Below are 72,089 nucleotides of genomic sequence, written 5' to 3'. Positions count from 1 at the left end.
ATAATCTCGGTATTGGCATTACCCTCATAAAGTGAGGACCTACCTACTTGGATTATTGAGAAATTCCAAGCCTTCTTCAAAGTCGTATAAAAAACCTTCAACAAACAGAACCTAAAATGTTGGGGAAAAGGGAAAAAATGGGTTAGTACACTACGTTTACTAAGTATGAGATCATATGTAGATATAAGATCAAATCATGCTTAAAAGGGACATTTAATTTAAAACATGCTTATTACATTTAGAAAGACTTGTGCATATCTAAGAAAACCATGCCGATCAATAATGCATATTCATTATGTCGAAAGCATGTCCATCACAAGACTAACAATACTAAGTCTAGTCTAATAAACATGCATATCATATCATTAAACACATAGTCATAACAATTATATCATCAAGTAATAATAGTAACAAGCATAGATAAGAGTTCATTACAACATAATCAAAGCAAGATAGTCACACATGGATCCTCATTATGTCAACAAGTGCAATGACCAAGAAAAACTACATAACCTTACTTAATCAAGTAACCCAATAAGAACCATGACTAATATCCAACTTCAAATCACATATCATTTAAGAGTACATATCATCATACTTTAACAATAGAGACCAAACACATGTGCATTAGAGTAACCTACATCACATAGTATCAATTTCATGTAAGATAATCATATTATCACCATTTACATTTATAAGCATGTACATACATAACAACAACTTCCCAAGGCTTCCCTCAAGGCAAACTAGTGCAAGGCATAGGTAGATTCCCATACCCCTACCTAGGCTAAGTCAAACCTCTTAGGTAACCTTAGTTGATTCGTACTTTCATTACTTCTTTTTATTTTAGGGAACACTTGCTTTTATCGACATAGACCATAAGGTATAAGAGTGGAATCCGGTGTTGTAAAAACATACACCGATTGAACGTGGTATACCAGCCAAAATAAAACCAAACATTAGCATAACTTTCTAGGTAGATTTACTAGCTAGTCTTCCTATAGGGTAAACATAGTTCCAAAACAAAGATATAGGTAATCCCTCTACGAGCCACTTTGCAATTGGAGACTCCTCTCATTGGAATCCATTGGGTGAGTATCCCGCATTGGGGGTCAACACTTCATGTGGAACTATAGGATAGTTCTTCCTCTATGGAAAGTCAACACCCCCGATTGTCAAGTTCACTCGGTTCTAAGCTTAGTCCTTTCATGAAATATCTTTAATGTCTTTATTAATCATCATAGCTCATTATAGGTCATAGGGTATAACCCTTGTATAATCATCATCATCATATCTCAATAAGAATTGCATGAGTATTGTACTTTCGTTACAATTCATATAAACAAGGTTAGTACATTTACATATTCATTCATGATAAGGCACATTGATAGTCATCACCATACTTATAACATTTACATCTTAGTCAAACTCACAACCATAGTCAAGACATTGCAATTCAACATCATACCAACCCTATCAATCCTAATACATGATATACTTCTATGCAACATCATCACTTAATCTCAAGTAACCACAATTGAAGTAAAGAATAGGGATCACAAGACTTACCACTCTCCTTCATACTTCATTTTCAAGGTCTTACAATAAACCATCAACTCTACTAAATAGGGGAGTAATATCATTACACAACAATAACTATTATGATACTAAGGCCAATTGAATCACTACATCATAATTTATCACTAGTTCATAACTTAAGATAAAAGACATAGGTCAAATTCACAACATAATCTAGACAGACTTCTCAAGAACTAGCATGATAGGATTATAATTCATCCTAATCGATTAATCATTGATATAATAACATAACCTATTAGCAATTCAACAAATAACAAAGTCAATTGAACCAACATTACACAATTCATATTAAGATCATAAGCTAGGGTTAAGGGGAATGGATCATCTTTTACAATTTATACTAACCCATCAAGAAGTAGTGTGATATAGTAACAATTCATCATATTTTAATCAATCATATCTAAATAATCCATAAACCAATAAGTTTGGATGACGAATTTCGAGATTGAAAGAAACCCACATGAAAACTCAACTTTTGAAACCAATTTGAGTGGACCCGTTGGGGAAAGAAGTCCCAAAGGTGAATAGATCCCATACCTTAATGTTTGATGAAGATTGATCGAGAAATTCTCCCTTTACAACCCTTGAAACTTCCCCTAGCTTAGTCTTCAATGGAGTTTTTTAACTAGAGACAGGAAGAAGAGAGAAGGAAGAGAATTTGGGTTTGTGAGTTTTGAGAACTTAACTTAGTCTAATTAGCTTAGAGACCTCATATATGTAGTGAAATAACATAGTTAGATTTCCCTATGAACCCTAATTAACTTCCTAACTAAAACATATCATTAATAACTTAAGTGAAACGTGCAGTGATAATTAATCATCAAAGACGACTCCATGATCGACGGATCGTGGGTAAATCGACGACCACTCCCCCTTCCGTACTGCACATCCGTTGGTATGTTAAGAGATTGGAACAAATTGAGAATTATACAAAATGTCTAACTGTTGGTCGAGGGATGGGATAGACTCTTTGTCGATCAACAAACGCCTCATCGACTTCACTTGTGGGTGCACACTGCGCAGGCAATGCTTTTGACCCAAAAAAACAAAAGGGTTTTCTAAAGGCCCCTAGTTGGTCCTTGGGGAGTCGTACTAAGATGTTTCTATTATGACTCAAACTTAACACAAGTTAGACACCCTTTCACAAAAAATTATGAATTTCCTAAAAGCTAGTTAAATAGACTAAGGTGCGCTACTATCTCATTGACTTATTTTCTAGGCATCATAGACGTTATTTAACATTTTGGTTTCTAAACATCCTAAATGAATTATATACATTAAAATATACCTTAAAACAGTGTCTAAACCTTTTTACACCTATGTTAGGATCTAGAACACATCTAAAATTTTTGGAGTGTTACATTATCCCCCCCCCCCTCCCGTTAGGAATATTTATCCCCGAATGACACTAAAATCATTTGAAAGGGAGGAATAGACTCAAGACTAGAGGACCAACCAACAAAATTACACTACAACATGAGTTACAACATCAATCATATAATTTACAAAAGGCAATTAAAAAACTTCAATTACCACATCTAAGGATCAATATTACATTATGAGGGTTATCCTCCCACAATAACAAGAGCTCAACATACTTTACATGAGTCTATTATGTCAAAGTTCAACTTACCAACATGCTACCTATAATTTAATAAAGACTCAGTATATCAAAATGCACAACATAACTCAAAACAAGCCAAAAATAAAAATTGACAATTGTTAAGTTCAATCGACATATTTCACTAAAACCACGTCAGAAATGTACTTTTTTGCAAAACTTTTCCAAAAATCAAGAAACTTCAATTTTAGTCATTAATTTCATTATTAATAAGAACGACTAACCTTAGTTTTCAAAAAGATGAGGGTAATGGGACTTCATGTCGGCCTCGGCCTCCCATGTTGCACCCTAAACTAGGTGATTCTTCCATAACACCTTTACGGAAGCCCCCTCTTTATTACTCATCCTCTTTAATTGCCTATAATGAATTTGAATCGTAACCTCCTTATAGGACAATTATCCTTCGCACCAAACCCTTAATAGGAAGAATAAACTCGGGATCACCGATACACTTCTTAAGCATAGAAACATGGAAAACCGTATGAACGAAGCCAATTCACAATGAAATTTCAAATCATAGGCAAACTTACCAACTCTTTTAAAGATTTCATTCTGACACACATAACGAGGATTCAACTTCCCTTTCTTTCAAAATCTAACCACCCCCTTAATAGGAAAAATTTTCAATTACACTTTATCACCTTTTCAAACTCTAAATCCATTATCCTATGATCGACATAAGAGTTTTGTCGACTATAGGACGTTTCAAACCGATTCTTTGTGATATGAAATTTCTCCAAAGTCTTATAAATCATTACGGGACCAAGAATCAAATACTCACCAACTTCAAACCACCCAATAGGAGATCTACACCTCCTACCATACAAGGATTCTCAAGGAGCCATGGATATGGATGTATGAAATCTATTATGGTAACTAAACTCCACCAAAGTAAAGTGATTATCCCAACTCCCTTTGAAGTTGATGACACAAGCTCTAAGAATATCCGCAAGGGTTTGAATAGTATGCTCCGCTTGACCATCCATTTGGGGATGAAAAACAGTACTTACTTCACCTTGGTACCTGACCCTTCTTGGCATTACCACCCACACCTTTATGTGAATTATGCAACCCTATCCGATATTATGTATAACGGAATACCACGGCGACACACAACCTCATCTATGAAGATCTTTGCATATCTTCCACAGAATAAGTAGACTTGATGGGAATAAAACGAGCATACTTGGTCAACCTATCCACCACCACCCATATGGAGTCATATGGTTTTTAAGTCTTAGTCAAACCTAACGAAAAATCCATATTGATGTCTTCCCGCTTACAAGTAGGAATTTGGATTTGTTAAGTAAACCACCTGACTTTTGATGTTTGACTTTCACTTGCTGGCAATTTGGACACTTTGCTACAAATTCTGCTATGTCCTTCTTCAAGCCTTCCTACAAATAAACGTCCCTATGTTCATGATACATCTTTGTCGAACCTAGATGAGTGGAGTAAGGTGACCCATGAGTTTCCTCAAGAATCAAGTTTGTCAAACCATCTACATTGTAACACAACAGTCGTTGATACCTTAAGACATCACCCCCCCAAGGAGAATGATTCATTCAGCTTACCAAGAACTGATTCATTCAACTCCATCAACGTTGATCAAGGTATTGTTTGGACCTCACGTCAACCACCAATGATGACTCGGAGTTATGATGGACTATAAAACCACCATTTGGAGCTTCTAATCTAACACCTAATCTAGCCAACCTATGAACATATTTAAATAGGTATTTCTTGTATTCATCATAATGAGACACACTAACCATGGTCATATGACTTAGATCATCTGCAACCACATTCTCCTTGTCGGGTAACAGACAACACTCAAATCGTAATATTTCAAAAATTCCAACTGTAATACCCCTAAATGAGTTAGGTTGCATAGAGGCTAACATGTTTTTCCTAAGGGTGTAAGGTACTAAAATGGTTTGTAATATGATATTTCGGCAGTGTGTAAAGATAGAAATTATCTGGAAGTCAAATATTAAGGGATGACCAAGACGTTTGACGACTAGTCGCCAAAGGGGCCTTAGATGCTTTTATATGTTTTTGAGTGTTTTATGAGCTTATGAGTACTTTTATGTCTAATAATTTATTATTATAAGCATTTCATGGATTTTCATAAATTTTAGAGCTCAAACTTTTAAGAACGTACGAGACATTCAAAAGATAGTCCTTGAGACATGCATGTGTTTCTTGATGGGGCCTAGCATGTTAGATGTGTTACATTTTATTGTTTTGGTTTAAAATGATGTGGATGGTCCTCGAATTTTTAATGTACATAATTATATTGGAAACTCCCAGGTAAAACTTCCCAAGGGCCTCGCAAAAGGGCCTACAAGAAGGACCTAAGGGCTATCGAGACACTGCCTTGGCAGTGTCAATCGATCAGCCAAACGACGCCTCTGTGCGGACTGACGCTCCATAAATGGGGAGGATCAATGTGAAATTATCTTGGATAATTCTTGGAAATTTACATCCTCATACCCAAACGAAGGAGTCACAGGATTGTTTATCGATGGACAAATGCCCCGTCTATGGTGTCCGTCGATGCAGGCCTGCAAACAATGCCATGCACGCTGTCTATTATTGGGGTGAATTGGAAATTCACATGATAAAGTTTCCCTAGGCATTTTATTTACCTATTTTTAAGTATATATATATGATCTAAAACGTGAATTGCTTTTACCTATCCTCAAATAAAAATCAAAAACTCCCTCTCCCAAAATATCCTCTCTAGTAACCTCCATTGAAGGTGAAGCTCAAGAACATCTTGGAGATTGTATTTCTATGGGTTCTTCTTCATGTTTTAGAGATTTTCATCTGGATAAAGGTAAGGTAATCCTTCATCTCTAGGTAACCTTTCACTTGGTGAGTTAATCTCCAAGTTTTCAAAGAAGTTTCATGATCAAATCTTTTCTTCTTCAATCTATACATGGGTTATTTCTAAAAACATTTTTAATCAATTAATCATGATTAATTTTGTGATAATGTATTGGTTTAACATGACTTTCAATCCAATTACATGATGAACCCATGTCCCTTCCCAAACTCGATTTAACCCTTGCATGGGCATTATGATAGTGTCTTGTTATTGGTTAAATATTTATTCTCTTACATTGAATTTCTTATGTCTACTGTTATTTACGTGTGTTGATGATGAATTGATAATGAAGGATTCATGTGGATCAATATATGAAGATTTGAACATGACTAGCATCTGTCTTCTGTGTGTTTAAAGTGATCTCAATTGTAGAACAATTGTGTAGGATTTCAATTAAGCAAAGATCATTGTAGTTAATGTCTTAAAGTTAATATTATGGATGAATTGTGTTTTTAAATCCTTGATTATCAAATCAAAGGAATCTTGATAAGGATTAACCTACATGTTTTTGCCTGAAGGTTGATAATGCTATGAACATAGTATGATCTACATTTAGGTGTCTATGAAACATCATTTAGACTTGATTATTACGTCTTTAAATACTCACCTAGCTTGTTTTGTTTGTATGTTATGAATGTTAATCATGGTGATGAAAATATAGAATATTAGTAAGTGATCTTTGACTCTCTACTCTGTAATATATATGTGATGCATTGTATTATGTTATAGTACAATCTTGTAGCGACTTTTGCATGGTTTCTTTCATGATTAAACATGTATTAGATACTTCTGTATAATGTATTGATGATGAAAAGGGTGTATTGATCAATGATGATCAAAGGATAATGAAGTGGTAAGAATGACTCATCCTCTCTACTTTTCTTTTTTATTGTAGTTCATGAAGCCTTGTATGGCATTGTGTGGTATGTACCACTTATGGTGGAGGTGTTTACTTATTGTCAATATATATGTATTGATTAAGGCATTGAATGCAAATTGATGAATATATGAGTGTGTGGTTATGATGATCACACAATGTGAAGCTTATGCCTACATTCCTATTCTAGTTGTGATCTAGGTCGTATGGATATTGTATAAGCATGTGTATATTTATGTTAAGGTAATGTGTAGGTGCTTACATTGATGATTTAAAATTGTTAATAATTCCTTAACTATGTATCGCTATGTGAATGCATGAATAGCAAAAGTTATGAGTCTTAAATGTAATATGAAGTTGACTTATGTCCTATGCTATTGTGTGCCATTTGATCTATGCTTGAAAGGGTATAACTGCCTAAGACGGTGACTTCCTCAATGTGTTGTTGATATCCATTATGTGATCATATTGACTAATGAACACAGACTCTTACTCTAAATGTATGCTTAAAAGTAGGATAGGTCATGGTATCGGTACTTCTCATATTCACTACTGTCTACTACTATGCATGTTAAGCTTATGTTTGTGAAAGTATGATATGTGTTTCCATACCTAGAATGACTTGATAGGTTTACAAGTATGGTCAAGGGTATAGGATTTTGCCTACGCATGACACATGTGTACCTTGATAGGATAGTTCCTAGGTGTGGTTTCTATGTACATGAAAATGAATGTATGGGTATATAATGAATATGACTTTATGATATGATGGATGTATGAATGTGCATAGTTTCTTACTGTGTTTATATGAAGAGATTGCTCATATAGTTATACTTATAGACTTATGCATTGATATATGAACATATCTGACATTTATGTGTTATGTGAAAGGTTTGCTCACATATAAGTACATACATATATGGATGATGATATAGTAAGAGGGGCCTTGAAAGGTGTTCCCAAGAGTACCAATAGACTATATAGGTTCTTGAATATGCTATAAGCATATAAAGAACTAATATCCTTAGCATATGTTTTATTACATAATGTTAATAAAGACTTTAAATAAAGGGAACTTATCTTAACACCGTGTGAACTTTACAATGAGAGGTATTGACTTCCATTGGAATAAGATTCACCATTTTTTTTTATAGAGTGTTGACTTCCCTTAGAGGAATACTCACATATGGATCAAAATGAGGAGGTGGCTTACCTTTGAGGAACGTTCACCCATGTTTTCTCATTAGAGGAGTCTCCAATTTCCAAATAGCATGTAGAGGTATAATACCTATATCTTAGTTCCATAAAATATGCTTGCCTTATAGTATCTAACAAGTGAATTCACTTAGGATGCTAGGATATATGTTAAGGTTCTACTTTGGATAACTAGAACACCTTCCATTGGTGTAAGGCTCTACAATACCAAATTCAGTGTTTAGCATCCATGGTCTTAGTGTCAGTTAAAGCTATATTATTTCTAAAGATAATGGACAATGGAAGTAAATGAGTAAGACCCTAACTAGGATGCCTAAAGGAAGGTTACTTAGGTTAGGTGGAAGTAATAACCCACCTATACATTGCAGAACTGACTCCTTATGGAGTTTTAGTAAGGTGATTCAATGTGTATGATTATGGGTATGTCTTTATGCATTGTATGGTAGTATTTTTCTACTTGTTATGAAGATGTGTATTGTATGAGTCTATAGTGTGGTATTATACTTATATGAACTATGTTGGTTTTAATGACTACACAATGAAGGTCTTGTATTGACAAGAATGAAGTTTTCTTCACTTACTTGTTAATGTATGAAGTAGAATGTTAAGGCTTATGGTATCATCATAAATTTACTAAGTATGTGTGAGATTATGGGGATTAACATGTACATTGCACTAGTATACTTATATTGGTATCTTGATGAAGGTCTTTGAATTTTATATGTGAAGTAAAGTTGGTATATGTGAATAATCAGTAAGGTTTACTGTAACATGCTTACGGTATTGGCTTAAATGTGTCTGTGTACTATACTTCTATGATTGTAAGTGATGGGTTATGTATGATTTATGATTTATTACTTGTGTGCTTCAGGTGAAGCATTGCACCCAACATTACTAAAGGGATTACATGGAAGGTTAATAAGTTGAAAGAAGGAATTCTGTGTAAAGTAGAATTAGCTTAATGTAGAGTGACCCCAATGTGGCTTAACTTCTATATGTGATAATTCATGATAATTTGACTTGGAATATATATATATGAAGTATGTGAATGATATAACTGCTCTCATATAAAGGATTTACAAAATTAACTCAAAAATACATGAAATATGATTACAAGAAAATGTCCCTTTTGAATACATGTTTTTGCATGGTTTCCAAACTCACTGCATTCTTATTCTAACGTCATTCTTCTCTAGTATTTACACAAAGTGTAGGTTATGGATGCTTATAAGATGTCTATATGATTGAGTACCTTGATATGTGACTCCTAAGGTCAAGTAAAGGAATATTTAAGTCTTATGTTTTAAGGGTCGTGCTCCCGATTGTATTCTTATGATGTTGTGTCTAGGATGTCAAAGAGACTTACGGTCTAAATATGTATTCTGACTTATATTTTATACATATACGAAGTGATGTTTCTAGCATACGATGAAAAGTTTTAAATTTTTCTCTAAATTTACTATGATAATGCGATAATGATAACTATGGTCTTGTATAACACCACCGAGAGGTCATGTACACCATGTTACTTCTAGGGGGTGCTCCCCGGAAGTGACACCAGCAACATTCTTTATTCAAGAATAAACTCCTTTTGGTTAAACACATGTACGAGACTTTTTTTGTTGGTACACACATCAACATAAACACCATACAAGTAATGCCTCTATATTTTCAATGCAAATACCACGCCCGCTAACTCAAGATTCATGAGTTGGATAGTTTTTCTCATGTACCTTAAGTTGTCTAGAAGCGTAGGCGACTAATTTCCCATGTTACATAAGAACACACCCCAAACCCACTCGGGATGCATCACAATACACAACAAATCCCTTTGTACCATCCGGTAAGGTCAACACCCAAACGAATGTAAGCCTATCTTTCAAGATTTGGAAGCGTATCTCACATGCCTCCTACCACTCAAACTTCTTACTCATTTGGGTCAAAGTAATCAAGGGGGATGAAATCAACGCAAATCCATATACAAACCTCCCGTAATATCCCTCTAGACTCAAGAAACTCCTAATGTAAGTTGGCGTCAAGGGTCTAGGACAATTTTTCACTGCCTCCATTTTCCTTGGATGAATCTCAAATCCCTCACTAAAGATGATATCACCAAGGAATGCCACCAACCTCAATCGAAACTCGCATTTGCTATACATGGCAAACAATTGATATTCTTTAAGTACTTAAACACCACTCTCAAATTATCTATGTGTTCACCCTCATTTTTCGAATATACCAAGATGTCATCAATGAAGATAATGACAAATTAATCTAGGTAACTTTGACAGACCCTATTCATTAAGTCCATAAATGTTGTCGGAGAATTAGTGAGACCAAAGGACATTACTAGGAACTCATACTAACCATATCTAGCCCGAAATTCCATCTTTGGTATATACTCACCTCTCACCCTAAGTTGATAATACCCCGACCTCAAGGGAATCTTAGAAAAGTAGCTTTCCTATTGGAGTTTATCAAATAAGTCATCAATTCAAGGGAGAGGATACTTGTTCTTAGTAGTGACTTTATTGAGTTGGCGATAATCAATGCACATTGTAAGGGACCATCCTTCTTCTTAAAAAACAACATCGGAGCACCCATGGAAAAATACTAGGTCGAATGAAACCTTTGTCTGGAAATCATTAAATTGAGACTTCAACTATTTCAATTCGGTCAGATCCACTCGATAAGGAGGAATTTATATGGGGTTGGTATCTAGTAGCAAACCGATACCACAATCAATTTCACATTCATGAGGAATATCGGGAAGATCATTAGGAAAGTCCTCTGGAATATCCCTCACTACGGGGACCGAATCAATAGAAGTAATATCAGAGACTAAATCTTGGACTCTTACTATATAATATCGATACCCTTTATAGATCATTTTACAAGCTTTCAAACAAGAAGTTATACGACCTCTTGGAATATAATTTCCCACATTCTACTCTAAAACAGGTTCATTTGGAAAGTTAAACTTCACCACCCTCGTTCTACAATTAATTTAGGCAAAGCAAGCATGCAACCAATTCATACCTAAAATTATAATCAAAATCAAACGTATCAAGTTCTACTAATTCAACATAAGAAACTCTATTGAGAAACATTGTAAGACAATTTCTATACACCCTTTTTGCAACAATTGATAACCCACCAGGGTAGACACTACAAAAGTGTAATGCAAAATATCGGGTAAAATATCAAACTTTTTGTCTACAATGAAGTACCAAAACAAAATATACAATCGGGATCAAGTAAAGCATGTACATCAATAGAGAAGAATTTCAACATATCGGTCACCACATCGGGAGAGGTCTCTTGCTCACCTCTACAACTGAGAGCATAGAAGATGTTCTTCTTAGAAGAATCACTAACCACTTGGTCTTCATATTAGGGAAATCCCTAAACTTGTGACCACTCTTGCCACAGCCATAATGGAAGGTGTTGACTTTCCATAGAGGAAGATTCATCCTATAGTTTCACATAAGGTGTTGACTCCCCAACGAGGAATACTCACGCAACGGATTCTAATGAGAGGAGGCTCGAAATTCAAAGTGGCATGTAGAGGGATTATACCTATCTGTTAGTTCTTGAACTCTATTGCCCCTATAGGAATACTAGCTAGTGGATAAACCTAAAAAACTATGTTTCTGTTTGATTTTACTTTTGCCGGTCGACCACCTTCAATCGGTGTAACGTTTACAACACCGGATTCAAAACATAGCTCTTTTGGACCATGTCGGTTAAGGCAAGTGTTCCCTAAACTAAAATGAAAAAATGAAGTACGAATCAACTAGGGTGACCTAAGAGGTTTGACTTAGCTTGGTAGGGGTAAGTCAATCTACTTATGCCTTGCACTAGTTTGCCTTGAATTAAGCCTTGGGTGGTTGTTCTTATGAAGGTACACGCATACAAATGTAAATGGTGATAGTACATGCATACAAATGTAAATGGTGATAATATGATGATCTTACAAGTAATTGGTATTATGTGATGTTGGTTACTCATATGCACATGTGTTTGGTCTCTATTGTTTAAGTATGAATATATGTACTCTTAAATGATATGCTATGTGAAGTTTGATATTAGTCATCGTTCTTGTTGGGTTAGTTGATTGAATAAGGTTATATAGTTTTGCTTGGTCATTGCACTTGTTGACTTAATGAGGGTCCATAGGTGATTGTCTTGATTTGATTATGTTAAAATGCTTTGATTATGTTGAAACTCTTTGATTATGTTGAAATGAACTTCTATCTATGATAGTTACTATAAGAACTTGATGATACAGTTGGTATGACTATGTGTCTAATTATGAGATATGTATGTTGATTTGACTAGACTTAGAACTGTTAGTCTTGTGATGGACATTCTTTAGACTTAATGAATATGCCATATTGATTGGTATGTTTTTCTTGGATATGAATAAGGCTATCTAAATGTAAGTAAGCATGTTTTAGATGAAATGTACCTTTTTAGCATTATTTGATATTATATGTGCATATGGTCTCATACTTAGTACAAGGATGTACTAACCCCATTTTCTCCCTTTTCCCAAACATTTTAGGTTCCGATCGTTTAAGGCTTTTGATACGACTTTGAAGAAGACTTGGAATTTCTTAATCACCTAAGTGGGTAGGTCTTTACTTTTTGAGGGCGATGCCAATATCGAGCTTATGAAGTTGTTTCAGTTTTATGACTCTTAAGTTTCCTTCTATTTTAATTTCAGTACAAATTATATAGCCTATATGCGGCTCTTTTACATTGATGTAACTTGATAATTGGTTATGAGATCAGATGTACATTTGAGACTATTGATATCTTATATATACTTATGTGCAATAAAAGTAGAAGACTAAGTAATCTTCTTATATGAAGGGTCTATGTATACTCGATATGAATATATTATGTGTATGTAGAGATCTATTTAAACCTCAATGAAGGAAATATGACTTTTTATAAATTTTCCCACATTTTTAACTTATGTATGTAATGATGTATTCTAAGAGGCTAGTTTAGTCCTCAAAGAGGACGACGAGGCAGTTACGTCTATGGGGTGCTCTCCGTATATGAAAAACTTTGTATCAGAGCATCTGGTTGAATATTTTTGAGTCGTTGTCTCTTTCAACCACGTTTATGTTATTCGTACTCATAATTGTGAAGCGCTCCACACTTATGGATACGAATCTATGTGATGCTTAGGAAACCCTCACTTTTCATGGAAAGCCAATCTCGTGCCTATAGAGTATATTTATTGTATAATTTAACCTAAACCTTATATTTTATAGGATTTTAATACTTGATGGAATGCAGCATGAAGACTTAAGGAAGAGATTGCTAATGCAGGAATTCCTCCCCGTGGTGATCAAGTGTCTCTTCTTGAAGAAGAAGTCAATATTGAGCAAGCTTCGGTCAATCCTCCTCCTTTGACGGATGTTGACACAAGGGATTCCCCTTTAAAAATGTCCATGGAAATTTCTTCACAAGGCCAAGCCGTCACTACACAAGGACAGGCCATGACGGCCCTAGCTAACTAGAGGTTGTACCTCGAGCAAACCAACAAGTGTCTACCATGGACTTCTATCCAAGGGATTTCACTAAGATGAATCCTCCTACTTTCTATGGGTCCACGGTTAAAGAACACCCCCAAGAGTTCATCGATGAAATCTATAAGATTATTTATGCTATGGGTTTGACTAAACTTACCAACTCCAAGATGTGTTCCAAACTTGGTAAATCCAATGGAGGGATAATAGGCCTTGAAGAGGTGGACCCGTGACTTGGTAGATCTTCAAGAAGACTTTTCTTGATCGGTTCTTCCTAAGGGAGAAGAGGGAAGACAAAGTGGTGGAATTTATCAACCGTTAGCAAGGAGGTATGACTGTGCTTGAATAATCCTTGAAATTCACTAAATTGTTATAATATGCTTCTACTTTGGTTTCCGATCGTAGGGATAAAATGAGTCATTTTGTGATGCGGGTGTTTGATGATTTTCAAGAGGAGTGTAATTCGTCAATGCTATATGACAATATGAACATTTCTCGTCTCATGCTTCATGCTCGACATGTGGAAGGGGAAGGTCTAAGAGAAAGAGTAGTGGTGCTTAGAGGGCAAGATATTTTGATAGTGGTTCTTCAAAGGGTAGGCTTGATATCCAAAAACAAGACTAGGTTAAAGAAAAGGTTCTCTAATTCCCTAAATCTCGTGATGATAATGTGTTTGTCTCTAGTCGAAATGCAGAACAACACAATTTATGGGAGGTTCGAACAATTCGAACACCAACAATGGGAGAAGGAAGCAAGACACAACCTGGGGGAAATTTGATTGAGAAACAGGATACTACCAGCAACAACATGAAGTTGCATACATCGGCCTCATCGAATGCTGAACAATCCTCAAACTTTTCTTTTGGAATAATAGGTAACTCATCCTATCTAACTCCTATTGTTGATGCTTCACAGGTCAAGCCAAATGAAGATGACAAGGGAGAAGAGAAAGGAGAAACACAACCTCAAAGGCAGGAACAAGCAAGTCACAAAACACAACCTGCAGGCATGGAAATGCAGCAAAGAGCGAATGATCAAAGGAATGCTGCAAATGGTAAGGAAAGCCAACAATTCACAAACAAAGCTCAACTCAGGCTCAAAGACAGGAAAACAGTCAACAAGGAAAAACAAATTCAGCAAACCAAAGCAACAGGACAACCATGGATTTCCAAAGCAATTTCCCAACAATCTACAACAACTTCACTAGGTATGACCCTAAATCTCGAATAGATAGAAATAAACAGATGAACAATGCTGCACAAGGAAATGCTAGACCTCCTAACATCCAACAACAAGGGCAAAACATTAGTAACAATGTTAAACAAGGTAAAATTTCAGAACCTGCTCCATACACTATTGTTCAATCCTTAGCAGACGGCTTGAGGTGTAATCAGTCTAAGAATGAGATCCTAATTGTGCTGAATGACCCCATACATACTACTAGACAAGGGTATCCTGCTGTGCTCTTAGATGAAAATGACTATTATGTGAAATTGGCTGAATGTTGTAAGTATACACTTGTGGGAAAATTCACCAATACAATGCCTAAAATAGAGTTGATTAGAAAGAGCTTTACCCTTCAAACTCAACTTACTGGAGGGGTGAAGATTAATCACTTTAACTCTAGGCATGTGTACATTGATCTAGATAATGAATTCGATTATCAAACTGTGTGGACAAAATTGAGGATGACTATTGAAGGGCAATTGATGAGAATTCAAGCATGGACCCCTAATTTTACCCCCGAGGAAGAGACTCCTATTGTTCCTATTTGGGTTGCTTTGCAAGGCTTACCATGGCATTGTTATAATAAAGTTCTATTGACTACTATCTTGGAATCTGTCGGGAAGGTCTTATATCTATATTCTTCGACTTCTCAAAAGAATAGAGGTAGCAATACTAGGGTGAAAGTTCAAGTTGATCTCACTACGAAAAGGCCTAAACATGTATGGTTGGGATTCAAAAAATCAGACACCAACAAGGGGAGATGGTTGATGGTTCAATACGAAGGTATCCCCGACTATTGTATGTATTGTAATCATCAAGGGCATATGGATTATGATTGCACTATAAAAAGAAGAGATGAAGAGGTGAACAAGAGGAAAGGAATGGAGTCTGAAAAAATAGATAAATCAAGAGGAGATCAGCATCAAGGTGGAGATGTAATAGAGGAAAATGTTAAGCAAAATCAAAAAGGAAACCACCAAGAAGGAAAAAAACAAGAGACCAGAAATCAGGGTGAAAGAAATTATGTTCAAGAAGTATCAGAAAAAGAGGAGCAGTGGCAGACACAAAGAAGAAAACAATCAAAAAACATGGAGCAAGTTAAACCAAAAACAGCATGGAGAGTACGCTTACCACAACACAAGAAAGTCATTATTGACAGCCAGCAGGCAGAAGGTATACATCCTTCAATTACTACTCGTAAGGTTTATAGTGACTTAGAAGTGCAGGAGCAGGCTGTTCAGGAGCTGCAGGTCGACACATCAGGAAAGAAAGGTGCTGCAGACAACAATATCCAACAAATCTAAGAGACAGTTATTGCATCATCACCAACAACACAAACAAAAAATGTCGAAAACCTGCACATGGACAATTCAGAAAGGAAAGGGGATGCAGACAGTGATACACAGCAAAATGAAGAAACAAATATTGTTTCACCATCAACAAATCAAAGAACAAACCTGGAACAACATCAAACACAACTCACACAAGCCAATAATAACAAGAGAATAGGTTTTGACTTATCTCTCCCCACACCCCAACAATCCGCTGTAAATGCTGCTGATAATATTATGAATGTTGGGTTGCCTATTGAAGTTGATGGAGGTATGGATGGAGGGTGTCAGGAGAAGACCACTAATCTGCAGGAAGGGGTATCCAAAGGGGGGAAAGGAACTCTGGTTTTTGATCACTCGGACCATAGGAGAGACCTTAGAGCCGCAGAAAATAAGTCTCCAAATTCCAGCAATCAGGGGCAGCAGAAAAATTCCAGTCAATGGTAAAATTATGAGGCTGATCAGAGTTTGAAAAGAGCTGAAAATCAAGAAGTTGGGGGTATAAGTGCTGCTGGAAATCAACAATATACTGTTAATTCTGAGCATCAGCAGCAGAGAGATAAAACTCCTATCGAAAAACAAAACAATATATCACAAGGCAGACCTAGCAAAAAGAAAAGAGAAGCAATTAAAAGAAGAATTCAAAGAGAGGCAGGTCTGCAGTGTGATATTGAGCAGATTCAAAGAGAAAATAAATTTCCAAAACAGTTCCATGAAAACTCTTATTATAAAGTTATAAATTCAGAAGATGGATTTGATGAAGATACTCAATCTCTCAATGAAAAGGAGGGAGAAGAGGAAGAGGATGAAACTAGTGCACAGTTGATCAACGCTTTTGGTTCTACTTTCCAAAGTGAGTTTGAGTCTGAAATCCATGAAGTCACTACTCAACAAGGTTTATCTCCAAGGGGTAGAAAGGAAGTCAGACAATATAACAACACCGTCACAACAAACACATCTGCTTATACTAGTAGACCCAACACTAGGTCACGAAGTAAAGGTTTTTAATGATCAATACAATATGTTGGAATGCTAGGAGCATCAACACCCAAGGCTCTTTGGAAAGACTCCAAAATCTCAAGAAAATGCATAATTTTTCTATGATTGCTATTCTTGAAACTTTTGCAGATAACTCTCAAATCAACAAATACAAGCTTCTTTTGTCTAAGAATAATGCTCTTTGTAATAATAATGGCAAAATTAGGCTTTTTTGGACCAATGATATGGAATGTGATATTTTGGAAATTCATGATCAACATATCACTTGTTGGGCCAAACATGTTGAACACAATGAGAAATTTATTTTTTATTTTATTTGTGCTAAGTGTAAGGAACACTTAAGAAGACCTTTTTGGGAAAGACTTTATCATATCTCCAATATGGATAGCCCATGGTGTACGATTGGAGACTTTAATGTCATTACGTAAACTGATGAAAAACATGGTGGCATACCCTATAATATGAACAAAAGTCTGGAATTTATTGATTTCATTGAGGCTTGTGGTATTATGGACATAGGCTACAGTGGTCAACATAACACTTGGTGTAATCAAAGATCCGGTGAAGCAAGAGTGTGGAAAAGATTGGATCGAGCCATGGTCAACGATAAATGGTTGGAGTGTATGCCACAAACTACTACCTCTCATATTCCTGCTAATGGCTCGGACCATTGCCCTTTATTAACGGAAATGGAGGTGAGAATAGCCCAAAAAGTAAAATATTTTATGTTTTTGCACTGTTGGACTGAAAATGAAAATTTCAAGGATATTGTGCAAAGCTCTTGGCAAGAGGAAGTAAGTGGTGATCCTATGTGGAAAATTCATCAGAAAATGAAGAAATTGGCTTCTACCTTGAGTACATGGTCTAAGAGTGAATGGCAACATCTTTTCAATGGTTATAGATTTTGAAGAACAGGTTAAAAAGGCGGAGGAGAATGTCATACAAAATAATTCAGAGGAGAACAGAGCCAGACTTCATCTTATTAATGCTCAATACATCAAATACATGAAGTTGGAAACTTCCATACTCAAGCCAAAAACTCAGCTCCAATGGTTCAAAGAAGGGGATACCAATTCCAAATACTTTCATTCTTTGATAAGGGAAAGGAGAAGGAAGTTGTTTATCCACAGAATTTGCACAGATGAGGATACTTGGATACAGGGAGATGAGAACATTGCCAAAGAAGCTTGTATGTACTTTCAAAATATTTTCACTGAGAAATCAGACAAAATCAGTGAGGAGGTTCTTAACTGTATTCCCCGGATGGTTACAGATGAGCAGAACCAACTTCTTCAACAAATGCCTAATATGGTGGAATTAAAAAATGTTGTTTTCTCCATGAATCCTAACTAGGCTCCAGGTCCGAATGGGTTTGGAGGAAAATTTTATCAATCATGTTGGGATATTATTAAGAAGATGTTCTAAAGGCTGTGCAACATTTCTTTTGTGGAAATATTTTGCCTAAATATATTTCATATGCTTGCCTTGTTCTTCTTCCTAAAATTGATCATCCCAATAAACTTTCAGAGTTCAGACCCATCAGCTTGAGTAATTTCTCCAACAAAATTATTTCCAAGATATTTTGTTTCAGATTAGCAGGTATTTACCTCAGTTTATTTCTGAGAATCAGTCAGGATTTGTTAAGGGAAGAAGTATCTCGGAAAACATTATGTTGGCTCAAGAGATCACTCATCGTATCAAACAACCCAATGAATGTGACAATGTTGTAATCAAGTCGATATGTCCAAGCCATACGATAGAGTGTCATGGTCGTATACTTATTTGGTTTTGCGAAAAATGGGTTTTGGTGAGAATTTTATTGACCTTGTGTGGAGAATAATGAGCAACAACTTGTATCCTATTATTATTAATGGGTACAGGCATGGTTTTTCAAGTCAACAAGGTGATCCGTTATCGCAGTCCTTATTTATTTTAGGGGCAGAGGTGATGTCTCATATGCTTAATATGCTTCATCAACAACAGCATTACAAGAACATTCAAATGGAAAGTAGAGGCCCACAAATTAATCATCTCAGCTTTGCGGATGATATCATTATCTTCTGTTCCACCACTAGAGATACTCTCCATATGATTATGAAAACTCTTGCCACATATGAGTGTGTCTCAGATCAACTCATAAACAAAGACAAGAGTCATTTCACGGTCCCATCCAACGCTCTCAGAGAGGTCATCAATGTAATTGGAGAAATCATAGGCTTCACTCAGAAAAACAGTCCCATTACCTACCTGGGGTGTCCCCTTTACATTGGTGGTCAAAGAATCATTTACTATTCAAATTTAGTCGGAAAGATCACCAAAAGGATCATGGGATGGCAATCAAAGATTCTTAGTTTTGGTGGGAAGGCTACTATGATCAAACATGTTCTACAATCCATTCCTATCCACACAATGTCAACTACCTCTCCTCCTAAAACAACTATCCGGTATATCAAGAAAGCCATGGCAGATTTCTTTTGGGGTTGGGACAAGGAAAAAATAAAGTAGCATTGGGCCTCTTGGGATACGATGTGACTTCCTTTGGATGAGGGAGGTATTGGTATAAGACGTCTTGAAGATGTGTGTGTTTCATTACAACATAATCAGTGGTGGATTTTCAGAAGAAAGCAGACATTATGGGGTCGATTCTTGAGAGCAAAATACTGTCAAAGGGCTCATCCAGTAGCAATAAAACTACACACGGGGCAATCTTTTGATTGGAATTTTATGATGAAAAATAAAGCCATTGTCGAATCCCAAATCCAATGGAGAATTAACTCTGGCAGCAGCTCATTTTGGTGGGATGATTGGTTAGGAGATGGACCTCTTGCTCCTCAATGCAATCATATCACGAGCCTAAACAAAACCACTATTTCTAATTTTCTAATTAATGGAAGATGGAACGAAACATTGCTTCGACAATGGGTTCCTCCATTATTGATTTCAAATGTTTTTAATAATGACATTAAGTTTCAGGAACACATGTTGTAGGAGGCAGTCTGGAAAACTTCTGAGAAAGGGCAGTTCTCCTATGCTACTGCCTGGAAACACATTCGTCACAAGAAAAAGAAAAATAATTGTAGTAAGAACATCGGGCATAAGTTAATTCCGTTTAAAATTTCTTTTTTAGTGTGGAGGGCATTCCGTGGTAAGCTCCCCACTAACGAAAGAATTATTAAATTTAGGAGGGAGGCAGCCCAATGTTCCTGCTGTTACAGCCCTAGGGAAGACACCATAGATCATATATTTGTAACTGGTCATTTTGCTAACAATATTTGGAGGTTCTTTTCTATAGCTGCAGGGCTGCAACATGAGAACTCCACAATTCACACACTGCTGCAGAAATGGAGGAAGCTGGCGCAGGCAACTGAAGTGCAGAAGCTGGCAACCAGGCTGCTGTCGGTCATCATTCTCTGGAATCTATGGGAAAATCGCTGCGCAGAAAAATACGGAGCAAAGCAATCCAACACAGCTCGAGTAAAATTCCTCATAGTCAAAGACTTCAATCATCTCCTCAACACAGCCTATCCATACATCGAATGGCTTAACAATTGGAACTCTCTTATCGAAATGGTGGCAAGTTACAAACATGCTATTATGGTTAAAAAATTAACGTGGGAGAAACCTCAACAACCATTCCTCAAGCTCAACACTGATGGGAGTGCCCTTAACAACCCCGGGAAAATTGGAGGAGGAGGAATAGTAAGATATTATAAAGGTAATATGATATATGCATTTACTATTCCTTTGAGTATTGGTACAAACAACCAAGCGGAAATTCAAGCAGTTAGCCATGGTTTAGGTTGGTGCATTCAACATGGATATAGAAAAATACAGCTGGAAGTGGATTCAAAAGTGGTCATTCATTGGCTTTCGAATCAAACCAACTACCCATGGAACCTATAGCCATACATCCTCGAAATCCAAAGAATAGTGCATCAGTTGGAAAGATTCAAGATTTCTCATGTCTAATTAGCATAGAGACCTCATATAGGTAATTAAATAACTTAGTTAGACCTCCCTTGACCCCTAATTAACTTCCTAACTAAGACAACTCATTAATTAACTTAATGGAACATGTAATGAAAATTAGTCATCACAGATGACTCCACGATCGACGAATTTTGGGTCATTTGTCGACCACTCCCCCTTTCGTGCTTCACATTCATTGGTAAGTTTACAAACTGGTCCAAATGGACCATTTTCCAAAATGGCTAAAGGTTTGTCGAAGGATGGAACCAACTCCCCGTCGATCAACACATGCCCCGTCGACTCCCATTGTTAGTGCACACTTTCTAGGAAATACTTTTGACCCCAAAATGAAAAGGTCCTCCTCGTATCCCTCTGTTGGTCCTTGTGGAGTATTACTCTGACGTTTCGACTATGAATAAACACTAACACAAGTTACGCACCCTTACATCGAATTTCATGATTTACGACTTCGAAAAGCTAGTCAAATAGACTAAGGCACGCTAGTACCTCATTGAACTATTTTGGAGACGTCATGGACGTCTATAATATTATGGTTTCTAAACCTCCTAAACGACTTATATTGTAATGCCCTAAAATGAACTAAGGTGAAATAGACATTTATGAATATTTATTGAGTAAATTTTGTGTTAAAATGAGTTACAATAGTGTTGTTGGGCAGTGTGTGAATATTGGAGGTCAAACGTCCATGACGTTCAGAAGGTGTGCCTTAGATAATGCTTGTGTGTCTTGATGTGTTTGAATGAGTTTTATATGTTCATTTTGTTTTGAAATTGGCGCGGGATGTTCCTAAGACCTAGATAGCATAGTTTAGGGGCTTAAATTTTGGGTACGACCCCACCTAGGACCCACAAGGGAGGCCTAGAGAAGGTCCGAAGACTTTGACCAAAATTGCCTAGACAATGTCCACTAGCTAGACCAAACAATGGCCAGTAGATCAACCTACAGCCCGTTGACTTGGTCCATTGATTGTAACTGCAAGGAAAGTTGGCCATGATAAAAATGGAGCTAATTAACATACAATGAGACCCCACCAACGGACCATTGATGAACAGTAGGTACGTTGGTTCCCATTCGTCTATTGAAGTTGTCCAAAAGCTCTGAAAAATCTGCCAAGTCTTGTGGTGTTTGGTGAATTTACCCCAAGTCATTTATGACCCTAAGAAGTTATTTTCACGGTTATTTAGATATATTAAAGTATTTCAACCTCTAATGCCTAACTTTAGACCCCATTTCCTAAAACCAAAACCCCCTCTCCCTTAAAATTCTCTCTCAAGTCTCTCATTGGAAGCTAGAAATCAAGAAGAGTTATAAGGGATGGTTTGGACGTATTCTTTCATAAAAAATCAGTGGGTGGTCTTGAATTTGAGGTATTTTATCCCTCCTTTAACCCTTTTCCGTTCGAGGAGCCATTTTCAAAAGATTTCAAAAAGGGGTTTTAAAATCTACTTTCTTCTATCTTTAATTCTAAGCATGAGTCTTCTTATAAAAGTGTTTGAATGATTTATATGTGTTTATTCTATAATTAATTGACGGTTTTAATGTCAAAAACCTAATGAACTCATGTTATGCATATTTCCAACTTTTAGATTAAGAAATGGGTTAAGTGAACATCTTCCTGTAGAGAATAAGCTTTGGTTTTCTTGTGTTGTGAGTATGGTTTAGTATTTCCCTAAGGTCCTTATTATGGTGAAACATTGAGAATTACATGTAACATTCTGGAGAATCATATGTCTAATGAAGAGCTAGTATGCCTTGAGGATAACCCATTAAGGGTACATACGCACCCCAATGCCCAATATTGAAAAACATTGGGCATAGTATAGAAAAATTGGCTAAGAGATATTATCCAATTTTCCGTATACGAATAAATATACTTTTTTGGGTTGTCACACCCCAATCCAAGATTGATGTTCAATAAATGTACCTGCAATGAAGACCCTATGCAAAATAAAATCCGTTTAGAATAGTTTCACAAAAAGTACTAGGAATCCAAGTGTCAAGCCTAGTACTATAGCACATGATCATTTAAAATGATCATGTAAATTAAGAAGTACCCAAGGACATAGTGAGGGTCCTTGGGACAATAAGTAAACATTACCAAATGAACCTTAAATAATATTTAATTAGGGAAGTACAACCAACCCATGTGCAAGCAAATGTGCAAGACATGTGAAAAAGTGGGCAAGGAGGAGACCACCCTAACAAAATTCAGTTAGGGTATTTTTTTTGGGGGGGGGGGGACGTGCATAAGGGACCCATCCATGTGGGACCTAACTTCCTAACTAATTATTGAATCTAACCTACTGACCTAAATAACTAACTAACCTAGGAACAAACGAAATAAACTAACACCCGACAACATAGGACCAAAATCGAGCGACATTAAGCTAGTACTAGTTAAATAGACAACCTAGTACTTAACCTAGGATGGTCCAAAAGGTTAGTTATGGTGCTAAAAACATAGGGATAATTTATTGTTTATCCTATTTTACTTAATTAATTAAGTTAGAAAATTAATTAATTAATTTAAAAGGTCTAAAACCGACAATAAAAAGGAAATTTCCAGATTTTTGTTAAGACAAGAAAGTGACAACCTAGTACCTAACCTAGAATTGTCCAAAGAGTTAGTTAAGGTCCTAAAAACCTAGGGATACTTTTAGTAATACCCTAGGATACTTAATTAATTAATTTAGCAACTTCATTAATTAATTAAAGGGGAAAAACCGAAATCACAAAGCAATTTCTAGATTTCTGTTAACACTAGAAAAAGGCAACCTAGTACCTAACCTAGGATGGTTCAAAGGATTGGTTATGGTCCTAATGACTTAAGGGTACTTTATTAATTACCTTAGGTTATCTAATTATGTAATTTAGCAATTTAATTAATTAGTTTAAATGAAAAAAATGAAATTCTTACACTAACCTAGTACAACTCAAGAAACATCCTAGTACTTAACCTAGGATGGTCCAAAAGGGTTAATTTTGGTTCCAATTACTTGAGGATACTTTAGTAGTTACCCTATGTATCTAAATTAATTAAATTAAGGATTTAATTGATTAATATAAAGTCAACACGTTGACCAAAACCATAGTCACTACCAATTTCTAGATTTGACTAAGTGTTATGTTCTCCTATGTTTAGTCAACTTAGGAGGGGCGTTCTTGGAATTGGTTAATTATTTTATTAAATTAAATTATTAAGCCTAAATTGTATAATTCAATATCAGTTCTTAATCCTAAAAATCACATTCAAACTCATAGAAAAAAAAGACGCAAAACAGTAAGCAAGCGAGGGAAAGAAAAACAAAATATTCCATTGATTCTCCTAGAAGATTACATGGTTTGTTCAAGTTTTCATTCAAGATGATCTTCACAGATTAAGTTCTACTTAAGGTATGGGTTTCTCTACTGGAATTCATTCTCCAAGAGTTTTTTCCTTCAAATGATTCACAAGATCTTTAAAATTAGGGATGTTCCCATCGTTCTCATTGAACTTCCCTTCCCTAGTATCCTTTTCGATTTTAATGTTGAATAAGTTAGAGATCATGTTGTATATATGGGGTTCTGGATATTCTTAACATGTATTGTTCTTGAATGATGAGTATCTAATGAACTTATAAACTTCTAATTGCGTAAAGTTAATCTTATCATGACAATTAAGGATCGATAATATGCTAAGTTAAGTTTGTGTTGTGTTAAGTGAATATGTGTCTTTGGCTGAATGTTTACTTTCTCTTGTAGTGATGTTATGAAGATTTTAAAGCCATTAAATTTTAATATAATGCTATCCAATATGTCATTACAACGTTACATTAAAATCCATAAACTAAGAATTGGCTCAAAGATACCTATGAAATCATATCTTGAATAAATTGGATATCTGGTTCCAATAAAGTTGGCTAACTCTATTTGGTCAAAATGAATATATGATAATTGCTAAGAACATATTTAAATGATTAAAAGATTGAGTAATGGTTCATACATATGGAAATTTAAATATGAACTTACGTAAAAATTAGCTTATGCCGAAAATAATGAATTTGCTAATCTAACATCCCAAGTCTTGAGCCAATACTAATAATATGTAAATTTTTGTGTAGTAAAAGTATCAAATATATGTCAAGCACTTCTAAAGTAATATCAATGAGCCCATAACCAAGGGCATGACATTCATTGGGACAACTCCCAACATGCTCCACAATAATGAACTATAAACACATGAAACTCATTGAATGAAATGCTCATCGTCCATAAACGGTGATATGAAGCTACTACACTAAAGTAATTAAGTAAAGTGAGTTATAACATAATTAAAGTGGTATAAATTAAGTAAGTGACAAGAATGGGGTGTTAAAGGAAGTGACATAAGTCTTACTTACACCAAATCTAATTTGTTAAAAGAATACTCACGAAATAAGGTGTTAGAATGTGTGAAATTAGTATCATTAATACCTAAGTATGATTTTTAAGGACAATTCACATTCATTAATGTAAACTAAGGTTTCTACGAAAGAACAATTCGCAGTCCATCAATGTAAAGTAAGGATGACCAATCATCAATAGAGTAAGTAGATCTCAACCTAGAAGCAAGACTCCATAATGATTGAGTCAATACTAAAAGATGATATAATGAACAATCACATAAAAAAGGATGAGTAACTAAGATGCATGTAATGAAATTATGAAACCCCAGAAGGGTTAAGTAAGAGTGTGAAACACATCAAATGGCCAAATGCATTGGCATATGATGAAATGAACATTCACGTAAAAGGGATGAGTACTTATGAAAAGCAAATGTGCTAATGCTAATGAATATGGTGCCAATATGATAAGAGGCTAATGTGAAAGATGAGAGCACTCTCAAATGAGCCTAATTAAATGTTACCAAAACGTACTCACTTATGAGAGTGTGAAGCTAATATAGATACCAATCTCTATGTACACTCTAATGAAAGTATTAAGACTGATGTATAATTAATACTATTGATGAGATAAGAAATCATATATTTAGCTATGATGTCTTCATACTAGAATCCATATCCCATGATGTATGAGTTGAATGATATGGAACATTAGACTGAGCACCGATAGGCTAGCTATGAGTGGTGATGCCTTCTTTCGGGAAGGCGGAGGTTCACGTAACTCTCATAAGATGAGACTGTCCAAAATGCCTGGTTTGGGTCTCCTTATATCTCCTAGTCTTCGAACCTGTACTGAAAATATAGGGATTTAGAAGAATTCAATTCCCATGTGCGCTAGCATGTTTTGGGTCACTTTGGCCGGTGATTCCACCTTTTTCGGTGTGGGGTAGATACTGGATTTCATCATGCCCACATGATCTATGTATGTTAAGGTTGAAGTTCCTAAAAGTATGAAATATAATAAAATGAACGATACCGAAGGTGTTTGTGCAAGACAATCAGAAGGTGAAATCAGATTCAAGTAATGACATTAGGTCATTCTTGGTCATTGAACTTCATGATCCTGATGAGAGTCTTAAACTTCATCCTAGGTTTATCTAGTGTTCACATCAGCCTACGAATGAATTAAATGAATAATGTGAAGTACGAATTAACGAATGAAGCAGAATCTGTGTTTGCTGAAGAAGGCCTCGAGTTGAGGTCCCATATGTTGGCACACACTTGAGATGTCTTAATGCTATATCAACGATTTCAAGGTCTCGTGTATATGAAATGTATAATATATAAAACATGAAATAAATGAAATAAATGGCATAATAAATAGAGAATTCCTTATGAAATTCAATGAATACTTGATGTAATTAATAACTTATTGTAAGGAAAGTCAAATTGTGTCCAATAAAGTATACAATAAGTAAAAGGCATACCTAATAATTAATCCTCATGTTATGAAAATGATAAATCCAAATAAATTGGCTTATAATGAGTTTATATAATTGGCAAAATATATTAGCCAAATAAGATTTGTTTATAATGACTTCTTACATTAGGCCAATAATACAATAATAGGAATAGTCACTAATTATTGGCTTATAAATAATTCATGCCCAAAGTAAGCAACATCATAAGATTTAATGATATACCCCAAGACCTATGCACATTATGAAATCAACTAAACAATAAGTATAGTTAATAAGTATTGGCTTATAAATATATTCATGCCCCAAATTGTAGTTAAGTCATTTCATTAATCTCTTGAATTACTTACATTGATTCATTGTGGGTATGGGACTACAATAAATCATTGAAATTGTAAGTAAAACATAGTACCAAAAGAATTATTTAACTACACAACAACAAGAAGAAAAAGACTGAAAAATAATCTAAGTGTACAAAGCGTAACTCTTGGCCTAAGAGGATCAAAAATCTCAAATCTTCGCCCGAGTTGTTCTAAAATTATGATGATGATATGGTACTAATGTTTTGTAATCATATAGAAAATTAGTTTTGTGCTTTGAATGAATTAAAATACATCATATTCATATCACAATTCACAACTAATGAATTAGGAAAGTCTAATGACTAGACTTTCCCGAAATGGCATTTTGCTTAGGAAGATCTTTCATTGATCATGCAAAGCATTATGTGTATGTGTTCATACGCCCATACATAGTACAATTTGTGTACTAACCTCCTAATATTTACTATTTTTATAGGTGCAGGTCAGAGGACAGTTTGACGACACTTGAAATAGTTTGGACTTCAGCGTTTCTCCAAACTATTTGGTAGGTCCTCATGATTTCGAGGATGCTACAGATTTAGTCTATCCTTAGTTTTGGACATAGCTAGTGGATTTTTTCCCTAGAGTTTCTTTTGCACCTTCATTTTGAAGCTTTGTAATAAAGCCGTGTTTGGTGAACTATTTACGATATATTCATCTTCTATTTCGAATTGATTCTTTATGTTACATGGTTGTTCTCTTCTCTTGATCTTAGTATATGATGTATCTAGTTAATAATTATATGAAGTATATGTATACTTCATACATATAAAAAGTTCTATATTTTCTGCAAAATTTACTAGATGAATGTGATCAATGAAAGATGAGTCTTGTTTGCGACATTATAGGTGGTGATGGATTGGTCAAATGGTGAGTTGTTTATATTGTATAGTTCTTATTATAAATTTCTCTTAAGTGGTATGGACAACCTTTATGGTTGCGTTGTTTATTTGAAAGGAATTTGATATTACTAAGTATGTATTGTTAATATGGTTTTGAAGGTATTATATGTAAGAAGAAGACATATTGAAAATGGATCTTGTATTGTGTTTTATGAACCTTGCGTTGTATGATTGACCTAGTTTATAGATAAATGAAGTATATGATTATCTGAAGTATGTAAAGAGTGTGATTTGATGAATGAAGGTCTAACGCATGAATAGAAGTAAATGATGCTTATATGCAATGTGTGCTCACATGTACACACACACACACTGTAACAACCCTAAAAATGATTATACTAAGTAATGTCTAACGTATCTAGAATGCCTAGATTAGATCGGTTTCACACAGATTGATGTGCGTAGAAACAGACCTCTGCAACAGCCAAGCCAATTAACTTGGTGAGTTATTTGATCTAGGAAAGGTTGGATCCAGCCATGTAGGGCACGTGAATATAAAGATTTGCTTGAATGAGTCCTAACCGAACTTAAAAAGGAATATTCTTAAATTTGGAGGGTCTAAGGTTAAAAAGGTCTTTTCAAGGATAATGGTTGTATTGTAATTATCCTAAATATTTAACTAATGAAATAATTAATATGGTGGACGGGAAATTGGGGTAGAGAGGTCCGAAATTGACCCTTTTAGTGAAATCTTACTCCACCCTGGTTTGAGCCTTGGTGGGAGCAATGATTTAAATAATTTAGTATATTTAGTGAATTAATGAAATTAACTAATATTTAAATTGCTGATTTAATTAAAGTAAAATAAGATTTTTGATAAAAAAAAAGATAATAATAATAATAATAATAATAATAATAATAATAATAACAATAATAATACTAATAATAATAATAATAATAAATAATCAGGAGTTCTTGTTTGACTAAGTCTCCACCTTACTCTCCTAATCCTAATCCACTGAAACTCATGTTTCTCGCTACCTTCATCTTACTTGAACGTTTGACTATCTCTAAAAGTTAAGAACAACAAAATATAAAGTTCATGAAGAACTTGAACGCTAAAGACTCAAAATAAACGTTAGTCTAAAAACGTAAAGTAACACAATGTTCTTGATGGAGTTGTGCTTGAAGTTTCAGTGGGGAGGCTTTGTTTCGTGTGAAATTGGCAGCATTGAAACAAGTGTAGAATGAAATCAATTAATGGGTTTTCCTCTCCCCTGGTCTCTTTCCCAAGAGACTCTTAAGGTTCAGTTTAATTGCAATTGAAAAACTAAGGTTGTCCCTGTTGCATGCCCCTGTCACTAGATCCTTTGAAATATTCAAAGCATGTGTTGGTATGTCTTGTGGTAGATAATTTTTGGCCTGGCCCTGATTATGTGTTGAATGTGTTTTTGTAAATTATTAAGGAATGAAAGTCGTATTCTAAAAAAGTCTTTTAAGTTAACAGTTTGAGCATGTGTGTGCTGTAAATTAACTATATTGCTACCTGAAATTTGTGTGTTGAAATGTTGTGTTTTCGTGTATGAAGATGTTACAAGTGTGATATTCATATAAGGGTAATGTTGCTGGAAAAATGTCACCCTAATTACTCCAAGAATAAGCATAAAAACTTGAGAGAAAGATGAATTGAAAGAGACCAAATTTCTAGCTTGCTGGAAATGTTGGTCTCGGCTAAGAATTTCAAAACTGAGTTATGTTTTTAAAAAAATTTAAAATTGTAAGGTCATTGGGAATTGAACATAAGACCTCACCACATGTAAAGTACATAAAAATTTCATGAGAAAAATTAAAGAAAAAATAGATGTGGTGAGTGAAGATTGAACCCACAACATCTTGAATAGATGAGAGAGTTAGGAGAAAAAAATAAAGGAGAATAAATAAATGTGGTTAGTTGAAATTGAATCAACAATCTCTTTAATAGATGAGAGAGTTAGGAGAAAAATAAAGGAGAAAAATAAAATAAGGTGAGTGGGGATTGAACCCACAACCTCTTGGATGAGTGAGAACGTAAAGAGATAAAATAAATAACTTTTAGCTTGCAAACTATTTTCAAATAAGAGTTTGATGTTTCTATATTGTTTTAGCTAATGTATCTGTCTTACTTAATTAGTTGTATAACTATTTAAATTTTTATTCATATTCAAAATCGAGAATATATAAATATATATATATATATATATATATATATACAAATATTTGGTTAACTATTCAACTTTACGATGTTTTTCATTTTAGTATATTATTTCGTAACCGAATTAATTATTTTCATTTTGTTAACGTTAATAAGCTTCTTAATTAATTATATTAATTTTTCTTATTCTAAATTTTAATCAAATTAAAAAATTACAATTTAATTTGATTGAATTGGTAATCTGAATACTAGTTTAGTCCATTAAGTAACCGATTTCCATCGAACCTTTATCAATATCCTCAACTCCCGAGCCCTACATTTTATTTTTATCCTCCTCCCATCAGCCTTTTTCAGCCAACCTATTTAACTTTCAGATTTATTGCCAGTCCGTTTTATCCGATATTTCCACCCAATACATATTTCCTTCAAAGCACGCAACCCATTTTTTAATTTTGCAAAACAAATTTAACCCAACCTATTTTTCTCTATTTATTTTTTACAGCCCAGTCCATCGGATGAAAGCCCGATTCCGCAGTCCAATCCCTTTAATTTCCCTTAGCTATCCATTTCCTTACCCTACCCGCTTTTCTTACCTTACTCCCAATGAAAGAAACACTGTTAGCATAACAAAGCAACCCATGTAATGCATTTTTTACGGGAAAAAAGCAGAGAAACGTCGAAAGCTCCTACTTGATGCAGCATCTCGAGACGACGCACGTCGCAATAGCCACGAATGTGTCACAACTTCACGCCTTGGACGCGTGAACCGATTCGTCTTTGGATTTTTGTCACCTTCCCCCTCCCCAACATCTCCTTCTTTGTCTGGTACGAGTTGCAATAGCAAGGACAGCATGGACTTCGTCCTCTTTATTCAAGATGGTGCCACGTCAAAGCTCAAGGAAGATCGGATTCATCTAGCCGTCTATTCTCCATTCCCTTTTGGGAATCTGTAGAGATTTTTCAGAAAAGGGGTTGATTCCAATTTAAGTCTAGTTTTTTATTTGAAATTTGAATGAATTGGAGGGTTGTTTAAAAATTTAACAAGAATTTCAAAACCCTAATTCCACCCCTATATAGGTTCATTTTCTTTTCCGTAAGTCAGGAATTATTTTTTGGGAGGGAAGTTTTCCTTTCGGTGTTTGGAATTTTTTTTTTTTGAAATTGGTTTCACAGCAAAAAAAAGCTTCTATTTCTGGAGAGTAAATTTTTGGTTTGGAACTTTTCTTACAAAAACAAAAAGGGAAACAAGAAGATTTTGGGAGAGGGAACTGTGATTCGGAAATCTTGAAAGAAATCCTGACCAAAAATTCTCGAGTTAATTTCATTTTAAATTTTCCTTTGTTTGCTCTTTTCCGTTCGCTTGAGGTCCTTAGAGTCGCATTTAGTGGTGGTGGAGAAGTCTCCCCTGCTCGTTGTCTAGTTTGTTTCACCTCGAAAGGTAATATTCTTTCGTCACGTTCTTTTCGCTTTTTGACGTGTCCTCTCTGCTTTATTGTCTGCTTTAGAATAACATTCTTATGATGGATATTTTGATGTTTGTTTAATTGTTGTTGTCTATATTGTTTTTTCTTACTTGGTTTTGACTAAGTATGGAATTTGAGCATTTGTTTGTTTGTGTTCTTCTTAAATTCATAGTCAATACTGTCGCTTTATGTTTTGTGTTGTTTTTTTTCGTTATTCTTTCTGCTCTGTTTGTGCCCATTCTCTCATTTGGTTATGTGTTAAACTTCTTTTGTTCTGCCGTCATTGTTTCTGAAGCTTGCCTCGATTAGTTTTCGCCATATCAGTGGACATACATATAGATTAGTGCTGGTGTTTAACTTTCTTGTCTTAGCAGTTCTCTCTTCTCAAAATAAGACACATGTTTGATTTTCTTACGCCTCTATCATTTTTATCTATTTTTGCTAATAGACACCTTCCTTATTTAGCTAATGTTGTTATTCACACTAACCATTTCACTGTGTTATAACCAGATGTTGTTAGCTACTGATTTACTTATTGCTTCCCTCATTTTTCGACATGTTTTCCATAGTTTATTTAGTATATTTTGCTCTTCCTTTGCTTACTGCTAATGCATCTTTGGTGCTAAATCTATCTTCAAAATGACGATAAGTCGTTGTATTTAAGATTATTCATTTTGGGTTTCTCGTTAATATAGGCTTAGCGTAATATAGTATTTCACTTCCATTTATCGATTTACATTGTCATGGAGAATATTGCTTTCGACTTGGCTGAGATTGTTACTTGCTTTTTAATTTTTGCTTCCTTTAAATATCCTACCTTCCATTAATTTGTTGTTATTTGTTCAGCTTAATTTCCAAATAATTCATCTATAACCAATTCCCTGGAAATGGTGCCTTTGATCAATCAATTTCAATTTGGAAACGTAATTGTTTAGCATGGTTGATAGGCTATTGTAGGTTATTCTGCTACCACAATTTTCTTTATTGATCAAATTTTATTTCTAAGTTTTTTCATTATAAATACGCATTAATCCTTGTTTCCTCTACGTGTTGGACTCATTTACTTTATCCTTGCATGAGTCTATAATTCTCTAAAATGAGTAAGTTTTATATAATGCGCCTAATGTATTTTTCCTCCCAAGATAATTCAAATGCTTTAAACTTTAATGATAGTGACTAAATTTTAAGGTCAATTATACTTTTTTAGATTTTGCATGAGTTAGATATTAACCCTGTATGAGCGAGGGTTTAGGTGAAGTCAATTTTTCTCATGCCTACAATTTTGACCATGGAAAATTACACAAAATTATTCAATCAGTGCATCGGGATCATTGTTGCCTTTTATGGTATATGATACTTTTCTTAAGATTAATAACATATATTCTCACTATTTATATATATATATATATATATATATATATATCTAACTATTTATATAGATATAAATATATATATATATATATAAATATAAATATATATATATATATATATATATATATCTAACTATTTATATAGATATAAATATATATATATATATATATATATATATTTCCGTATATTGTGTTGTATTAGATGAGATTTGCTATAATTAAAAAGAGGGAAATATTAGTCTATCCATCTTCTTTTGTCATCTTGTGAAATGAATGCTTGTTTGTTCTTAGTCTCCTTTACATAAAACTTGGTAGTACGAACTCTAAGAAATTTTTTTTTTATTCATTTGCTGATCACAATTAGTTTTAAATAGTGAATTTTTCTATCATCGATCATGATTGGCTTATTCAGTTTGGAATCTGATTTGTCTATTGCTTGCCTTGCATATGCATAGTGCAGAAAATTGAAGTATGGTAGCATATGTATTTCTTTATCTCTTTTTCTAATTTCAAGTCATGATTTGCTACTTACTTTATTTTTTTGTTATCATGTAAAATCTGTTTGAGTCCAATATGGACTCCGCATGCCATTGCACCTCGAGAGAGTCATTAAGACTCAATGTCCCTTTCATCGAGTCAAACCCAAATCGACGGATAGGTCCCAAAGTTTTTTTAAAGAATCGAAGAAAGTCGAAGAAGCGGAATTAGAACATCTTTTCTTCTTATTTTTGTATTTTGGTATTTTGTTATTTTTGGGCCTAATCCCTTGTCGTGTTTTTTTTTATTTTTTATTGAATTCTTAGTCTAGGACAGGTGGAAAGAAAAATGGGTCGAGAACCCAAAAGATAATGGGTCAAAAAGCGAAAATAGGTGGGTCCAGAATTATGGTCAAGGCGAACAGAACTCGGATTTAGATCCAAATCTATCTCCCTATCTCTCTCTCTTCAGTCGTTTTTAATCGTTTATTTTTTTATTTTGCGTTAGTCTTAAAGTTAAAGAATCCAAATCCCCGTAGAACGTCATTATTTTTAACGACTTAAAATGGAAATAAGTTTAAATAAGTTTTAAAATAATTTTCAATTAGATGTTTAACTTAGATAAAAGCTAGGTATTCATTTCAGGAATAAATTCTAAACAATTTTTTCTCTCAAAATAAAATCTTGTTAATTAGCCAAACAAAGTAAGTTGCTGGAAAACTTTTTTAAATGGATATTTTAGGTGTCTAACACCTTCCTAAAATATTATTGTGAATCTCCGAACCCCCTAAAATGTTTTCATTAGATTTCTTTTCTGTTTGAAGTGTTTTGAAAAGAATAGTTTTCTTGAATTTTCTTTAAAAAATAAGTGGCGACCCTCGAAAAACTATGAAAATTTATAAAAGTATTTTTTTGATAAAACATAAATGGCGACTCCACTGCGGAATTTGGAGGATTCTAACCTTAAAACTGACCTTATTTTGCTATTTGTAATAATAGTTTCTTGACTTGTTATTGAATTGTTGCATTTTCATGGCATATTTCCGCCTGACGGTAACTACTTTGCATTAGGAAAATGAAAGTAACGTGGCTTTCCATGGCTTCCTTCAGAAAATACACAAGAATTTCATTTGAAAGTATCAAATGAATAGTTGGAATGCAGTCATCCGACTTCTTTTTGTAGCTTTACCCTATTGTTTATATGATTCGAGTAGATGTCAACTTGAAAACTATTCTAGTTAGCCTATGCTAGAGAAAAACCAAAACCAAAAATTAAGCATTAGCCTATGTCGGCATAATACTAAGGGTGTATTAAGTCCATTTAGAAGAAAACCGCCAAAACCGTGTCTAAGGTCTTCGACCTCACGACACATCATATTACTTGATATTTGAATAATCTGCGTGTGAAAACCAATTTAGGGTTGGTACACCTAACTAGTTTCTGTTTTGTACATATGGATCCTTTTCCAAAGATCGATATGATCCTAATAGCGCCATTCTAACTCAAAATGTGGCATGAAAATCTGGACATTGATCATAGAAGAACCCTCAACAAATACGTGGGTGCTCTTACACAATTGATCAACATGAATGATTGGCCAGAATTTGTTGATGTCCTATGGGATATTGGGATAGCCAACAAATGGAGTTCCAATTCGGAGTAGTCGAAATTACCCTGACATTGGAGGAAATCAAAGACTGCATAGACACGGTGGGCACTGATATAGTATGGAAAGAAAGAAAACAATAAGACATCTTTATCCCTAATAAGCCTTCTGTTATGATATTGTGGACTGGTTCGGGTTGGGGAAAATTGGTACCAAGAATCCCATGTAGCATTCAGAGATCTTTATATCCGATATGGACATGCAAGCTTCTACGCCACTTAAAACCGAGAGTTCAAGATCTCCTACAGAGAATGAAATGAAATTCGTCCTCTAGAATTTGCTGTAGCGTTGTTGGGAACGATGGTCTTCCCGGATGAACCAAGTCTGAGCATCAATACTGTAGTTATAACACTCGTGCATACTCTATTGAAAGGGTACAAGAACCATGAAATTGCATAATACTACCCTATAGCTCTGGTCATCCTGTCTGACATGTATCGAGCCTTGGGAAATTGTAAAGAGGGGCATCGATACTTCTATGAATTTAACCTAGTCCTTCAATGGTGGATCCTCAGCCACTTGGCAAAGAATGCTGGGACTCAGAAGCTACAAACTCTCAACAACAAGAACACCTTGAAATATTTGAATGACATCTTGTACTGGGCGAATATGGACAATCGGAGAACAAAAAGGAGATGGGCTGTGATTTTGTAGGAATTGACAGAAGAATATCTCCAATGGATGCTTGACTGCTTCATCTCCAAACAAGTCATTGTGGAGAGCCGCAGACAGATTGTGCTTCCTCTACCAGGTATGCGGGGAATTCACCCTTATGCACCCTTTCGAGTCTAGCAACTGTTTGGGAGAAGAAAAATTGTACCTAAAAAGGCATACTATGCCGCTTATGTACACGATATTGACAACATTAGAGTGCACGACACGTCGAAAATGTTAAGAGAATTGAAAAATGTCAGGAGGGTGGACAAAACCACCATCTCTCTAGACCGATTTAATGATAGGTATGATGAGGGTTACAAAAAATGGTTGAAAAAAGGCATACAAAGTATCTCCTCCCTAACCTTGCGCAGTTTCCTCAGCGTAACAAACAAAGAAACCAAGGCAGTGGCTGAGCTACAAGAGGTGAAGAAAGAGGCCAAATAATTATACGCTATGTTTATCGAAAACCAAGAAACTCTTGAGAGGACTCTCAAGAGTTGAAAGTACTAAGGCATAGTTATGATGATTTCGATACGTGAGTCGAGGAGAAGATTGAGAGGATGTGATACCAAAGTTTGGAACACAAAAGATGCTTGGGTGAAGTGCTGAGATATATGTTTCAGCAATACAAGACTCAAGGAGATGGATACGGAGCAGGACCATGAGGCACAACATAGTGGATTTTTCCCCTGTGTGGGTTTTTATTTTTATTTATGTTATTTTTAGCCCCTGCTAGGGCCTGCCTTTATTGCACTTTCAAATGGCCCCTAATGGGTCTGTCTTTAATGTTTTATCCTCTATCTTCCCCTTTGTGAACATTATTATTCATGTGTAAAATTTATTTTGTGGGGAATTGTTTATTTAGCTCAAGTTCACGCATACATCATTCAAATGCGCTAGTCTTACCCTCGGCTCAAAAGAGTCCCCTTGTACGTTTTAGGACGCGATATATGTATTATTAATTGCTTATGTGTTATGTTTCTATGAATGAGAATATTGTACATCCACTCCTATGAAGAAATTTCCAAGTCACTATTGTAAAGTGTTCGACCAAATTTTACGAGTCTTAAGTTTCTCATCCAAAAGACAAATCCATCTCCAATTCTTAAATACTACTCTACTGTTTCACGAAAGGAAAAATTACCGCTATGGACAAAGGAAAGAGTATCAAGGCTAAGCCAAGTGAAGAAGAGAGGACGACATACAAAAATAGCATGGAAAGCGTCTGTATGACTTATTGTTTCCTTCTAGGAGCCCCGAAGAGGAAATCAACAAAAAGAATTATGAGGAAACACTTGCCCGTAAACCCTCTTTTGAAGTTCGTCTGGCAAAAGGAGATAAGAAAGTTATTCTCGAAGCATATCTACACGAATGCCGAAAAAATATAGTGGTCATTTTGTGCACACTAACATTCAAGCATTATCGGTCCAGGTGTATGTTGGGACACGTCGAATGAGTGTCATCCCAAAAGGGATCAAGGATTTCCGCAAGTCATGTGAGTGTCATTCTAGCCAAAAAGTGAATATGATAGAAGAATGCATAGAATTCAAGAATGTTATCTGTCGCTTGTTCAACATGGAAAGTATTCCAAACAGTTGAGGTAACAACGTCCTCCTTGTAAGTGATGAACCATTGTATGACATACCGGTCATTGAAAGGACCAGATTCTTTCAATGCTCGTTCATGACCTTTAGGAAAACGATGATGGAAATCTACTCAAAGCTAGTTTAGAATGGCGTCTTCGACCATTTCTACAGTTGGATGCACATGCAGTACTTCCTTCAGTACGAAGTTTGAAAACATTGTCCCTATCACAATGCCACAGACGACAACATTGAAAAGTGTCTTGACTTTTGCCATGACCTCGTATCCTTCATCAACATAGGAAAAATTCAAGTCGAGATTCTCCCCCGCGGTTGATATGACGTAGAGAAGAAAGAACGATTAAGATAATAGTCATCATTTTATCTTTAAAGATCTGTTGTTGACTTTCAATTTCCTTTTAATTGTACTAAATGAATGAAAATATTTCCCTTTGTATACGAACTACGTTGGGCCTGAATTATCCTTGGGAGATACGTAGGCAACATTTCAAGGCCTGGACCCTATTTTTAAAATTTACATTCTCCCCTTTATAGTACAAGGAAATGTGAAAACCAGATCAAAGGACATCGAAGAACAGCTACAAAAGACCATAGCTCAACGTGATTTAGACTTTCTTAGACAATGTCAAACTAAAAAAACAAGCAAACTCTTGCTTGTTAAAAAATCTCTTTCTGTCCTCACTCGTGGGTTGAAGATATTCCTCAAACATAGCAACTTGTGTGTTTATCTGCTCTATGTGTGATATTATGCTTTTTGTATTCTGAACCCAAACTGACAAATCTACCTTTGAGTTTTTTTTCTTCCATAGGTCCTTTGAAAACTTATCTGTGTTGATTAAGCTACAGATCATCCTTACTTTACCCGATCGAAAGGGCTTGTGGATTCTTTCCCTTAACAAAACTCAGACAAAGGAAAGACAGTTATGGGGGATAGTAAGGAAAAATTAAGTCTTACCGACTTTGTGGTGGCTAAACCTACCGTAGAGTACTAGAATGAGTTTATTCTACAATTCATGCAGCAGATCGCAGAGATGAGGGTAGAGATGCAGAGAAGGCAAGATTTGCCTCCGCCAGGATACAATGTTAATGCTGCAGATTGAAGGCGAGCCACTCGCTCATTCCTCAAAAATGGATCTAGGTCAAGGCGTGCCGTGCTGCTCGCTCAAAATCCCCCTCTATGGACCCAACTACCAAAAAATCCACAGTATGCTTCCGCCTCTTACAAAACTCCATCACCTCCTGAAAATAACCACTCCCAAAATGCCGCCTAATCCTCAAAACACCTAACCTCAATCCGCTCCACCACCACAAAAGCAAAATGAAAATCCAAATATGAACACTTTTAATCCCCAAACATCCCATCACCACTTAAATCGGAATACCAATCCTCAAAGTTATCCCCAAAATTACCAAGATGCCCAAAATACCCAGATTCCTTCGTAGATCCACCCTTTCCGAAAAGGACCACTTTGAAGTTTCCCATCTCTGCTGAGCACAATGTGCATGTTTATGTGTTGGACCATTATGAGGAACAGGAAAGAGAATGGAGGGCGAAAGAAGAAGCAGAGGTAGATACAAAAGAGGAGATCAAGATAGCCATGAAAGATCTCCAATGCATCCCTGACATCGTCGGTCTTAGTTATGAAGATCTATTTATTCATCAAAATTTGGACCTTCCCAAGGGGTTCAAGATTCTTCGGAGGAGTGGGGAACCCAATGTCCCATTTGATAGCCTACTGCGACTATCTCATTGGAGTTGGTAGGGATGAAGCTATATTGATGCGGATTTTCAGTCAAAGCCTGTGCAGAGAAGCTCTTGTATGGTTCACCTCGCATGAAACAAGGCAATGACCCAGATGGAATGCTCTGGCAAAGGATTTCGTCGAGCAATTTACTTACAATGTAGATATCATTCCTGATCATTACTCTTTGGAGAAGATGAAGCAGAAATCTATCGAGAGCTACAGAGAGTTTGCCTATAGGTGGTGAAAAGAAGTTCCAAGGGTAAAACTACCTATGTACGATAAAAAAATTGTCAAAGTGTTTGTGCGAGTGAAAGAACCCGAGTATTATGACAGAATTATGTTGCTCGTTGGAGAGAATTTTGCTGAGATTGTATAGATTGGTGAGACTATCCAGGACGGTTTAAAATCAGGAAAGATGGGTCGTGTATCCGCATCGCCTGGATATTCAGGGTTGTTGAAAAAGAAGTGAGAAGAAGTTCCAGTTTTTTCATATGAGGGCAAGAAAAACCCAAGAAGATCTTCGTACTCCCACCTCAAAGGTCATTCGACCATCTCAAAACTTATGCAAGGCTAGTTAGAGAAATAATCGACCTCCAATTTACCAAAATCCATCTCTCACTTATCAAAATCCACCTCCAATTTATCAAAATCAATCTCCCACATACCTAAATCATCCTCCATTTTACCAAATTTTGTCTCCTCATTATCATGGTGTTGCTCCCAACGGTGCTAACGTGTAGTCGAGCTACAGAGCAATCCCTTATGTTTATCAAGTCCAAACTCCACTATACAAAAAATTTCCCTCCAAATTATCAAGCTCCATTGTCAGACTACCAAACAAATCCATATCCAGAAATCAAGCTCCCCGTCCCTACAATAGAAATTATCAATAGATGAATCCTCCACAAAGCAGTATGATCCACCTCGACATAGATTCGCGAAAAAGCTTTCGCGGAACTTTACTACGCTCAGCGAAAGCCAAACAAAGTTGTTTGAGTGACTAGATGCAGCCGGGTATATCCACCTAGTGGAGCCCAAACCAGTGGATACAAGTTCTAAGTTCTATAATCCTGATCAAAGATGTGCTTATTATTTAAACAGTGTTGGAAATGATATTGAGGATTGTATCAACCTCAAGCATATAATATAGTACATAATCAACCAAGAGGTGGTATCTCTACAACCAACTGAACCTAATGTCAAAACCAACCCTTTGCCGAATTAGGGCGGTGGCAATGTTAATATAATAGGGACATATAATAATTGGTGTGTGACAAAAGTGATAAATCCAATCCTGAATGATGATTTGGAATGATCTGTGGCTTCTTTGAGTATCAAAGAGAAAAAAAGAGTTCATTATCCTGACACCTGCGAAGGTTGTTACCCTGGTGCCATCAAAAACTCTTGTCAGGTCAAAATTTGTGATTGAAGACGCTGCCACTCAGGGTATGTCCCATACTAGGAAAATCTATACTCCTGAGGAGTTTTATCTTAGAGGAAAGAACAAGGATCAAGGGAAAATGCCTATCAGTGAAGGCGAGGCGGAGGAGTTTTTGAGAAGAATGCGGCCGAAATATTATTCTATTGTCAAACATTTGGAGAAGAATCCAGCCCAAATTTCCATTTGAGCCTTGCTGATGAGTTCTCAATTGCACAGACAGGCTTTGATGAAGGAACTCGATTACACATATGTGCCAGCGAGCACAAGCAGTGATAACGTAGCCGCTATGATTCACTCGGTTATTCGAGGGAATCCAATCAGCTTTTGTGACGATGAGCTGCCTTTTGAAGGCAAGTCCCGCAATAGGAACTGCAAATCAGTGTCGTCTGTCACGAAAAGACAATCAATCGCATCTTAGTAGATAATGGATCTGCTTTGAACATCTGCCCGTTGTCGACGCTAAGGCAGTTGAAGTTTGACTTGGGAAAACAAGAAAAAGATCAAAACAATGTGAGAGACTTGGATGGGGTTAAAAGAGATACCTTGGGAGTAGTAAATATCATTATCCAATTGGTCCCGACCGAGTTTAGAACACACTTTCAAGTTTTAGATATTGAACTAGCTACAACCTTCTTCTAGGAAGGCCTTTTATTCACATGGATGGAGTTATGCCTTCTACCCTGCATCAAATGATCAAACTTGTTTTGAAGAACGAGGAGCTGGTTATTAATGGTGAAGGGAGTCATTCTGGCACACAAGCGCCAATTATCTATGAAGTGTCTCAAGGTATATTATTTTATACAATGGATCTGGTTAATGCCACTGTTGAGGATTTGGCCCATACCCTTCTATGCCTGTCGTGTACAAGATGATAGCCACTGTGATGATGCAAAATGGTTTTGAACCACGTTTTGGATTGGGATGAAATTTCCAACGAATTGTTGAGCCTATTCTGTTCCCCTTAAAAAGAGATAGATTTGGCTAAGCCGATCCCTCATCTATATCAATCATTTCTATTCAGAGAGTATGCTGAACAAGACAATATTGGGGAAGGAATCTACGGCCTCTTTGAAAATATTGATGATGTTATTAAGGACGAGGTCGAGCTGAAAGGATTCTGTAATGTTGAGCCCGGAGAGATGCTGCAAAACTGGACCTCCACGCCAATTATGATTCCCCGAACTCCTTGCAAGAAGGGCATCATTTATGCATATTTAAATCGGTGGCGGTCTGGAAAAGGACCAAGACCCACCATTTTTCATTTTGATTAATTCCTTAAGTTTTAAAATTCCCTCGTGATGTTTGAAAAAGGCAACATGGAACTTTGCCATAGACAAAGTTTGCATTATTTTCCACGATTAGTGAAAGCCTCTTTTATTTAAATTTGGTTATTTAATTAATTTCTATACTGTACTTGTCTAAATTTTTCTATTTATGGTTTCAGTAATATAAGTTTTAAATCTGCCAATGTCGTGTCATGTCACGAGCTGAAAAAACAAAATGAGGCAGGTGATGACGAGGTTGATGGTTACGAGGAAGAAAGTTAGGTACCAAAATATATTACTGAAGAATTTCTATAGTTTGAAACCAGCATAAGCCGAATCTAGAGGAAACTGAAACTGTAAATCTTTGAGACCAAGAGTGCGTTAAAGAGTGTAAAATCAGCATTCACATGAATGAAACTTAGAGCAGGATCTAGTACATTTGCTGACTGAGTACATTAATGTGTTCGTCTAGGAAGTAAGAGACATGCTAGGGCTGAGTAGCAATGTTATTTCTCACAAATTGCCATTTAATCCAGGGTTTAGTATAGTGAAGCAAAAAATTTGAAAATTCAAGCCTAAGTTGAGTTTAAAAATAAAAGAAGAGATCACCAAGCATATAGAGTCTCTATTGGTTGAAGTGACACAAAATCCTACTTGGTTGGCCAATGTTGTTCTGGTCACTAAAAAACATGGGAAGATCAGAATTTTTGTCGACTACAGGGATCTCAACAAGGACAGCCCGAAGGATAATTTTCTGTTGCCGAATATCCATATTCTGATCGATAAGTGTGCTAAGCATAAAATGCAATCATTTGTGGATTGTTACTTAGGGGGATCATCAGATTTTGATGGACGAGAGAGATGCAGAAAAGACAGTTTTTAGTAAACCTTTGGGTGTATATCATTATAGGGTGATGCCATTTGGCCTCAAGAAAGCTGGTGCTACTTATAAAAGGGCTATGATGACCATATTTCATTACATGATTCATAAGAAGATAGAGGTGTATGTTGATGACGTCATTATCAAGTCCCGCAACAGTTCGGACCACTTGACACATTTAAAGAAGTTCTTTGCTCGTGTGCATCGTTATAACTTAAAGTTAAATCCCGCTAAATGTGCTATTGGAGTTCCAGCCGGCAAATTGTTGTGATTTATACTGAGCATAAGGTGTATTGAGATCGATCCTTCAAGGATTAAAGCAATTCAACAGTTACCTCCGCCGAAGATGAGAAAAGAGGTGATGAGCATATTAGGGAGGTTGAATTACATCAGTCGATTCATAACTTAATAAACCTTGGTGTGTGAGCCTATCTTCAAGCCTCTGAAGAAAGAAACTCCGACAAAGTGGACCGATGTGTGTCAGACTGCTTTCGACGCTATCAAGAACTATTTTTCAAATCCACCGGTATTGGATTGTCCATGAGAGGAGATTCTTTTGTTGTTGTATTTGTCCGTGTCAAATAGTGCATTCAGATGCATACTCGGTCAACATGACAAGATAGGGAAGAAGGAAATATATATCTTTACATAAGCAAGAAGTTTACTTCATACGAGTATCGTTACTTTCTGTTGGAGAGAACATGTTGTGATTTGACTTGGCTTTCTCAGAAGTTGAGGCATTATTTGTCTTCCTGCACTAAATATCTCATTTCCAGAATGGATCCATTGATGTATATTTTCCAAAAAGCGATGTCGATAGGAAAGTTAGCTAAATCGCAAATGTTCTTGAGTGAATTTGATATTGTGTATGTGACTCATAAGGCAATAAAGGCAAAAGCCTTAGCTGATAATCTTTAAGAAAATCCTATTAATGAAGAGTATGAACCACTTAAGCCTTATTTTCATAATGAAGAAGTGTCATTCGTGGGTACAAATATTTCTGAAGCATATCTCGACTGGAGACTATTCGTTGATGGAGCGGCGAATCATCAAGGGAAAGGCATCGGAGCGGTTTTAGTGTCAAATTCTGGTCAACACTATCCCATGGAAGAAAAACTCCAATTTAATTACACGAACAACATGGCTGAGTATGAAGCTTGTATCCACGGTTTTTAAATGGCCATCGACATGAATGTCCACGAGTTGTTGGTTATTTCAGATTCAGATCTTTTGATTTATGAAGTTCAAGGAGAATGGGCTGTGAAGAACCCGAAGATTATAGCTTACATGCAGCATGTACAGAACTATGCAAGAGATTTCGTAGGATCGAGTTTAGACATACTCCTAGAATACAAAATGTGTTAGCTGATGCCCTTGCCACTATCGCTTCAATGATCAAACATCTAGACATTGATTATATTGATCTTGTTGATATAGAGCTAAAAGAACACCCAGTCCATTGTTCACATGTTGAGGCAGAACAAGAAGGATTGTGTTGGTACTCTGATATAAAAAATATTTGGGGTCTGGTATTTATCTAGAAGTTGCTACATCTAAGTGGAGAAGTTCTTTATAGTATAACTCCATATTTGGGTCTCCCTTGATGCGTCGATACTGTTAAAGTTGTGAAGCTTGTCGAATAAGTACATGCGGGAGTTTATGAAACGCATATGAATATGTTCACTTAGGCAATAAAGATCCTTCGAGCCGGTTATTTCTAGATGACTATGGAGAATGATTGTTTCAAGTTTGTGCAAAAATGTCATAAATGTCAAGCGCACGGTGATCAGATTTGACTGACACCTCACGAACTTAAGTCTATGAGTTCACCATGGCCGTTTGTAGCTTGGGGCATGAATGTCATCGTCTTAATAGATCCAGCAGCTTCTAATGGACACAGATTTATTTTGGTTGCCATTGATTACTTCACCAGGTGGGTGGAAATAGCTTCGTGCAAATCAGTGACCAAGAAAGTTGTAGCTGATTTTGTTCAAAACAATTTTATATGCAGGTTTGGTGTACAAGAATCCATCATTACTTATAATGGAGAAAATCTCCACAGTCACTTGATGAGAATTATTTTTGAACAACTTAAGGTCACTCATCGGAATTCAACCGCTTATCGTCAACAAATAAATAGTGTTGTAGACGCTGCCAATGAGAATAACAAGAACATTCTGAGGAAAATTATTGCTAAGCACCGAGGTTGGCATGATATGCAGCCATATGCTTTGTTGGGTTATCAAACGACTGTCAGAACATCGACTCGACTTACTTCATATTTGCTAGTATAAGGAATAGAAGCAGTCATACCCGCTGATGTTGAAATACTGTCTTTGAGAATTATCCAAGAAGCTGCATTGAGTAATGTTGAATGGGTTAGCAAGAGAATTGATCAGTTAAGTTTTATCAACGAGAAGAGAATGGTTGTCTTTTGTCCTGGCCAATTATATCGACAAAGAGTGATCCGCGCTTTCTATAAGAGAGTCATAGCCCGAAATTTTGAAATCGGTCAGTAAGTCCTTAAGCGCATTTTTCCTCATCAAGAAGAGTATAAAGGAAAATTCGCCCAAATTGGCAAGGTCCCTACATGGTTCACAATGTATTATCTAGAGGTACTTTGGTCCTATCGGAGATAAATGGCATCGTGAACAAAATCAATCAACTCAAATACTGTCAAGAGATACTACGTCTAAAGTTTAAGTTTGTATTTATGTCGTTTACATGTTATTGTTCTATTTTTCTTGTATTTTCTTTGTTTGAATTTTATCCCTCTTGTAATGAACTAAGCCTGACCTGAATTCTCAAGGATGAGATACGCAGGCGGCCTATGTCGGCCCTGGTAACCCCATTAATCCCCTTTAATTTTTTCTTTGTATTTGAACTACGTAAGACCTGAATTCTCAAGAATGATATACGTAGGAGGCCTATGTCGGCCTCGATTGATTTTGAGTGTAAATTTCATATGTCGTTATCTTTAAGGGGAACGACGTTTGACCTGATTCCTGCCTCAACGGGATACATAGGTGCCACAAGGGTTCGGTCATATTTCAAGTAAGATTTTGATTATCTTTACAATAGTAACTGGGATAGAATTTTTGAGAGGGACTAAAAAATTTTCAATAAAAAGAGTTTTCCTTAACAAGTCAAAACTGACAATATTTCAAGATTTACAACCGAGACAAATTTTTTGAGAGGATCTCAAAAATTCTGCGATTTATTCAACGACAGTTCAAAGATAAGATGATACATTTAACTGGGACAGAATTTTTGAGGATTACATCAAAGTTGCAACATGATTTTATCGACAGTCTAGAATAATTTTGAATACTCCCTAGGGAATAATCATATATACCCCCAAGCACAAACTCAAAGAGGTTCACTAAGCCTGACGTGACATGAAACTTGGCAGTGCCCTTTTTCAAAATTTACTTCTCGAAAATTTATTTTCTTAAAGATTTTCCTTTTATATTTCATTTTTTTGGCATAAAATATTTGTGTTATCTATAAAGAATTAAGAGATCAGGAAAATCAACCGGAGATAGCAGGACAAGGAGCAGACAACTGAAGAAATCAATACAGATCAGTTTATTTTTAAAACTAACAGTTTTTCAGTAGATGCAAGTTTATAACTTTGCTATGAAATTAGCAAATTCTTCAGATGGATGAATATGGGGAAGTCAAGAGGAGGAGTAAGCTCACCCAAAATTTAACAAACTCTATAGAAGCGGGGAATACTTTATACAGCTTATATTGCAGACATGGGAGTATAAATAGTTTATTTCAGCCAATTTCCAACAACATGAAGTCTATATATAATGTCTAGCTAGACTTGACGTTGAATCAAGCAAAAATCTCAAGAAAGAGTTTATGGTTTCCGTAAAGGACGTCATTTGCATAATATGTTAGATATGATATTATACATTACCTGAAAGGGTCATATATTCTATTATCGTTCAAGACAATACACTACCCGGACCGTTCATTTATTGTATTGTCAATCAAGTAAATACACTATTTGGACAATCATTTTACTGTTATTTTCAATTGAGATGAAATGATTATCCACAAAACACCCTGAAGATCACTATGTTGCTGGAATTAAGCACTATCTTCATTTGGTACTAAAGATGTCATCATGAGTTAATATCCATGTATCACGATTCAATAATCATGCATCACAAAAGATCATGCATCATGAGTCAATTTTCATGCATTGCGGAAGATCATGCCTCGCGAGTCAATATTCATGCATCGCGAGTTAATATTTATGTATCGTGAAAGATCATGCATCGCGAGTCAATATTCATGCATCGCGGAAGATCATGCAATGCGAGTCAATATTCCTGAATCGAGGTAGAGGGTGCATCGCTTATTCATGTATCGCGAGTTAATATTCATGCACCGCGAGAAGATATTCATGCCTCCAGGAAAGTTATGCATCGCAAAAAGACATTCATGCCTCGCAGAAATTTATGCATTGCAGGAAGATATTCATACCCTGCAAGAAGTCACGCATCGCGGGAAGATATTCTTGCCCCGTAAGAAATCATGCATTACCAGAAACGGAATCGTGCATCTCAAGGGAAATATTTACCCCTCAACATCAACTGTTTTTTTATTTGGCAAGAATGAATGCCAAGGAAATCATCAAAAATTATAAGGAGAATTATCAACATTGCATCAACTTTTATTCATTTTGACATCAAATGAAGAATACATTGAAGATTACATTGCAAACATAAGACATAAGTTTTACTTGCTTTAATCAAACCCAATCGATGTTGATGACAAATATCGAAATAGAGAAATAAGTGTCAACATGGTAAAAGACACTACCTTTCATTTACACTACCTTTCACTTCAATTGCATTTTTATGCTAATGAGTTTTAGCTCAACCTTTGTTGAGAGCATCGGAAAGGATGAATTCTCAAAAATCTAAACCACAGGTGTGGACGACATTAAAAAAGGATGCAGCACAACGTGAAACTTTATCTTAGAAGTGAACTTGGACACAGTCCAAAGAGGAATTTCAAACTCTTAAGACGTGAGTAGAGGAGTAACATCCACCACAATCAAACCACACCCCTATTAGAAGGCATGTGGGTTTTTCTATAGGTTTTGTCAATTTCTATCTCGCATCCGAAATTTTTGTGTCTGCCAAAGGCAAGTTTCCAATCTAAGTTATAGTGCGCCAAGAGTTTTGGAAATTATGTTCGTGTAAGTTCTTACCTATGGATGTTAAGCGTGCCACATTAACACTCGACTTAATTTGTCTCTTGTCCAAAACCAAAGGTTATCTAGCATAATAGACTTCCTTTTCAACTGATCGAGTCGAACTACAAGCAGCCTGACTCCCAAGATTTAAGGATATGTAGGTGACCTCGATGTTGAAAACTCAGTTGTATTCCAACATTCGCTCTTAAATCTTATTCTCGAGCATCTTGGTACCTTCGTAATCCGATACCGAGATAGCTTTTGATTTCTTTCAAAATCATCTGTTAAATCTAGCGTACCGAACTATAGGTGGCCTGACTTTTGGTATAGCTTGGGATATGTAGGAAACCCATTTTCGAGGTTCGACCATAATTCATAAAGTCCGTACCCAGATCCCTTTCTCAAAGATGAATATGTGCTCGGTCAAAATTGGTTTGGTCAATTTTATTTTCCTCGAATTTCTTGCATCAATCCAAGTAAAATAGGGGACAGTTGTTGACACCAACTTTTGACCTCCCCGGTATAATTAACTACCGAGCTTCTCGAGTTTAAACAATTTTAAAAAATTGTATGTATATATATATATATATATATATATAATAACAATAATAACATAATATTAAATAAGTTTTAGCTTGCAAATTAATTTTAAATAAGAGTTGGATGTTTCTATATTGTTTTAGCTAATGTATATGTCTTACATAATTAGTCGCATAACTATTTAAATTTTTATTCATATTCAAAATCAAAAATATATATGTACTTTGTTTTATATAAATATTTGGTCAACTATTTACCAATACATTGTTTTTAATTTTAGTTAATTATTTCATAATAAATTTAATTATTTTTATTTTGTTAACATTAATAATGTTGTTAATTAATAATAATAATTTGCCTTATTTTAAAATTTAAGCAAATTGACTAATTACAATTTAATTTGATTGAATTGGTAATCTAAAGACACTTTTGGGCCATTTAGTAACAAATTTCCAGCAAACCTTTATCAATTTCCTCAACTCCCAGGACCAACTTTTTATTTTTATCGTCCTACCATCTGCCTTTTTCAGCCAATCCATTTAATTTTTCAGATTTATTGCCAACCCAGTTTAACCGACATTCCGACCCAATACATATTTTCTTCAAATCACCCAGCCCATTATTTAATTCTGCAAACCAATTTTAATACAACCCATTTTCCTCTATTTATTTTTACAGCCCCAGCCCATCGGAAGAATGCCTAGTTCCGCAGCCCAATCCCTTTAATTTCCCTCAGTTATCCATTTCCTGACCCGACCCGTTTCTCTTACCTTTCTACCAAAGAAAGAAATGCAGACAGCATTAAAAAAATGACACCTGTTACTCATTTTTTTATGGAAAAAAAGTAGAGAAACGTCGAAATCCCCTACTCACAACAACTTCTCAAGATGACGCGCTTCGCAATAGAAGCGAGTGCGTCACAAGTTCACACCTTGGACACGTGAACTGATTTGTCTGTGGTTTCTTGTAGCCTTCCCCCTCTCCAACGTCTCTTTCTTCATCTAGTAAGAGTTGCCGCAGCAAGGACAACACGTGCTTCGTCCTCTTTACTCGAGATAATGCCACGTCAAATCTCAAGGAAGATGGGATTTATCTAGCCAGCTATTCCTCCTTCCATTTTGGGAATCTGTTGAAATTTTTCAGAAAAAAGGTTGATTCTGATTTGAGGCTAGGTTTTGGTTTTGAAATTTTAATGAATTGGAGAGTTGTTTAGAAATTTCACAAGAATTTTGAAACCCTAATTTCCCCTCTATATAAATTCGTTTTATCTTCCATAGGACAGTGATTTTGTTATGGGAAAGAAGTTTTTCTTTAGGGGTTTGGAAATTTTGCTTTGAAATTCATTTCACAGAAAAACAAAGCCTCTGTTTGAGGAGAATAAATATTTGGTTTGGAACTTTTCTTACAAAAACAAAAAGGGAACCAGGAAGATTTTTAGAGAGGGAACTATGAGTCAGAAATCTTGCAAGATATCCCGACTAAATATTCTCGAGTTAATTTCGTTTTGAATTTTTCTTTGTTTTCTCTGTTCTATTCGCTTGAGGTCCTTGGAGTCACATTTGGCGGAGGTGGTAAAGTCTTCCTTTCTCGTGTCTAGTTTGTTGCTACTCGAAAGGTAATATTCTTTCATCATGTTCTCTTCGCTTTTCGACCTGTCCTCTCTGTTTTTTGCTTAGTTTAGAATTAGCATTCTCATGATGGAAGTTTTCTAGTTTGTTAGATGGTTGTTGACTGTCTTGTTGTTTCTTACTTTTTTTCATCTATGTATGGAATCTGAGCATGTATTTGCTTGTGTTATTCTCAAATTTGTAGTCAATACGCTTATTTTAAGTTTTGTCTTTTTTACGTTATTGTTTCTTCTCTGTTTGTGCCCGTGGTCTCATTTGGTTAAGTGTTAAACTCCTTTAATTTTGCCCTCATTGTTTCTGAATCTTGTCTCAGTTAGTTTTCGTCCATATGAGTAGACATGCATATAGATTAGTTCTAAAGTATTTGACTTTCTTTTCTTAGCAGTTCTCTCTTCTCGAAATAAGACCCGTGTTTTTATTCTCATACGTCTCTATCATTTTCATCTATTTTTTCTAATAGATGCCTTCCATGTTTAGATAAAGGTGTTATTCACACTACCATTTCACTGCGTAATAACCAGATGTTGTTAGCTGCTGATATGCTTATTGCTTCCTTCATTTTTCGACCTGTTTTCCATAGTTTATTTAGTATATTGTGCTCTTCCTTTGCTTACTGCAAATACACCTTTCGTGCTAAATCTATCTTCAAAATAATGATAAGTCCTTTTATTTAGGATGATTCATTGTTGGTATCTCATTTATATAGGATTAGCATGATATTGTATTTCAATTCAAATTAATGACTTACATTGTCATGGAGGATATTGCTTTCAACTTGGCTGAGATTGTTACTTGCTATTTCATTTTTGCTTCTTTTAAATAGACTCCCTTCCATTAATTTGTTGTAATTTGTTCAGTTTAATTGCCTAATAATTCATCTATGCCCAATTTCCTGGAAATGGTGCCTTTGATCAATCAATTTCAATTTGGAAGCGTGATTATTGTTTAGCATGGTTGATAGGCTATTGTAGGTTATTCTGGTACCATAGTTTTCTTTATTGATCAAATTTTATTTCTAAGTTTTTCCATTATAAATACGCATTAATCCTTGTTTCCTCTATCTGTTGGACTCATTTGCTATATCCTCACATGTTGTCTATAATTCTTTAAAATGAGTTGGTTCTATAGAATGTGTCTAATGTTTTTTTCCTCCCAAGATAATTCACATGCTTTGAACTTTAATGATTACTGACTAAATTTTAAGGTCAATTATTCTTTTTTAGATTTTGCATGAATTAGATATTAACCCTTTATGAGCGAGGGTTTAGGTGATGTTAATTTTTCTCATGCCTACTATTTTGACCATGGTAAATTACTCAATATTATTCAATCAGTGCATCGGGATCATTGTTGCCTTTGTTGGTCTATATGGTACTTTTCTTAAGTTTAATAACATATATCCTCACTTTTATATATATATATATATATATATATATATATATATATATATATATATATATATATATATATATATATATATATTAGTAGTCATCTTGCCATTTGTCTTCGTTTATATAATTAGATACAAATCCATGATTTATTTCATTCAGTGCTAATTAATTGTCTATCTATAATTTTCTTTTCGTATATTATGTTGTATTACATGGGAGATGTTATAATTAAAATGAGGGAGATATTAGTCCATCCATCTTCTTTTGTCATTTTGTCAAATTAATGCTTGTTTGCTCTTAGTCTCCTTTACCTAAACCTAAAACTTGGTAGTACCAACTCTAAGAAAAAAAATTGCAGCTCACAATTAGCTTTAAATAGTGAATTTTTCTATCATCGATCATGATTGGCTTATTCAGTTTGGACTCTTAGCGATGAATTATTAATTTTTCTATTGCTTGCCTTGCATCTGCATAGTGTAGAAAATTGAAGTATGGTGGCATATGTATTTCTTCATCTCTTTTTCTAATTTCAAGTCATGACTTGTTACTTACTTTATTACTCTTTGTTTGCATGTGAAATTTGTTTGAGTCCAATTTGGACTCCACTTCCCATTGCACCTCGAAAGAGTCATTAAAACTCAATTTCCCATTCATCGAGTCAAACCATAATTGACCGATAGGTCCCGAAGTTTTTTTAAAGGATTGCAGAAATTCGAAGAAGCGGGATTAGAAGATCTTTTCTTATTGTTTTCGTATTTTTATATTTTGTTATTTTTGGGTCTAAGCCCTTGTCTTATTTTATTTTTACTTATTATTGAATGCTTAGTCTTCTACAGGTGGCAAAGAAAAATGGGTCGATAACACAAAAGATAATGGGTCAAAAACCCAAAACATGTGGTCCCAAATTCCGATAAAGGCAAACAGAAACCGGATTTGAACCCAAAACTCTCTTCCTATCTCTCTCTCTTTAATCATTTTAATCTTTATCTATTTTATTTATTGTTAATCTTAAAGTTAAAGAATCTGAATCTCCGTAGAATGCCATAATGTTTTAATGACTTAAAATGGAATTAAGTTTAAATAAGTTTTGAAAAAAATTTCAATTTAATGTTTAACTTAGATAAAACCTAGGTATTAATTTCAGGATTAAGTTCTAAAGATATTTTTGCCTCAAAATAAAATATTGTTAATTATCTAAACAAAGTTAGTTGCTGGAAAACCGATTTCAACGGATATTTTATATGCCTAACACCTTCTTAAAATATTAATGTAGATCCTCGAACCCTCAAAAATGTTTTCATTAGATTTCTTTTCTGCTTAAAGTGTTTTGAAAAAAATAGTTTTCTTGATTTTCCTTTATAAAATAAGTGGAGACTTTCTAAAAAGTTGAAAACATATAAAATATATAAATACCTTTTTCGAACAAACCAGTACGTAAAAAATATTTAATGAATGCTTCCCCTAAGGATCGAAATCAATATCTTGGCATACCTACAAGATGCGTAAGTCTTGTAACACATAATCTTGGGTAAATATGAATCACTTAGGCGAACTATAAGTGAAGCATCATGGCTTATATGTGTGAATTCATAAGTGTAGAAAACAATTAAAAGTTAGTGAATCTAAGACGTTATGTGAAAAGATGATTAAATTCATAGGGGTTAGGTAAGAGTGTGACACACATTAAAGGTTCAGGTGTATTGGCATACAATGAAATAAACATTCACGTAAAGAGGTGAGTAATTATGAAGTTGTAGATATGCTAAAGTTAATAAATGTGGTGAAAATGTGATAAAAGGCTAATGTGAAAGGTGGCAGAAATCACAAATGAGCCTAAGTAAATGTTACCAAGACGTACTGACCTATGAGAGTGTAAAATTAAATAAAAGACCAGTCTCTATGAACACTCTAATGAAATTATTGATATTAAAGCATATTTAATATTAATGATGAGATGAGAAATCATCTAATGAGTTGTGATGCCTCATGCTAGAATCCAGCTGTTATGTTGCATGAGATGAATGTAATGGAACTTTATATTGAGCAACGATAGGCTAAGTATGAGTCACGATTCCTTCTTTCAAGAAGGCAGAAGCTCCTGTAATTCTTATGAGATAAGAATGTCCGTCTAGACAGGTATGGGTCTTCTTATATCTCATAGTCTTTGAACCTATTATGCCAATATATGGTTCCAGCAGCGTTCAAGTCTCTATATACACTAGCATATTTTAGTTCACTTTATCCGGTGATTCCACCTCTTTTTGGTGTTGGGTTAAACACTAGATTTCATGATTCTCACGTGATCTATGTTGGTTAAGGTTAAAGTTCCCAAAGAAAGAATGAGGTCATCCTCAAGTAATGCACATAATGAAATGAACGATACCAAATGTGTTAGGATAGGATAATCAAAAGGTGAGATATACTTAAGTAATGACACTAGGTCATTCTTGGTCATTGGACAGCGAACTCGAAGAAAGTCTTAAACTACATCCTAGGTATGACTGGTGTTTACACTAGCTTACGAAAAAATAAAAATGAAGTACGTATGAGTGAATAAAGCAGACTCTAACTTTGCTAAAGAAGGCTCCCTAGCTGAGGTCTCATATGTTGAGCCCTCATATTGGGAAGTCCTAATGTCAAGTCCATGATTCCAAGGTCTCATGGCATATGAACGAATAATATGAAATATGTTATGTGCTATATGCAATATGTTATGTGCTATATGCAATATGTTATGTGAAGTGTGAAATATAATACGTATATTGTTGCATGTTACTCTCATAGCATGACTTTCCTAATCCGATTTTGGCAAGTCCACTAAGTTGACTTTCCATAATTCATATCGTTAGGAGAGAGTTCTTCTTGATCATGCATGTCCTTCGTATGTGCTTGCACATACCTATACTTAGTACAAGTGTATACTAATCCGATACGACTCTCTACTTTTAGGTGCATGTGCAGCTGGACTCTAGAGCTTATGAGTCGATGTTGAAGTTGTCCAAACGTGGAGCTTTCATCCGGATTTGGTAGGTTCTCATGCTTTCGAGGATGCTTGTTATTTTATTCTAGCGTTTGATGTATGCATTAGCTAGTGGATTATGTTCCAGTAGTGTTTATTTCAAAGTTATTTTAAGATATTGTATTGGTGCCAATGTTGGTAACTCTATATTTTTATACATATATGATTATATCTTTCATTTGATTATCTTGATATTAGATGGTTGTTGTGAAATCTTAAGAGTTTATGTAGACAGTCTTATACGAGGTCAATATTTATATCTATGAAGTTTAAGTAAATAAAAATTTGAAATTTTTCCGCTAAAATTTACCTAGATGATGTAACGATGATGTATGTAAGCTTGTTTGCGACATCTGCAATGTTAACGACTCCGGTTTAAGCTAAGGTCTAGACTTTGGTCATGACAACGTTGGTATCAAAGCATTAGGTTAAATTCTGAGGCTAATAAGTTCACATCGACAACATTGAGTAGTTTTTAAGTCATGGTAGTGAAGTGCACCACTATCCTGAATTAGAGACTACATGATGCGTAGGAAAATTTTCCTTCTTCTTATTATATCGTGCCTTCTCTAATATGTGATTACTAGGTGTTATGAGCATATCCAACATCAATTCTTATCTTTCACAAAATGAACACAAGGAGGAACGCTGGTCGGAGAAGAGGAGAAGCAGGTGCTGGGGGCAACCAATTTCCTCCCCAAGCCCCAGCTGCTGGATTGGAGATGCATGTTAACCCAGTTGAGTTGAGAGACGGAGAAGTGAGGACAGCCGAGGTACAGATGGCCCAAGCCATCACCTTACAAGCTCAAACTATGACAGCCCGGGCAGAGTAACAAGGTGTTCCCAAGAAGAACCCACCTGTCAGCACCATGGCTAGTAGGTTAAGGGACTTCACAAGTATGAATCCTCCAGTTTACACTGGATTTAAGATTGCTGAGAATCTCGAGGATGAGTGTAGGGTATCTATGATTCATGTCGGCATGGGCCTTTCCAGTCTTATGGTCCATGTCAAACACGTGGAGGAAATCAGGAAGAGGAAGCATACTAGGGCAGGGAACCGGTCAAGGCAAGCTGAAAAGAATTTTTCAATGAAGACTATTACTCAAATAAGGGTTAAGCCCAGGTTTAAGAAGGGACTCTCCTACAAAGGGAAGTCAAGTTCGTCCAAGGTTCGCTATGGAAGGGATTTCGAGCCTATAGTTAAGTGAAACAATGAAGTAGATACAACGTAGGAGAGGCCACTTTGTAGGAAGTTAGGAAAACTTCATGGGAGAGAGTGTAGGAGGGGCTCTAATGCTTGTTACAATTGTTGAAAACCGGGTCACAGGATGAATGATTGTTCTTATATGAGTGGTCGAGAAAAAGGGAAGGAGAAAGTTCAGCTGAATGGTTTAAGTTAAGAGGCTCCAAGGAGGCAATGATTCTTCGCACTAATGTCTAGGGGTGTAGGTGAAGAAACCTATGGTGATGTCTCGGGTGCGTAGCCAAAATTAGTTTTTCATAAGTATGAAGTTTTTTGCACTAGTATGAAATTAATATGTTGGAGTCATCATGTTGGTTCCTGACTTATGTGACTTATGTGTTTAATTATTGTGTATGCTTTGATGAGACTATTTAGGAAGGAGTTCCTTAGTCTATTAATGTGAAGTTGCTAGTAGGTTTCAAGGATGTGAACCAACCTACTAATATGTGAATCAGATATTCACCAGTACAAAACATTGAATAGCTTATGTATGGATTTTCCCTATAAGTGTTATTGTACTATAAACTATCAAACAAGGGTAGTGAGGTTTCTGTTGCCAAATGAGATAGGGTATAAATGGACAGGGCGAGGATCAATCCAACAAAGCCATATAATTTTAAATCTTAAGGAAAACAAGACGTTATCTAAGGAGTAAGATATACTCCTCCTAAGGCTGTTTTTGATTAAGAAACTCTATGTTTTAGTGGAATAGTCGTCTTGGTGTTGTAAATCCATAATCACATGAGTAATAATTGCACTATGTTAGTTAAAATGAATTCATTTTTGCATGTCATGTTGCTATTTTTGTATAGCGTCGACTTGATTTTTGTGTTGCATGAGTTGTGAGGTGCATCAATTTAAGTGTGATTGAGAAGGAAGTCCCTCAATTTCAAATATGAAGCTTCAGATAAGCTTCAGCAATATGCATTATCCAGAGTAAGTGTGAAACAGAAACTCACAAAGAGTAAAGTCTCAAGTATGTTAAGATATCTTTGAAAATCACCCTTTTTATTTTAAAATTAGGTGTAGTGTCATTCGAGTATTAATGTTCCTAAGGGGGGATAACGTAACAACCCTACAAAGTGACTATTCAAAGTAATGTCTAACGTATCTAGAATGCCTAAATTAGTTCGGTTCACACGGATTGATGCGCATAAAACCACACCTCTGAACCTTTGCAACAGCCACGAAAACTTACTTTATGAGTTAGTTGAGCTAGGAAAGGTTGGGACCAGCCATGTAGGGCACCCGAATATGAAGATTTACCCAGATGAGTCTTAGCCGGACTTAAAAAGGAATAATCTTAAGTTTAGAGAGTCTAGAGGTCAAATGGTATTTTCCAGGCTAAGGGTAGTATTGTAATTACCCTAAATATTTAATTAATTAATTAATTAAGATAGTGGAGGAGAAATTCGAGTAGAGAGGGCTGAAATTGACCCTTTGAGCGAAATCTTGCTCCATCGGGGTTTGAACCTTGGTGGGAGCAATGATTTAATTAATCTATTATATTTAGTGAATTTACTAAATTAATTAATATTTAAATTGCTGATTTAATTAAAGGAAAATTAGATTTTAATAAAAAATATAATAATAATAATAATAATAATAATAATAATAATAATAAATAAATAAATAAATAAATAATGAGGAGTTCTAGTTTGACTAAGTCTCCACCTAACTATCCTAATCCTAATCCACTCAAACTCACATTTCTCTCCATTCTCATCTTACATTTGATTATCTCTAAAAGAAGAGAACAACAAAATATAAAGTTCATCAAGAACTTGAACCCTAAAGACTCAAAAGAAAAGTTAGTCTAAAAATATAAAATAAAACAAAGATCTTGATGGGGTTGTTCTTCAAGTTTCGTTGGTGAGACTTGGTTTCATGGGAAATTGGCAGCATTGAAACAAGTCTTGAACGACGATAAGGCATGGGTTTTCTTATCTCTTTAACCTTTTCCCCAGAGACCCTTAAGGTTCAGTTTAATCGCAATTGAAAAACTAAGGTTGTCCCTGTTAAATCCCCCTGTCATTAGATCCTTTGAAATATTCAAAGCATGCGTTGGTATGTCTTTTGGTAGATAATTCTAGGCCTTGTTGTGATATGTGTTGAATGTATTTTTGGAAATTATGTAAGGAGTGAAAGTCGTATTCTAAAAATGTCTTTTATGTTAACAGTTTGAGCATGTGTGCGCTGTAAATTAAATATGTTGCTGCCTAAAATTTGTGTGTTAAAATGTTGTGTTTTCACATATGAAAATGTTTCAAGTGTGATGTTCCTATAAGGTTAACTTTGCTGGAAAAATGTCACCTGAATTACTCGAAGAATCAGCATAAAAACTTGAGAGAAAAGTGAGCCATGTTTTAAAAATTTTTAAAAATTATGAGGTCATTGGGAATTGAACCAAACACCTCACCAAACATAAATTGCATAAAAAGTTCATGAGAAAAATGAAAGGAAAAATACATGTGGTGAGTGGGGATTGAACCCAAAACCTCTTGAACCGATGAGAGAGTTTGGAGAAAAAAAATAAAGAAGGAAAAATAAATGTGGTGATTGGGATTAAACCCACAACCTCTTGAATAGAAGAAAGAGTTAGGAGAAAAATAAAGGAGAAAAATAAAATGAGGTGAGTGGAGATTTAACCCACAACCTCTTGGATAGGTGAGAAAGTTAAGAGATAAATTAAGAGAAAAAAGAATGAGCTTGTGGGGAATTGATCCCACAACATCCTTTCTTGAACGAGAAAGAGAAGAGGAAAAGAAAGGAAATAGTATAGAGTGATGAGGATCAAACTAGGGTCCCCAAATCTGAAAAAATGTAATTATCAAGCTTAATATAAGGTTAAGTGTTACTCAAGGAATTTTAAATCGGGTTTCCTTGCCCAATTCTGAATGACACATAAGTCATACGTAAACAAATATTTAATGAATGCTGCCCCTAAAATTCAAAATCAGTATCTTCGCATACCTAAAAGATGCATAATTCTTGTACCACATAATCTTGAATAAATATGAATCACTTAGACGAACTATGAGTGAAGCCTCATGGCTTTTATGTGTGATCTCATAAGTCTTGCATACGTTTAAAATTAAGTGAACCTAATATGTTATGTGAAGAGAAGATGAAACCCCAGAAGGGTTAGATAAAATTGTGACACACATTAAAGGTCCAAGTGCATTGGCATACAATGAAACAAATATTCACGTAAAGAGTTGAGTAATTATTAAGATGCAAATGTGCTAAAGTTAATGAATATGGTGACAACGTTATAAGAGTCTAGTGTGAAAGGTGAGGGAAATCTCAAATGAGCCTATGTAAATGTTACCAAGACGTACTCACCTATGAGAGTGTAACGTTAATGAAGAGACCAATCTCTATGAACATTCTAATGAGAGTTTTGAAGTTAAAGCATACATAATACTAATTATGAGATGAGAAATCATCTAATGAGATATGATTCCTCATGCTAGAAGTGTATGAGATGAATGTAATGAAACTATATACTGAGCACTGATAGGCAACCTATGAGTCGCGATTCCTTCTTTCGGGAAAGTAAAAGTTCATGCAACTCTCATAAGATGAGACTTTCCATACAGACGGGTATGGGTCTACATATATATTTCCATGTCATTGAACCTATCCTACCAATATAGGGTTCTAGCTGGGTTCGAGGTCCCTATATACGCTAGTATATTTTGGTTCACTTTGGCCGGTTATTCTACCTTTTTCATTATGGGGTTAAACACTGGATTTCATGATGCACACATGATCTATGTCAATTAAGTTTAAAGTTCCCAAAAAAGAATGAGGTCAGCCGCAAGTAATGCACATAATGAAATGAACGATACCAAAGGTGTTAGAATAGGATAATCCAGAGGTGAGCTAGACTTAAGTGATGACACTAGGTCATTCTTGGTCATTGCACAGCGAACCCGATGAAAATCTTAAAATACATCCTTGATATGGCGTGTCTTTACAATAGCTTACGAACCAATGAAAATGAAGTACATATGAATGAATGAAGCAGACTCTATGTTTGCTAAAAAAAGGCTCCCTAGTTGAGGTCCCATATGTTGAACCCTCATTTTGGGAAGTCCTAATGTCATGTCCATGATTCCAAGGTCTCATGGAATATGAACGAATGATATAAAATATGTTATGTGTTATATGCAATATGTTATGTGTTATATGCATTGTTATGTGTTATATGCAATATGTTATGTGATATATACAATATGTTATGTGTTGTGTGCAATATGATACATATGATGTTCCACGTTACTTTCATAGCAAGACTTTCGTAATACATTTTTGGTAAGTCCACTGACTTGACTTTCCATAATTCATATCGTTAGGATAGAGCTTTTCTTAATCATGCATGTCCTTGGTGTATGCTTGCATATACGCATACTAAGTACAAGTGTGTACTAATCCCATTTAACTCTTTAGTTTTAGGTGTAGGTGTTGTTGGACAATAGAGCTTAGGAGTCAACATTGAAGTTAGCGGGTGTGAAGCTTTCATCCGGATTTGGTAGGCCCTCTTGCTTTCGAGGATGCTTGCTATTTTATTCTAGCATTTGATGTACGCATTAGCTAGTGGAGTATGTTCCACTAGTGCTTCTTTCCTAGTTATTTTCAAATATTGTATTGGTGCCATTTTTGGCAACTCTATATTTTTATATAGATACGACTATGTCTTTCATTTTGATTATCTTTATATTAGATGATTGTTGTGAACGCTTAAGAGTTTATGTGGATAGTCTTATATGAGCTCAATGTTTCTCACTATAAAGTTTACGTAAAGAAAAAGTATAATTTTTTCCGCTAAAATTAACCTAGATGATGTAACTATGACGTCTGTAGGCTTATCTGCGACCTCTAAGAGGTCAACGACGCCGGTTTCAGGAAGGGTCTAGACTTTGGTCGTGACACACACGTAAGTGAATGTATGAAGATAAGTTGAGTAAAAAGAGGAGTTTTGGGGTGAACACTCTTCGTGAGTTTAGATGAAGTGTTTAGTAGCAACCTCATTATATCCCAAGAGCTTTCTATGATAGGTCGGAGGATGAATACCCTTTGTGTGTTGAGATGTGCTGTCCACTAGTTATGCTTAACCTTTATATTATAATGTTAAGAATCAGTGGGGAGTTATGCCTAGCACCAGAAGTATAAGAACAAGGTATGGTTACACTTCGTGAGTTGAGATGTTGTATTCTAATGTACCTCTTGAGATAAGTAATCCTCGTTAGTTGAGAAATATTTACTTAGTAAAAATCTCCTTATCCCTTAACTATGTCCCTGCATAGGTGTAGCTATTGGGAAATCTATGTAAAAGCTAAAAAGTATGACCTTACTCTAAGCAAGGGAGGGTCCTCCATCTGATAGGGGTTAATATCGGGATTCAATGTCTAGCTTTCATGGTCTTAGTTTGTTAAGATAACCCCCACAAAAGTAATGAAAGTACTAAGTCTTCCAAAAGAGTGTGCTACTTAAGATAGGTAGACGAATGGGACGCTAATTATCTATTGCACTAGGTAGGCATTCTGAAAGGGGAGTCTTGGTGAGTCTTATGTGAATAGAATAAACTAAGTCTTCTAAAAGAACGTGCTACTTAGAGTAGGTGGTGGGATGGAATGATGTCTATCTGTTGCACTATGTAGGACCTTCTTAAAGGGAACTCTTGGTGCCAAACCTTCTAAAAGAGAGTACTACTTAGGGTAGGTGGTGGTAAGGGATGCCATCTACTCATTTCAGTCAGTACGCATTCCTAAAGGGAAGTCATTGGTGGTTTTATTGGGTTTTCTTCTAATGTCTTGTGATTGAGTGGGGACTTGTTTTCCCGGGGTGAATAAGACAAAAGGGGTAGTCTTGAGAATCGCTTTGGTGTGTATTAAAGGAGGCATATGTGTACTTAGTTCATGTCTTACCTTGGTGAGTCTTAGGATAATCCTTAGTTGGGGAAACTCCTACGGAAATGAGTTGACTTCCTATTTGCTTTGCCTTGGAAGTTCTTTCCTTTAGAATAGGATAGTTCAATGTAAATGCTAAAATTGGATTAGCTATAATAGTTTGGAAGTTTATTGTAAAGGCTGTCTTCTGGTTAAAATTTTGGAATTCCTTCTTTAAGTATTAAATTATGTTTCTTATGTTGTTTTTTTTCTAAATTAATAAATGTTATGATTATTTGGCATGAAAGCTTTTGTTACCAAAATGTCCCTTTTGCATGATTTTTCATAAGTCATACGTAGTACATTGTTTTGTATTAAACCCATTCTTTTCTTTACTCTATAAGTATAGGTTGGAAGCTTCTGAAGGTTTGAAGGTGAAGCTCACGAAATCTACTCTCTCAAGATTTAGTATGTCCTCATATATTCGAGGACATAGTCTATGTTTCCTTGTTTCATTATTAAGACTTAGTATGTATTTTATTTCAATAAAAAGGGTTGTGTCCCAAAGATATTATGTCGTGCCTTGAAGTTGGATTTTTACGATGAGATTCTTTAAGTATTTATGAAAGAGTTTCTTTAGTATATTTTCTTGAAAAGATTTAAATTCCGCACTACTTTTCATTTCTTATGTGACGATACGAGAGTTCTTCTTAGATTCTAGGGGGTTCTTGAGGATCCTGAAAGACTTGGTATCAGATAATAAGGTTATGAGAAATAGTTTAGGACTTAAAAGTGTCACAAGCAACATCTATTTGTATCTTGGTCATTGGTGTGAGTCGCAACACATCCATGGACAAGAAGATTTAGGATGATAGAAGGTTCACTCTCTTCGCTATTATAATGTCTGCCTTAAAGTTTAGTTCTATAAGATGTCTTATCTCAACCTCTTCTCTGTGTGTTTATAGGACATGAATACGAGGAGATTAACCGCTAGAAGGGAGGAGGTAGGTTTAACTACTGAAAGGATCCCTCCCCGTGTTGACAAAGTTCCTATTTTTTGATTAGGGTAAGAGAATAAAGAGGTTCCTCTTCAAGAACCTCAAATGCCCCCGGATCCCAAAGAGCCTAAAGAGCCACAGGGGCCTACTATTCGTCAAGCTCCTTTTGTTGAAGGTAATATGACTAATGCATATTTGAGGGCTGCCATAATGAATTTGACCCAACTCATTATGGCTCAAGTTCATGTCGTCAATAATCACTTTGTTACACAAGATAATCAAGGAGTTGGACCCCAACCAAATGCAAGTACTCCCGCTTCTACAATTGGGGATTTCATGAGGATGAACCTTCTCATTTTTCATGGCACTAAAGTGGATGAAGATCCACAAGGTTTCATATGTGAGATTTTCAAAGTGGTAGATGCTATGGATGTGACCCCTAGGGATAAAGCGGAGTTATCCGCTTACCAACTTAAGGAGCTGACTCAAGTGTGGTATGAGCAATGGAGGGGTGAAAGGCCCTTAGAAAAAGGTCCGATTGAATGGGAGGAAGTCAAAGAGGCTTTCCTATATAGGTTCATTCCCTTAGAGTGAAGGGAGAATAATATGTCTAAATTCATGAACCTTCGTCAAGGAGGAATGAGTGTGCAAGAGTACTCTCTAAAATTCACCCATTTCTCCAAGTATTCCCCAACCATGGTAGCCAACCCTAGGTCTAGTATGAACAAATATGTGATGGGAGTGTCTAGATTTGTCGAAAAAGAGTGCCGGATGAAAATTCTTCTTAATGACATGGATATCTCTAGACTCATGGTTTATTCATAACAAATTGAGGAGTCAATAATTAGGCAGATAAGGATGGAGGGTAAGAGGACTAGGTAGGATGATTCTAGTCACCAAAAGCTTAAAAAAGGCTCTATCACCAACATTCTTCCATTGAAAACAAGGATAGGTCTCCAAACCAACATTCCCAAGTTGGTGGCCACACTTGGCTAGGTGGCCTACTTGTGGAAAACAACACTGAGGTTAGTGTCTTGCTAGAACAGAGGGTTGTTTTAGTTGTGGTTGCAAAGGCCACAATATGAGGTACTTCCTTAGCATCAAAGAAATATGGAAAGATGTCAATCAAGCTTCCCTAGATCCTAATGCTCCAATGAAAGAACTATGGGATGGGAGTTAGAAAGGATAACTAATCCGTTGTTGATGGTCTTTGTAAGTCTTAACCATTTTTATGACTGTTTTTTTTATGTTTTGAAACGAGTTTATGTGGTTTTATAGTTCATATGATCATTTCATCTTGATGAATTGCTTAAAAAATGGATTTTTGAAAAACTCGACATGCTTTACAGTGATAAAGTGAATGCTCATTGTAAATTTTTTTGCATTTTGAAAAAAACAATTCCTTTCCTTGATTGAAGTTTCAATGTGTACAAAAGTGTTTTATATGAGAATGTTCAATTTTGGAGAACGTATATCCTCCATGAAAAAGGATAAGAATGAATTTTGAAATTTGTGAAGTTTGGCTAAAGTTTCCTGTGTTGCAAATGTGTGAAACTGTGAAATTGTTCTCCTTGGTAGTTGGTGGTGTGATTTTTGTTTTGACCATGAAAGCAATGTCTTACGTGATGCTAACTGAGTCCTTTTTGATCTTGAAGTTTTTAGTGTCATTCGAGGACGAATGTTATTCCATGTGGGGGAGAATGTAATGCCCTAAAACGAACTAAGGTGAACTAGAGATTCGTGAATGTTTCTTGAGTGAACTTTGTGTTAAAATTAGTTACATTAGTGTTCTTAGGTAGTTTGTGAATTTTGGGTAAGTGTGGAGGTCAAATGTCAAAGAATATCCATGACCTTCTAAAGGTATGCCTTAGATAGTTGTTGTGTGTCTTGATGTTTTTCAGAGAGTTTTACGTGTTCGTTTTGTTTAAAATTTGTGCGGGATGTTCCTATGACCTGTTTAAAATTCAATTACGAACCAATCTAGGACCCACAAGGTTGACCTATAGAATGGCCCAAGACTTAGACCAAAACTTCCTAGGCAGTGTCCACCAACGAGACTAAACAATGGCCAGTAGGTCAACCTACGGCCCATTGTCTTGGTCCGTCGATTGTACCTGAAAGAGAAGTTGGCCAGGATCCTAATGTAGCTATGTAACAAACCATGAGACCCCACTAACGGATCGTTGATGGACAGATGGTCCGTTGGTTCCCAACCGTCGACTGAAGCTGTCCAAAAGCTGTGAAAATCTGCCAAGTCTTGGGGTGTTTGCTAAATTCACCAAAAGTGATTTATGACCCTAGGAAGTTATTTTAAGATTTATTTAGATATATTAAATTATTTCAAACCTTAATACATAATTTTAGACCCCATTTCATTAAACCCAAAACCCCTCACCCTTAGAATTCTTTCTTAAGTCTCTTTGAAAGCTAGAAGTCAAGAAGAGCTATGAGGGCTGGTTTGGACGTGTTCTTCATAAGAAAAATCAGTGGGTTGTATTCCATTTGAGTTATATTATACATCCTTTAACCCTCTTCCATTCAAGGATCATTTTCAAAATATTTCAAAAAGGGTTTTCAAACACTGCTTTTTTCTATCTTTCATTCTAAGCATGGTTCTTCTTGTAAAAGTATTTTAATGATTCAAATGGGTTTATTCTAGAATTAATTGATGAGTTTAATATAAAAAACTTTATGAAATCATGTTATGCATATTTTCAACTTTTAGCTTATGAAATGGGTTAAGTAAACATGTCTGTGTAGAGAATGAGCTTTGGTTTTCTTGTGTTGTGATTATGGTGTAGCTACTGCCCTAAGGGACTTATTATGATAAAACATTGAGAAATTGGTTATAGGTGGTGAAGGCTTGAATAATGGTGAGTTTCTTATATTGTATAGTTCTTATTATGAATTGCTCTTGAGTGGTATGGTCCACCTTCTTTGTGGCGGTGTTTATTTTACGAACTTGATATTACTTAGTATGTATTGTTAATATAATTTTTAAGGTCTAATAAGTTAAATGAAGATCTATTGAAAATGGATCTTGTATGGTGTTTTGTGAAGCTTGAATTGTATGCTTGACCTAGATTATATCTACATGAAGTATATGATCATGTTAAGTATGTAAAGTGTGTGATTTGATAAAAAAAGGTCTAAAGCATGTATATGCTGATATGAAAGGTGTTTTCACATGTACACACACACTTAAGTGGATGTATGAAGCTAAGTTGAGTAAAAAGGGGAGTTTAGGGGTGAACACTCTTCAGGAGTTGAGATGAAGTGTTGAGTAGCAATCTCATTACATCCCAAGAGGTTTCTAACATAGGTCGAATGATGAATACCCTTCGTGAGTTGAGATGTGGTGTTCACCAGTTATCATTAACCTGTAGTTTATAATGTTGAGAATCTGTGGGAGTTATTCCTATCACCAAGAGGATAAGAAGAAGAGGTGGTTACACTTCGTGAGATTAGATGTTGTATTCCAATGTAACTTTTAAGATGAGTACTCCTCATTAGTAGAAAAGGAGTTACTTAGTAGCAATCTCCTTATCTTTTAACTATGGGACCGCATAGTTGTAGCTATTGGGAAAGCAATGTAAAAGCTAAAAAGTATGACCTTACTCTAAGAAAGTGAGGATCCTCATCCAATAGGAATAAAATAGGGATTCCATGTCTAGCTCTCATGGTCTTTGTCGGTTAAGCTAACCCCAACAGAAGTAATGAAAATACTAAGTCTTCTAAAAAGGCATGCTACTTAGTCTATGTAGTTGAATAGGACGCTATTTCTCCATTTCACTTGGTAGGAATTCTGAAAGAGGAGTCGTGGTGAGTCTTATGTGAATTGAATGAACTAAGACTTCTAAAAAAGAACATGCTTCTTAGGGTAGGTTGTGGTATGGGACACTATCTATCCATTGAACTAATTAGGACCTTCTGAAAGGGATGTCTTGGTGCCAAACCTTCTAAAAGAGTCTACTACTTAGGGTAGGTGGTGGTATGGGACTCCATATACTCATTCCACTAAGTAAGCATTTAGAAAGGGAAGTCTTTGGAGTTTTTCTTAGGTGTTCTTCTAATGTCTTGTCATTGAGTGGGGGCTTGTTCTACTGAGGTGAATGAGCCGAAAGGAGTAGTCTTGAGGATCCCTTTCGTGTGTATTGAAGGAGGCATGTGTGTACTTCCTTCATGTCTTACCTTTGTGAGTCTTAGGATAATCCTTAGTTAAAAAACTCCTATAGAAATGAGTTCACTTCCTCTTAACTTGGCCTTGGTAGCTCACTCTATTAGAATAGGATAGTTCAATGTAAATACTCAAATTGGATTAACTGTAATAGTTTGGAAGTTTACTGTAAAGGGTGTCTTTTGGTGAAAATTTTGGAACTCCTTCTGTAAGTATAAAATGATTTTTCTTATGTTCTTTTGCTTCTAAATTAGTGAATGTTATGGTGATTCGGCATGAAATCTTATTTTACTAAAATGTCCCTTTTTTGCATGATTTTGCATATGTGATACTTACTACATAGTTTTATACTAAAGACCATACTTTTCTATACTCTATATGCATAGGTTAAAGATTTTTCAGGTTTGAAGTTGAAGCTTGGGTAATATACTCTATCAAGATTTGGTATGTCTTCATATATTCGAGGACATAGTCTATGTTTCCTAGTTTCATTACTAAGACTTATTATGTATTTTCTTTCAATGTAAAGGGTCGTGTCCCAAAGATATCATGTCGTGTATTTTAGTTTGCTTGCGACGATGAGACTATCAAAGTATTTATGAAATACTTCCTTTGTTAAATTATTCTTTAAAAGTTTTAAATTCCGCACTACTTTTCATGTGTTATGTAATGAATGATAGTCAAAGGGCTTGTATGAAACCCCAAAGGGTCAAGTACGCTGATCGCGATCTCAGCGTTTGTTATTCGTAGCTTCTAGGGGGTGGTTGAGGGTCGTGACATGTATATTTAAAGTAGACCTTAAAATTATGTCTAAACCTTTTGACATCTGTATAAGGCTCTACAACACATCTTAGATTTTCAGAGTGTTTTATTCTTGTTAACCTGCACTGGGTTTACATCTTAGTTATCCTAGTGGTTAAATCATTCAGTTGGGTTGCCAATACAATTTTCATTAACTCCCCTTTCACATCATGGTTTAACTCTTATAACTTGCCACTACGTTTTTCTGACAAAGGTACCTAAGAATGACAAATTAAAACGAAACATATCTAAAAGTAAAGTTTGTAGAAATTACACTGGAAAGAACTTAAAAATCTATGTAACAACATTTTGACATGACACGACACCCCGATAGCAGTGCAATTTTTATGTTTCAATATGTGTATCTTTATACTTTGTTATTCACGACACTAACCTACAAATGAATGTCTACAAATTTAAGCTACTAAAGTAACCCAACAAAGGGTTGGGGTCGGGCCTAAGGGAGTGGTAGTGAAAATAGTAGGTACTTAGCATCCTGTTCTATATAGTGGTAGTTTAAGACATTTTTAAATATTAAAACAACACAAGTTTAATTGGTGACACCACAGTGCCAAATATAAAGAAGGTTGGTTTTGTCACAAGTAGTAAAATAGCAAAAGTAACAGAGAAAACAAGTGTGGGAGAGACTTCTTGGGGTATGAGCACAATATATATTAACACAAACAAACGAATACATGGTTTTGATAAAAATGAATTACAAGGCAATGGTGACTTATCTAAGCTTTAGGTGAAACTAAGTTCCCTTTTGGCAACTTACCCCATATAAAAGGGGTTCCTCTTGAACACCCGCTTGTCAAAAAAACCAGCATGTGCCTTACCCACACGTTAGCCATTTGATAGAGGGTGCTTTTATATGGTACTAGGGCTCACCCTATCGTGTTGAACCTTATGTCGACCCACTCCTTAAGCCTTCAGACTAGTGGTCTCGGATTCGTGACCTCCTTCTTGGCCAAGCAAAAAACACATGGGGAGTTTTGTTCGCAACTACAAACCCATTAAATTAAACTACAACCACTAGGTGAGATCACCATTAAAATGCATCTTAGCCTATCAGCAAGCAAGACCCAACTGTAATATCAACACATATTTGCTAAATCACACTCCAAGAATGTGGGTGCTTAGCGAAACATTAAGCAATAACCAAATATAGTTAAAACGATAAAGAAATCAAGTGGTACAAGAGATTAAACCTTAAAAATATCAAAGGAATGTAAATGGAGAAGACCCCCTTCAATGATTGGAAGAATAACTTCTTTCTTTAAGCTTCCTGAAAACCCTCTGCAAACTTGACAGAAAACTTAAGAACAAAGTTGCTAAATTAAAATATTTAGTGCGTCTTTATTTACCCTCTAAATATTTGATATCCAAATAATAAAAAATTTACTATTAATAGATTTAAGATTTAGTGTTGTTGGATCTATTAGGCGTCTTTAGTCGTGAATCGCCAAATAATTCGGCAATTCGCCCTTGCTCTGGTTCGTCGTCGTTTGTTACTTGCCTTTATATCTATGCATATTGTAATGTTGGGCGAAATAACTCTACTTTGCAGAACTAGTTCATGAAGCACCGGCTGCTTCTTTTTGTTGCCTTTCGATCCATTTCCTTCAGGGCTCACTTGTTGTAACAGGAGGCAAAACTTTGTTATATGTGTATCGCCAAGTGTGCTTGGTGATGGACCCTTTGAATCTGCAACTCTTTTCTTCCGTTTTGCACATAAATGTCAATGCTCGTACGAAATACCCATATATTTTAGAGTTTGAAGTATTTATCAGATATCGAGATAAAATACACAATCGAGGACACTATTTACATTAAAATAAGGCCATAGATGAGTCCAATTTGAGGACTCATGATTACGTAAATCTATAATATCTAAACTGAATCTATTAAATTTTGACCTTTAATTAATTCATCAAAATTGAATCAAAACAATAGGTTTGGAAAAGACAAAACACCTTTTAAAAATTCGTATCAGACATTTCATGATTCGTACATCCATACTTCCAAAGGTCATATCTCACTTGTACGAGTTCAGAACTGCACGTAACTCGTTGCTGAACTAGGAGTTATATCCATTTGAAGATGGCCAACAACCCAACTTTACACACTTCGCAATTGTCTAGACATTCATACACCTTCCAAAATGACAATTTCAAATTATTTGCTTCTTCTTATTTGTTTTGAAATTGGGAGACGTTACATACAATGATTGTTATTTCACCATATTGGGACAACCGTTTGAAGTTATATGTGATGTGAATGGGGTGGACTTGGCGTAGTATTATATCATGCAATCAGAACCTTAAATGTTTCTCAAAACAACTACTCAAACAAGAAGTTCTTGATGTAGTTTTCACCTTTGAAAAGTATAGATCCTATATTCTTGGCACTAAAATTGTAACACCCTGGATTTGAGGAGTAAATAACATATTTTCAAGATGTTACAGATGTCGCCCCGGATGTCAACCCACTACCCCTGGATGGAACCACAGACCCTAGGTCGTTTCCATGGTTGATCACCTGCAAAATATCACAAAAATTTTCAACTACCATGGGACCTATGGAGAGTAGGTGGGACTACAGTCTATGGTCCAGGTCTGTGATTCATACCATAACTTGTATCTTTCAGACGTCAATCTATATACTGACAGGATTGACCGTTGGTCAGATCACGATCCATCGATCAAGGTTTATAAGTTGTGGTTGACTTTTTTCTTAGAGGTAATTGAGTATTTTCCTAATTATTTCATCCCTAAACTACATTGTTTTACTCAATTTTATCCTAATATTCTAGCTAGATATTACCCTAAAGTATTATTCAAAAAATTTCACCATGACTTAGAGAAAGAAGAGAAGAAAGAGTTTACCAACCCCTTAATAACGAGCAAGAAATTTTCTTCAATTTATCCCCAAAATCCAAAGGTTTTCTCCGAACCACGTATGTGGGATTTCCAGTGAGTCCCTCATCCACTAGATCCCTAGAATCCAATATGTTACATGATTCTCTATATCTTGTTTAGACCTAGGGTTTTTAAAATCCTGGATAATTGATGTGGTTTAGCTATTGCAATATCCTAAATCAAATTAGCTTGTTTGTTGGAAATTGTGCATAGTTATTTGCATGAAACTCAGAAGACTAGTTGTGTAGATTCTTTTAGTTCATGAAATACACTTGCTAGGGCCGTTAAATAGATAAATGTTCTCTAGTTTTTGAACGTTACATTGTTAGTTCCTAAATGTTACATTCTCAAACTTGCATGTCAAGACATTGAGTTCTCCAGTATCTCATTTACATTGTGCCATACATATTTTCAGTTAGAAGTAGGCTTAGCACCTTATTAGACTAGGGTTCAGCGTACCATCTTAATTCTAGAACTACAAGCCTCGTACATTTATAAGTCCCCTATGTCGATATCAGATTTAGTGATCACACCGGTCATACCTTTATACACATAGAAAGGTTTATTGGGTCCTCGCAGTTGGGCGTATACATAGGATTATGCACTTAGCTCACGTGGTTTTAGGTCGATTAATAATAGCTCCCGCAGTAATACTCTTGCATAGTGTACAAAGTGTTAAGTATACATTCCAATATTTAGTATTAGTATATCATGTTCAGAGTTATTACTCGGTCATTACATTTAGGTTAGTTTCAACTATATTTCAACATTTATATCTTATTCAAATTATATGATTTCTCAGTTATTCATTAATCAACTTTTGCTTTGTTTAGGAATTATCTATATCATGCATTCTCAATACACTCCAAGTACTTATGCATACTTTGCGCTACATCCATTTATGATATAGATTTAGGTACTCAGCATGTAGATCTCGCACATATCTACTTATTTATTAGTATTCAACAACTTCAATACTGAGTCCTCATACATCGAGGAAAATGAATATGTTTCATATTCTGACTTTTATTTCAGTTTTGTTTTACTAGGGTTTCCTTGGGGCATGTTATGATTCCAAGATTTGGAATCATTTAGGCAATTATTTACAATGATTTAGTGTCCCCCAATGGTTATTTTATGCCAATAATGGATGAAAACC

General features: G+C 35.4%; 1 long non-coding RNA gene across 1 annotated transcript; it reads left to right on the top strand.

Moving 5' to 3' along the window:
* Positions 1 to 49,713: 49,713 nt before the first annotated feature.
* Positions 49,714 to 60,813, top strand: LOC104649536 (uncharacterized). The gene is made up of 3 exons (XR_743456.4): positions 49,714 to 50,473; positions 54,827 to 54,903; positions 60,595 to 60,813. It is a non-coding gene; the product is annotated as an uncharacterized lncRNA (long non-coding RNA).
* The last annotated feature ends 11,276 nt before the right edge of the window (positions 60,814 to 72,089 follow it).

The sequence above is a fragment of the Solanum lycopersicum genome, chromosome 10, assembly GCF_036512215.1.
Source record: "Solanum lycopersicum chromosome 10, SLM_r2.1".
Taxonomy (NCBI): Eukaryota; Viridiplantae; Streptophyta; class Magnoliopsida; order Solanales; family Solanaceae; genus Solanum; species Solanum lycopersicum.
This window is presented reverse-complemented; position numbering and strand designations above follow the sequence as displayed.